The sequence below is a fragment of the Coffea arabica genome, chromosome 4c (assembly GCF_036785885.1).
Source record: "Coffea arabica cultivar ET-39 chromosome 4c, Coffea Arabica ET-39 HiFi, whole genome shotgun sequence".
Lineage (NCBI taxonomy): Eukaryota > Viridiplantae > Streptophyta > Magnoliopsida > Gentianales > Rubiaceae > Coffea > Coffea arabica.
In genome coordinates this window covers 50858262-50923467 of record NC_092316.1, presented here as the reverse complement: position 1 = coordinate 50923467, position 65206 = coordinate 50858262, and the positions used below count along the sequence as shown (strand labels likewise).

Sequence of the window (65206 nt, the reverse complement as noted above, 5' to 3'; positions counted from 1 at the left end):
CCAATTCAGGAATTTATTCTTATTCATTAATGGCTCTTTTCAATGTATAAGATCCTTTCTGTTGATTTTAGCATTTGGAATTTATTTCATGGAATTTAAATCTTTCTTTCCTTTCTTTTTTGGAAATACAAAAACATTTTCCAATTCAAGGAATATATTCTTATTCATAACTGGATCTTTTCGGTTGGCATTCACTGTCGTCCAAAGTTGATTCTAGAGTTAGTTGTTTTATCTACTCAACTTTAAATAACCATGTTTCTACCCATTCAATTCCATTTTTTTTATTTTGATGATTTGGAAAAGTGTTTGGTATTGACGACGGCGAAGAGATCTAGATTGGCACTTGGAGCTAGTCATCGTTGAGCTAGACATGCTAGTATTGTCAGCACTTGTTCGGGCTTGTATCAAGATGTGTGCTCATGCCCTTGTTGCTGAGTTTACACTCAACTATTTCCTTGCAAATGTTGAACTGCTCCAACAATCAATGTCCTCAAAATTGAGTTTTGGGTTTTAACTGACTGTGAAAATTTTTCTTCTAATCATGTATTTCATGATGCGTTGCATGGTTTTCTCACAAAGGGTCTCGTTCACTTTTTAAATGCAATGCCTAACCAATTACATCCACTTTGTTACTCCCTATTTTAGATGTCTTATGGTTATGGAATTTACTCTTCTTAACATATCAAAGAGAGATATAGATTGTAATTATTCCAATCTTCAATAAAGATCATATATTTATGGCTGACCTGTTTAGGTATTCTTTTGCTTCTTTATTTTCCAGATTGTACCATTAACTAATATCGCTTGGACTAATGTCTTCAGGCTTAACTTTGCTGGACCAGTTTAGTTCTCAGATTTCTTAGTCTTTCAGCCATCATATTGGAGGGGCTATGATTTCTGGTCTCTTGGGACTTGCCAAGCGCTTGTGAAGAAGAGAGCAAGTGGGTTTTTAATACTCATTCTACTATCGAGAATTCAAAGCGAAAGGGCCTGAGGGAGAGAACTCAAAGCTAAAACATCCTGAGGAAGAGATTGGAGTGATGAAATCATCCAAGCGACTAGCATTCCAAGGGCAAGGCTCAATGCAAAAGTGCCCCAAGGGAGGGAACTCAAAGCGAAAGCACCTTGAGGAAGAGACTGGAGTGATGAAACCATCCAAGCCACTAGCATTCCAAGGGCAAGCTATGGATCAAGAAGATGACCAAGGCCACTATGGTTATTATACTGATACAAGTTCACTCGTCCTCCAACTTGGCCAAGATCTCTCAATTAGTTGCTTAATTCGCTGCTCGAGGGCAGATTATGGCACTATCGCTTCACTCATTCGGAGTTTCAGGTCTCTAATCCGAAGAGGGGATCTTTATAGGTTGAGGAGGCAGCTGGGTATTGTAGAACATTGAGTTTATGTTTCTTGCAACCTTCTTGAATGGGAAGCTTTTGATCCTTTGCGCCGTAGTTGGATGTATTTGCCTAAAATGATTTCAAACGAGTGTTTCCTTTTTTCTGACAAGGAGTCACTGGCTGTTGGCACCGAACTTCTTGTCTTTGGAAAGGAAATAGAGTCTCAAGTGATCTACAAATACAGCATATTAACCAATACATGGTCGTCTGGTGTAAGGACAAACATCCCAAGATGGCTGTTTGGCTCTACTAGTCTTGGAGAGATTGCGATCGTGGCAGGTGGTTGCGACTCAAAAGGCAATTTACTGAGCTCTGCTGAACTTTATAACTCAATGATAGAAAGTTGGTGCACTCTCCCCAGAATGCATAAACCCAGAAAACTATGTTCAGGGGTATTCATAGATGGCAAGTGTTATGTCATCGGTGGTGTCGGAATAGGCAACCCAAAGTGCAAGCGATGGAGCCAGCTTAAAGGTGCTTACTTGTGGAGAGGTATATAATTTGAGGACAGGTACCTAGTTTGAAATTCCTGATATGTACCCTCAATGTGCTGCAATAGGAAGAGCACTTCCTCTGCTCGCAATGGTGAAGAATGAGTTATATGCAGCTTATTGCGATGAAAAGGAAGTCTGGAAGTATGACAAGTAGAGAAATGTGTGGATTACCATAGGTGGATTGCCTGAACAGGCAACCTCCATGAATGGCTGGGGGTTGGCATTCAGGGCCTATGGTAATCAACTAATGGTTATCGGTGGACCAAGGGCATTGAATGGAGGGTGCGTAGAGATCAATGCTTGAGAGCCAGATGAAGGTCCCCTCGAGTGGACATTGCTGGGAACAAAGCATTCGGGAAGTTTTGTGTATAATTGTGCTGTTATGGGCTGCTGAGGTGTCCTAATTTCGCAACAACTTAGAGTTTACATGTTTACTTTCAAATGTCTTGTTAATTTGATATTCAAAAAAAAATTTTGGCTAGTCAAGAGCTTGAAAGAAATTCAAGAGGCATAGACAAATCATGTAGAGCACCAGGTGCATTTTTTAGCTGTGAAATATTGTAAAACTTCATTAAACAGAATGGAATATGCTATGTAAATAGACAATTCTGATTTCCTTTAATATCTTAATTTGATGTAAAAATGTTGAAATTGCGTTGTTTCTTTTGTTCTATGTATTTTCTTGCTTGTATATTGTCATCCTTCAAATATGGTAAAGCTGGTGATAAACATATCCTTTTTCCTTCTAATTAAAGGACCAACAAGCTTCACAGTTCCACTAATTGGCAATTGCCGAGTTCACATTTAGTGGTTTAATCAGCAGGTATATATATGCAATTAGAGGCTAGATGAACATCTCAATAATTGGGGCTAATACCACGTGTTAATTATATATATATATATATATATATATACTATTCTATTGAGTTTATATATATTATTTTAAGATGTTATAATTTCTAATTGCTTATTGTGATAAAAATTACAAATTCCACTTTAGCTAATCATGATATTTAGGTTACTATATACATAAATTATTGTGTGCATGTAAACGTTTTCTTTTTTAATTTGTGTAGAAAAATAGTAAATCTTTTACTGTTATAGATGATTCTCAAATATCAATTCTCCTAACTGTGTATTTCTTATATACTTGAATATTTAAATTATTCACTTCTTATGTTGTCAGCAATCACATACTTTTTTTAAAACTAGTGCTTTTGGCACACCTTAAGTGTGTGTTTATTTTAAAAAATATATGATTACTTTTTCCATCATATTAAGTTATTATATTTCATGGTACAGGGCCTCGGAGGATAGTGTGGCTCTGGTCCAAGAGAAGCTACGGTTTCACAGTAAACGCTCCCATTCGTATATTTGGGGGGCCTAGTCTCCAGGGGCAGGGTGGCGTACACTTTCTTCGATCCGATTATCGCTAAAATACAGGGTCGGCTGTCGCATTGGAGCTCTCGGCTGCTCTCAGCTGGGGGTAAGTTGATCCTCCTACGTCATGTACTTTCATCTATTCCACTGTACTTGCTGCAGGTTCTTCATCTGCCGAAAGCGATTCTCCAGAGGTTGGGTAGAATATGCAACGCCTTTTTGTGGGGCAAAGCGGATGGCTCGAAGGGCATTCATTGGACATCCTGGGACAGGGTTTGCTTCCCAACATCAGAGGAGGGTCTAGGGTTAAGGTTATTTGGGGACATGAGTGTGGCCTTCGCTTGCAAACTGTGGTGGCAGTTGTGTCAAAATAGGTCAAAGTGGGTGGAGTTCATGCATGTGAAATACATTAAGGGGGGGCACCCGACTAAGGTGCAAGTGAGTAGGCCCACGGGGATCTGGCGTCGGCTAGCGCAAGTCCGGGATTTTATGGAGAAGAGGATTTGATGGTGCTTGGGTAAAGGATTTGCCGACTTTTGGCATGATAGGTGGTTGCTAGAGGTGCCCCTGGCCGAGATGCTAGGTAGGGTTGACCCGCCGCACATGCTTGTGGCGGAATTCTTTGAAGAGGGGGGGGATAGAACACTAGGTTGTTGCAGGCGTGGCTACCACTGGGTTTGGTGCGCCAGGTCCAGGAGATTACCTTGTATCCGGATCAGGAAGATGAGCTGGTATGGTTGGGCTCTCCATCGGGACACTTCACAATGAAAGATGGGTGGGAGGCTCTGCGACAAAGAAGTAACCTATCTCTGGTGGATAGGTTCGTATGGAATAGAATACTTCCGCTCAAAATCTCCGTCCTAGTTTGGAAAGTGCTACGTAAATTGGTCCCGGTGGATGTGAGTCTACAAAGACAGGGCATCATGCTAGCATCTCGGTGTAACTGTTGCTCTTTGCAGGAGGAGTCCTTGAAGCATCTTTTTCTGGATGGGCCGGTAGCAGGGCAGGTGTGGGGCTTCTTTCGCAGACGATTCGGTATCCTTCATACTAGTTCGCAATCGGTCTCGGCGGAGTGTTTAGCTTGGTTCTTGTCTACATCATCGGTCTCGATGAATGATATACGGGCGGTTACACCATGTTTAGTGTTATGGTGCATATGGCAAACCCGAAATAAGGCACGATTTGAGGGAGTTAGGATGGATCCATTGGAGATAATTTGGGCAGTAGGAAGTGTGGTGGAACAATTAGGGAGGGCGAAAGTCTTTTCCATAGCGCATTTCAAGGGTGACTCGGAGGACCCATGGGCTCGTCTAGCTATCTGCAAGCCACAAGTGGCGAGGCGCTTGGTGACCTTGCGATTGCCACCATTAGAGGGTGCGGTCAAGCTAAATACGGATACCAGTATGACACGAGAGAAGGTATCAGGGGGAGGCGTGTTGCGGGATTATAAGGGTAGGTTGATCTTTGTGTTCTATAAAGTTCGGGGAGGTCGATGTACTAACTGCTGAGAGTAAGGCATTGCTGCAGGGTTTACTCTTCTGTACCAAAGTTCGGGTTCCGCGGTTATTGGTGGAGGCGGATTCGGCGGGACTCGTTCATTTGCAGGACTCAGGGGCCTTGGCAAAATGGCTGTTATGTAACATGTTACGGCAGATTCGGGCCCTGCTTCAGAACTTCAATGCCACAGCTAGGCACATATTTTGAGAGGCGAATGCCGCAGCGGATAAGTTGGCAACGATGGCTCTCCAGGATGATTTTTACAGCACGTCGATCCAGCAACTCCCGCGGGAGGTTAGAGCTACTATGCTTTTGGATGGTAGGGGAACCCCTTCTGTTCATTCCTAAGGTGGGAGGGTATAGCTCTCTTGGAGACAGATGTAGCTTGTATCTCTTTGTTCTCTGCCTTTTAGCAATGCAATAAAACAACGTTTTAATAAAAAAAAAATGGTACATGTGTATTTGTTTATTTGGAAAATCTGTAATTACAATTGTTTAGAGCAATTTATTGTATTTGAGATTATGATCGAGAAAAAGAGAGAATCTGAATAGTTTGACATTGGAAGAAGTTATTGTATTGAAATTATGTTGGAAAAAAAAGATGAATGTGAATAGTTTGAAAACTAATTTTAAAGGGTGCTTTTGGTATAACATAAAGTAACACAAAATGTTTACACCAAACCTCTCCTCTCCTTTTATATATAATATAGATATAGATATTAGACAACACAAATAACAATTTAAACATTCGTATGTGTCGATAACTACTAAAATTATGGTGTCAATGGTGCTATCACAAAAATTTTAAAGTCTTGAGTGTTTTGCACAACTTAAATTACGCCTAGGATCATTTCCTTACAAATGTATTATAGTTGCATGTAAAAAAAGAATTTGTAAGATCAATCAATGTACAAGAATGTACCACTTGGATCTATAACCCACCGTAGATTGAGAGACTTGGATATATGTAAGAAATCATCCTTGGAATCTGCTTCAATAGAGTTAATTTATAACTAGCTCATCTCACCGATCTTCAATGGTTATCCATCTTTTCCTCGACTGCTTTTGTCATCACGCAATTGAAGCAAATTTTGTTCTTCTTGCCATGATGTCTATTCTCACATGGCCAGTTTTTTCATTTAAAGCAAATTTTGTTCATCTTTCCAACTCGATGTCTACCCTCCCATTCTCACTATTTTCTTGGATTTACTTATTATTTTTTAATTGAAATAACACAATTTTCCCATGCATGTCATACACATTGATTCTGACTCTATATGTGACTGTGTCATAGTGTATATATCGCTTGTGTGTGTGTGTGTGTGAGAGAGAGAGAGAGAGGAAATAATTAATCCAAAATTTCACAAAAAAAAACCTCCAACCCACCAACCACCTCAAAAGAAATCAAAGGACATTTATCACAACAAATACTTAGATCAGCAGGGATAAATATCATTGAATTTGCGAAAGTTGCATTTTTATCATCATAAATTAGTGTGTGTAAAAATCCAAGTGGTGGATTTGATGGTAGTATAGCAGTTGCACGGGATCTTTTTTTAGAGGCTTTTTGTGTTTTTCTAAAAGAAAAATTAAAAATATCGTGTTACATTTTAACTTAGTAAAAACTATTAGAAAGAAAATACTACGAAATTCAAACGTTGAGAAAAATTTATCTATAAATGTTGAAGTAGAAAGAAAGCTAGCTCACAACAGCTCAGGATTACAAGGATTCTTAGTTTTTCATGCTGTTGGTGGTGGAGCTGGCTCTGGCCTTGGTTCCTTACTGTTGGAGAGGCTTTCAGTCGACTATGGCAAGAAATCAAAGCTTGGGTTCACAATTTGTCCCTCTCCCCAGGTCTCAACAGCTGTTGTTCAGCCTTACAACAGCGTTCTTTCCACTCACTCGCTCCTTGAGCACACAGATGTTTCAATGCTTTTGGACAATGAAGCCATTTATGATATTTGTCGTAGATCACTGGATATTGAGAGGCCAACCTACATCAATCTGAACAGGCTGGTTTCACAGGTATGAAATATAATGACATTTATTCTGGCCACCCCTATTACTGTTTGAAAGTTAAAGCTGTTTGCACTTGTTAAATGTGGAATAACACTACATGTCGTGTCTAGTCCATTCATTTATCTTGCTGGTATCTTTGGTAATGTTGTGCCTTGTTTTTTGAAAATTCTAGAATTTGATGTCAACTAGAAGTAGAAATGGATGTCAAATGGGGAAATAGATCAGCTGACCAACAAAGATCCCTGATTGATGGATGTCTTCGAGCATAATCTGTCTTTTGCATGCAGGTGATCTCCTCCTTGACAGCATCTCTTCGCTTTGAAGGTGCTCTTAACGTGGATGTTACTGAATTCCAAACAAACTTGGTGCCATACCCACGCATCCATTTCATGCATTCCTCCTACGCACCTGTTATTTCTGCAGAAAAGGCACACCATGAGCAACTATCAGTTGCAGAGATTACAAACAGCGCATTTGAGCCATGGTTCAAAGACTCGGTCGAGTCGTCACTAGAACGGGGTTTTCCGATCCGATATCGGGACGAGATGACTCTGAGATAATAAATCGCTGAAAACTTGATCGAGACGAAATAGAAATGGCCGAATCCTCCCGAATTAACTCGAATTTTTATTATTTTTGCTAAATTTTTAATTATTTTTATTTATCATATTTTTTACATTTTTTAAAATATTAAATATTTCAAAAATTTATATCTCGATCGACGAGACAGCCACCGATATGCCGAAACTGATGTAGAACTGTTCGGACCACGTTCGCGACTATGAACCAAGATTTGAGCCTGCTTCTATGATGGCCAAGCGTGATCCAAGTAGATAATGTAAATCGCATAAATAAGACTGACAACCAACTCCCCTTAGACCAATTTGCTCACTTTTTTTTCTTTTGATAAAGAACCATAGATTTTATTATCAACTAATGTCCACATTAAGAGCGAAAATAACAAAAGTCTGGGGGAGTAGAATCCCACCTAGAAGCATTTAGCTCATATGTTTTGCATGACAAGCCAACAGCTATATGCATAACATTTGTTAAGTTCTTGGGATCCAATTGGCTTCCCAAGTGACAAAATGAACTAGAGTACAAGAAGTACCATCTAAAAACTGGACCAATCTCAAATTGATCATCCTCCAATGAAATAATGCTCTCAATGATTGCTTGAGAATCACCCTTGAGGATAATATCCGTAGCTTGAAGCTGAAGTAGGACATGAAATGCAGTTTTAGCAGCTAAAGCTCCTGTAGCCTTTACTGATAAAACACCATCAACTTGGCTTGTCAGTCTAGCTATGAAATTACGAGAATTATCTCTAATAACTACTCCAATGCCACAGCAGCCTTCGTTTTGAAAAACTCCTTCCATCAAAGTTGGCCTTTAAAAAATGTAGGGGCTGAAGTAGGTACAGGAGAACCATGTAGCGAACTCTGGACGGCTTCTTGGTAATCTTTCCAAAAGCTAGTTGCTAAAGAGACTAGCGAAAGTTGATCTTTAGAAGTCCCTTCAAATATTTTCCCATTCCTGTTATTCCATAAACTCCACAAAATAGTAGCAACAAGTTCCATGTCTGACGCAGGCAGGAAAAGGAGAAGGGAAGGAAATCAAGAAGAAAAAACTTGGGGCCTATCTAGATGTAGCTTGCTGTAAAGATAACACAGAGCCCAAACCTGCACTGCTAGAGGGCAATGAGGAAAGATGTGATTCAAGCTATCCTTGTCAACCAAGCATAAAGAGAAGGTGTTAAAGGTTCATAGCCTTCACCTTCACCTTTATACATAAGCATAAATGTTCATAACCTTCACAAACTTCACGTAAGCATAAAGGTTCATAATCTTCACCTTTGTACATCAAAAGGAAAGTATTCTTGAGCTTATTTGTTGAATAATGTGCTAAATCAATTAGCTTGATTAATGGGGTAGTTGGAAAGTTTTCTAGATAGTTGCAATATTCTCTAGAATGATGGAAATTAAGAGAGTTGGTGGGATGGTTGGAACATTTCTCTATGTATCTAGAATGATCATAAATAGACCTTGTAAACTCCAAACCAATATAAGAGTGTGAAAGAAATAAAAGAAAAGAACAATTGAAGCCACCCTTGTCTCCAAATATTCCTCTCAATTCTTGGCCTAATATCCAACAGATTGGTATCAGAGCTAAGGTTTCATTGCCTTAGTTCATACCCCAAAACCAGAAAATTTTTTGAGAGATTTCTAATTACAAGATGGCCAATCATACTAGTGATGGTCTTCCAATTCCCATATTCTCCGGTGAGCACTATGATCATTGGTTCGTAAAAATGAGAACAATTTTTAGATCACAAGATTTGTGGGAATATGTTGAGAATGGCTATAGAGAACCAGAAAGTGAAGAAGGTCTCACCAATCAAGAATTAAAGGCACTTAAAGAGCATAGGAAGAAGGATGCAAAGGCTCTTTCACACATCCAGCAAGGTGTGAGTTCAGATATTTTTTCAAGAATCATGGGAGCTGATCATGCCAAGGAAGCATGGGAGATTCTACAAAAGGAGTTTCAAGGAAATCTTAAGGTAAAGAATGTTACTCTTCAAACTCTTAGAAGAGATCTTGAAAATTTGAAGATGGGTGATGATGAAAGTATTCAAAATTACTACACAAAAATCACCAAAATTGTAAATGAAATGAAAACCTTTGGTGAAGAAATTAGTGATAGCAGAATTGTTGAAAAAATTCTTGTTAGTTTGCCTCCAAAATTTGATCCAATGGTATCCATAATTGAGGAGACAAAAGATATTTCTTCAATGAGTGTTCAAGAGTTGATGGGATCATTGAAAGCTCATGAGAGAAGATTGGCTAGACATGCTGAAAAATCTGTTGAAAGTGCATTCCAATCAAAGCTGAATGTCACCCCCAAAACCAATGAACGAGAGCCATCTTGCAACTACCAAAGAGGTGGAGACTCACAAAGAGGAGGTAGATATGGCCGTGGAAGAGGCAGAGGCAAAAATTCAAGAGGAAGAGGAAGAAACAACCTTCAAAGAGGCCTTAATGCTGAAAATTCACAATCTTGCAGCTATTGTGGTAAGACCAACCATCTTGAGAAAGACTGTTGGCATAAAGACAAACCAAAGTGCTACTATTGCAAGAGGTTTGGTCATATTGAGAAGGATTGCAGATTCAAGACCAATCACCAAGCACAATTTTCAGAAGACAAGCAAGGAGAAGGAAACTTATTCTACGCTTGTCACACAGCCACTGAAGTCAAGAACAATATGTGGTACCTTGACAGCGGTTGTAGCAATCATATGACAAGAGATAGATCCATTTTTATTGACTTGGATGAATCTATAAAGACTGAAGTGAAGATGGGCAATGGAGTCATAGTTCAAGCACAAGGATTGGGAACAATTGGTGTCCAAACCAAGCAAGGTATGAAGTTCATTTGTGATGTTTTGTTTGTTCCTGATTTAGACCAAAATTTATTGAGTCTTGGACAGCTTCTTGAGCATAAATATGCACTTAACTTTGATGATCATGAGTGCTGCATCTATGACAAAAAGAATGGTAGACAGCTTGTGATGAAAATCCAAATGCAAGCAAATCGAAGCTTTCCAATCAAATTCAATTATAGTGAAAATCAAGCCTTGAAAGTAAATGTCAATGAAGATTCATGGTTGTGGCGCAAGAGGTATGGCCATTTGAATCTTCATAGCCTCAAAGTGCTTCAACAAAGAGGGATGGCATATGGTTTACCAAGAATTGAGGAGAAACATGAAGTTTGTGAAGGTTGTGCACCTGGCAAACAACACCGGCAACCATTTCCTAAAGAAGCTGCATGGCGAGCCAAGAAGATCTTGGAGCTGATTCATACGGATATTTGTGGGCCCATGAAGACAACTTCTCATGGAGGTAACAAGTATTTCATCCTTTTCATTGATGATTTTTCAAGAATGACTTGGGTCTATTTCATGAAAGAAAAATCCGAGGTGCTTTCAATTTTCAAGAAGTTTAAAAGTCTTGTTGAGAAACAAAGTGGCTGTTACATCAAGAAGTTGAGGAGTGATCGTGGTAAGGAGTACACGTCAAATGCAGTCCAAAAATTTTGTGAAGATGAAGGTTTGGAGAGGCAGCTGACCGTTGGCTATACACCACAACAAAATGGAGTCTCGGAAAGAAAGAACCAAACTGTGATGGAGATGGCAAAATCCATGTTACATGACAAAGGGTTGCCAAAGGATTTTTGGGCTGAAGCCGTTTATACAGCTGTGTATTTGCTCAATAGAAGTCCTACAAAGGCCGTGTGAAATCAAACTCCAATTGAAGCATGGAGTGGAAGGAAACCATCAGTGAAACACTTGAAGGTTTTTGGGAGCATTTGCTATGCTCAAATTCCAAAACAAAAGAGGTACAAGCTTGATGAAGTAAGTGAAAAATGTATTTTTGTTGGTTATAGCTCCAAGTCTAAAGGTTATAGATTGTTTAATTTGAAGACTAACAAAATCATTATTGGTCGAGATGTTGTATTTGATGAAAATGCTGCTTGGAATTGGGATGAGAAAAAGATTGTGAAGCAGGGTGTTTGCCATCATAAAGAAGAAGAAAATTCAACAAATGAAGAAGAAAATGGTGATGATTCAACACCAACAAGCAGTCCACCATCATCTCCAGATTCAAGTTCGAGTTGGAGTTCTCCAAACACAACTCCAATGAAAACCTTCAAGTGTTTCACTGATGGTTTCCTTCCACTCCATGCTTCAATTGGAGTTTGATTCCACACGGCCTTTGTAGGACTTCTACCTATGCTCTTTAAGTGCCTTTAATTCTTGATTGGTGAGATGTTGTATTTGATGAAAATGCTGCTTGGAATTGGGATGAGAAAAAGATTGTGAAGCAGGGTGTTTGCCATCATAAAGAAGAAGAAAATTCAACAAATGAAGAAGAAAAAGGTGATGATTCAACACCAACAAGCAGTCCACCATCATCTCCAGATTCAAGTTCGAGTTGGAGTTCTCCAAACACAACTCCAATGAAAATGAGGAGTTTAAGTGATGTTTATGCAAGATGCAACTTTTGCATCCTTCTTCACATTTTGGTTCTCTATAGCCATTCTCAACATATTCCCACAAATCTTGTGATCTAAAAATTGTTCTCATTTTTACGAACCAATGATCATAGTGCTCACCGGAGAATATGGGAATTGGAAGACCAACACTAGTATGATTGGCCATCTTGTAGTTAGAAATCTCTCAAAAAATTTTCTGGTTTTGGGGTATGAATTGGGATGAAAAAAAGATTGTGAAGCAGGGTGTTTGCCATCATAAAGAAGAAGAAAATTCAACAAATGAAGAAGAAAATGGTGATGATTCAACACCAACAAGCAGTCCACCATCATCTCCAGATTCAAGTTCGAGTTGGAGTTCTCCAAACACAACTCCAATGAAAATGAGGAGTTTAAGTGATGTTTATGCAAGATGCAACTTTTGCATTCTTCAACCAGAAAATTTTGAAGAAGCATATGCAGAAAAGGATTGGAGAAAGGCAATGGAAGATGAGATTTATGCAATTGAGAAAAATGAGACTTGGAAGCTAGTTGAAAAGCCTCGAGACAAGGAGGTCATTGGTGTCAAGTGGATTTACAAAGTTAAGATGAATCCAGATGGTTCAATCCAAAAGAAGAAGGCAAGACTTGTTGCTAAGGGTTATTCACAACAGCCCGGAATTGACTACAATGAAACATTTGCACCGGTTGCAAGATTTGATACAATTAGAGCTCTCATTGCCATAGCAGCCCAAAAAGGTTGGAATCTCTACTAACTTGATGTTAAATCTGCCTTTTTGAATGGAGAATTGAAGGAAGAGGTGTATGTTCAACAACCTCAAGGTTTTGTCAAAGAAGGACAAGAAGACAAAGTGTATAAGTTGAAGAAAGCATTATATGGATTGAAACAAGCTCCAAGGGCTTGGTATAGTCAAATTGATTCTTACTTCATGGAGCAAGAATTCAAGAAGAGTAAAAGTGAGCCAACCTTATATGTGAAAACTCAAGGTAACTCAAACATTCTCATTGTTGCTTTATACGTTGATGATTTGCTTTACACTAGTAACAATGAGAAGATGATTGCTGATTTTAAGAAATACATGATGAAAAGATATGAAATGAATGATATGGGACTGCTACATCATTTTCTTGGTATGGAGTTTTATCAACATGGTGATGGAGCTTTTATTTGTCAAAAGAAATATGCTGAAAATATTCTTGTGAAATTTGGCATGGCTGATTGTAAACCTATAGCTACACCACTTGTTGTAAGTGAAAAGCTTGTCAAGGAAGATGGTGAAAAGAAAGTTGATTCCATTTTGTATAGAAGTTTGGTGGGAAATTTGCTTTATCTCACAGCTACAAGGCCAGATATCATGTTTGCTTCAAGTTTATTATCAAGGTTTATGCACAATCCCAGTCAATTACATCTTGGAGCAGCCAAGAGAGTGTTAAGATACATCAAAGGGACACTCGATTATGGCATCAAATTCTGCAAAAGCACTACTTTAAATCTGCATGGTTATTGTGATAGTGATTGGGGTGGATGCCTTGATGATATTGACGTGCGCAGGGTATACATATCAATTTAACCTCATTCTAATCAAGTTTTACATTTATAAATTCCTAAACACCCCACACGCGATTTATCGCAAGTATACGAATCGTGAGCGAGTATAGGGTATTAAGGGTCGATCCCACAAGGAAGATTGCAATTACCGGTACTACTAAAGCTTCTCTATTATTTAAACTATCAATGAATTATAACAAATTTTGCCTACTCAAATTATACAAAATAACAAACAAAAGCTCCTTAGGTTGTGGTATCCCTAACTACTCATGCAAGTGCTATATTTGGATCATTGAATACTACATCTAGGCTAATTATGGTGTAATTTCCTTAAACATGTGAAACCTACTTTCGTAGTGAATCAACTATACTCATAACTAATCCATACCTATTTTCATGGTTATGAAATTAGCTACAAATTCATTTCTTCAATGAAATTACATGAAATGAATCACTAAAAACCACATAAGTGCACCTCTACTTTCGTGAGTGTACTCCTTATGTTTAGCACTTCTTGAACTAGTGTTAAATCTCAATTTTCATTGCAGAAACAACACCTTAGATAATCACAATCAATGGTACCAGATTAATCATGATTTAAAGAGCCCAAGTGCTAAATAACTTGCTCAAATCTTAGCAAACAAATAACCAAATAATAAACACTAACAATCATAGAAAGTTCAACCAAACCCAAGGTATAAACTTTAAAAACACATATTACACACAAAATCCAGAACTTGTATATTAACTAAACTTGGAATCAAATACAAAAGATAAAGAGTTGGAAGGAATACAACCCTTGTCACATGAGCTTTCTTCCTTGCCTTCTTCATCCTCCATTTTCATCCTAATCTAGATAATAAACAAGAATGGATGAACTATACTACTCTATACTAAGCTAACTAATACTAGGAAGATGAAGGAGCTACATTTCTGCAGACTCCAAGCTTCTCCCGTATGTCTCTCTATCTTTTTCTCTATCATCCCCTTTGCAATGAATTTGGCTATTTAATGATGAAAGGTGGTCAAGAAATGAAGCTTTACACTTTCTCCTTACAGCTGGTAATGTCTCTCACATGTCTAGCATCACATGTGAGTTGGTGGAGGTGAAATTGAGTTTTACGCGTATAAAGTAGCCTTTTCTGACCAGTGATCCGAGCTGCTACAGTGCCTCGGATCCATATGGATCCGAGCTCGGATCCACTAACCCAGAAACAGCCGAGGGTTCGGATGAATAGTGGATCCGAGTGTGGATCACTTGCTCTGTTTTTGGCCCAATTTCAACCAATCTTTTCTTGATGTTAGAGGCTGAACCAGCTCATGTGTAAAACACGAACGTTGTAGCCTTTTGAGTTATCTTTCCAATGCATCAAGAATCACCTCATTTGGATCTGTGTAGGCTGAGATATGACTGAAATACCCTTGTCTGCTCATTGCCCTGTTTCAGCTTCGACCAACAGAAATTAGCTAATGTAATTCGGCTTTTTGATTTTGAAAACCTTCAAACTGGATTCGGATGTCTTCACCAAAGTTGTAGATCTATCTCTTATCTTCAAATGGGTTCAAGAATCATCCCAATCCGATCATTGTAACTCAAGTTATAGCCGAAATACGAAAATGTGTCAAAACTGTCAAAATACACAAAATTCAAGTAAAAAGTGATAAAAACCTCATTTAATCACTTAAAAGCATTTTTCACCAATTATAGCCAAAATGATTCATATTCTTCCAATAATATAACTAAAGTGACTAAAAATAATATAAAATATCATACAATTATTACGTAAATTAGTCACTTATCAAACTCCCCCACACTTAAATCATTGCTTGTCCTCAAGCAATTCACACATAATCAAATGCAATGATTCAAGAGGTGAAACAATATATGCACTTTGTCCAATTTAATTCCTCAAGACTTGGAAAATAATCATTATACAATTATTCAATTTACACTAAATACTCATAATATCAAGTAAAGGAAAGATAATTATACCCTAAATTCAACAAGTTAAACTTAATCTCTTACCCTAACTTAATTTTTACAAATAAGCAAATCACATAGTCAATTTATAGCTTTCCTCCTCCTATAATCATCTTTTTCTCAACATTCTATAACTAAGAGGGATTTATTCATACTAATTTTTACTTAAATAGTGAAAATGCCTTTTTACGCGAAAATCGACACTTTTAGGTGAAGATCTCCGGTTACTCAACATTTCACTTATTCAAGTTGCTAATGCATACTCTTAATTCAAGTACCTTTTTACGCGAATGTCGACATTTGTAGATGCCAACCCCCGGTGGTACGAGAATCATTGGAGTAGAAAAAAATTTTTTTTTTTTTACTTTCTTTTTTTTCTCTTTTTTTTCTCTTTTTTTTCTCTTTTTTTTTCTTATTATTATTTTTTTAGAAATAAAGGACAATAAATAGATATTCCCTCTTAGAAAATATATAAGACTAATCAAAGGAGGAGTATAACCTTTTATCAACTATATCAATCACTTACTTATAAAATTAAGTAAAGAGAAGAAATTTCATTAAACATGTAAAATTATAGGCATAATTTTCCTCACTTTATCCAATATATTTTCTAAAATGCAAAAATCCTAATTGCATAATAATCATTTTCAAGTTAAATGAGGACTAAACTTTCCAAAATACATATAAAGTTTCAACAATTGGAAGAATTAAACACTTATGGTTGGAATACTTTGGCCCTTTTTGAAATAAAAATGAAAAAATTGAAAAACTTTTGGGCCATAGTGAAATATTGGACAAGATGTTAGAAAAATTTTGACAGAATTTCCCCATATAAATGGATGAAAACTTCCTGCCAACAAACCCAATTTCAAGCAAATTATCCACATGGCAAATAATTCAAACATAATTCCAACATTTCTAAGCATTTAAATCACCAAAATATCATCACATGGCAAGTAAATGCAAGTTCAATACTTTCCTCCCCCACACTTAAACTTCACATTGCCCTCAATGTGAGAAAGGAAAAATAACGAAAATAAGAGAAAGTAATACTCCCCTAATGAACTTGCGCGATCCGAATCCATGGCAATGTGATGAATTTTCAACTTTACTTGAAAGAATGGAGACTTCAATTAATGCACCTTGAAAAAAAAAAATACAATTCTTAAGAATAAAAGCTTGCAACCAACAAGAAGAAAAGTGGAGTTGAAGGATGAAAAAGAGGGAAGAATGAGGAAAAGTGGTCCGAGGCTTCGTTTTGGAAAGGATCCGAGGTCGTTTTTGAAAGGATCCGAGGTCGGATCATGATAAGTGAGCTCGGATCAAGAAGTTCGAATTTTTTATGATTGCAGAAGTGGATCCGAGGCCTTGGATCCATATGGATCCGAGCTTGGATCCAGAAGCTCGAAGTTTTCTCTGATTGCAGAAGTGGATCCGAGGCCTTGGATCCATTAAATCTGCACTTATTGCAGAATTTTTGCAATTTTCAGTTTGACCTCAATTCTTCAAAATACACCCTAGATCATTTTTATATCAAAATAAACCATTCACGCACATGTAAAATGATCTAAACATGCATTCTAAACCTCTTTAATGCATCAAAAACCATAATTACTGAATTTGAGGTATTGAGATCTTTGATCAAACTTCGCCTTTTTCACCTCATTTGGTCACTTTTGCATCTTTTTCCAAAACCTACAAATGAAAAACAACAAAATTACTCAAACTTATACTTTAAACATAAAATCACTCCAAAGTAACACGAACTTAAACAAGCATTGGGTTGCCTCCCAATAAGCGCTTCTTTAAAGTCAATAGCTTGACTATATCACCTCATTTTTCAAGGAGGCTTAGTTAACGAATAATCCACCATTTTAGGCCGTGGTGGATCATTAAAAGGTGACTTTATAGCAAAAGCCACATGATCTAATGATGTGAGAAATGAAAGTGACTTACATATCCCAAGTGATTCATAGACATTACCTTGAATATGCACCACTTGAGAATTTACCAAAGGGAATGCCATGAGAGTATCTTGAGCAGGAATACCTTTAGAAACTATACTTTCAATACACTCCTCAAGAGGGGTGAAAATTGAGTCATTAAAACTCACCTCTTGAGGTTCAAAGTTAGTTCCAAAGATATTATCATGTGAAATGGACATTCGCTCATTAAAACACTCTTGAGATTCATTATTTTCATCAAAATGCAATCCATTTTCACATACAACATTTCCACCATTCATGCTAGGATCATTTTGCAAATTATTAGAAGAAATAACTTCACACAATACATTCAATTGCTCATGTATATCACCAAAGTGAGAAGCTAATTCATCTAACCTTTCCTCAATCCTATCAAAACGGTCAGAGGTTGCATTTGCTAGCTTTTCTATGGCTAAATCAAATTGATTAGAAAAATTTTCTACAGCTAGCTCCCAAGATGCATTAGAATCATTAGCTAATGGTTCACTTTCTAACTCCCAAGGTAGAGGTGTATTAGCTAACTTCTCTATTGCCAACTCCCAAGATGGTTTTGATTCATATTGGACACTTTCAGGTTGGTAATCATAAAAACATGAATAATCACTATAAGTACATTGATCATCCCAACCATAAGCAGGAGAATTGCTCCAATTAGCACTATATTGATTAAAACAAGGATTGTAATGCTTTAATTCATCATAATAATCCACATTTTGTGCTTGCATACATGTATTAGTAGCATGATAATCTCCACACAAGTCACAAATCACATGATAAGAATTAAAAACATTAACATTCCTCCTCTGCTCAATTTCATGCATCATGGTGTCCATTTGAACTTGTAACTTAATTACATCAAATTTTGCCTTTAAGCACCTTAAACCATCTTCAAAAGACATACATTCAGTAAATTCTTGGTTACCTCTGTTGAAGGATTTTTGCACTTGGTAACCATCCATTGCCAATCTTCCACTTCTCAAGCTTTGTCCTCCAAATTGACCTACCCTTCTCATCACCTAAAATTGCTTTTAAACAAACTCAAAAGCAAAATTAGTAAGAAAAATAGGTAATGAAACACATACACATAAAATACAAAAATAACAGAAAATAACATTCACATTATAACTAATATTATGTCTAAACTAATAAAGTTACTCTTCACACCGATATTGCCAAATCTTCCCCGGCAGCGGCGCCAAAAACTTGACGTGCGCAGGGTATACATATCAATTTAACCTCATTCTAATCAAGTTTTACATTTATAAATTCCTAAACACCCCACACGCGATTTATCGCAAGTATACGAATCGTGAGCGAGTATAGGGTATTAAGGGTCGATCCCACAAGGAAGATTGCAATTACCGGTACTACTAAAGCTTCTCTATTATTTAGACTATCAATGAATTATAACAAATTTTACCTACTCAAATTATACAAAATAACAAACAAAAGCTCCTTAGGTTGTGGTATCCCTAACTACTCATGCAAGTGCTATATTTGGATCATTGAATACTACATCTAGGCTAATTATGGTGTAATTTCCTTAAACATGTGAAACCTACTTTCGTAGTGAATCAACTATACTCATAACTAATCCATACCTATTTTCATGGTTATGAAATTAGCTACAAGTTCATTTCTTCAATGAAATTACATGAAATGAATCACTAAAAACCACATAAGTGCACCTCTACTTTCGTGAGTGTACTCCTTATGTTTAGATCTTCTTGAACTAGTGTTAAATCTCAATTTTCATTGCAGAAACAACACCTTAGATAATCACAATCAATGGTACTAGATTAATCATAATTTAAAGAGCCCAAGTGCTAAATAACTTGCTCAAATCTTAGCAAACAAATAACCAAATAATAAACACTAACAATCATAGAAAGTTCAACCAAACCCAAGGTATAAACTTTAAAAACACATATTACACACAAAATCCAGAACTTGTATATTAACTAAACTTGGAATCAAATACAAAAGATAAAGAGTTGGAAGGAATACAACCCTTGTCACATGAGCTTTCTTCCTTGCCTTCTTCATCCTCCATCTTCATCCTAATCTAGATAATAAACAAGAATGGATGAACTATACTACTCTATACTAAGCTAACTAATACTAGGAAGATGAAGGAGCTACATTTCTGCAGACTCCAAGCTTCTCCCGTATGTCTCTCTATCTTTTTCTCTATCATCCCCTTTGCAATGAATTTGGCTATTTAATGATGAAAGGTGGTCAAGAAATGAAGCTTTACACTTTCTCCTTACAGCTGGTAATGTCTCTCACATGTCTAGCATCACATGTGAGTTGGTGGAGGTGAAATTGAGTTTTACGCGTATAAAGTAGCCTTTTCTGACCAGTGATCCGAGCTGCTACAGTGCCTCGGATCCGTATGGATCCGAGCTCGGATCCACTAACCCAGAAACAGCCGAGGGTTCGGATGAATAGTGGATCCGAGTGTGGATCACTTGCTCTGTTTTTGGCCCAATTTCAACCAATCTTTTCTTGATGTTAGAGGCTGAACCAGCTCATGTGTAAAACACGAAAGTTGTAGCCTTTTGAGTTATCTTTCCAATGCATCAAGAATCACCTCATTTGGATCTGTGTAGGCTGAGATATGACTGAAATACCCTTGTCTGCTCATTGCCCTGTTTCAGCTTCGACCAACAGAAATTAGCTAATGTAATTCGGCTTTTTGATTTTGAAAACCTTCAAACTGGATTCGGATGTCTTCACCAAAGTTGTAGATCTATCTCTTATCTTCAAATGGGTTCAAGAATCATCCCAATCCGATCATTGTAACTCAAGTTATAGCCGAAATACGAAAATGTGTCAAAACTGTCAAAATACACAAAATTCAAGTAAAAAGTGATAAAAACCTCATTTAATCACTTAAAAGCATTTTTCACCAATTATAGCCAAAATGATTCATATTCTTCCAATAATATAACTAAAGTGACTAAAAATAATATAAAATATCATACAATTATTACGTAAATTAGTCACTTATCAAACTCCCCCACACTTAAATCATTGCTTGTCCTCAAGCAATTCACACATAATCAAATGCAATGATTCAAGAGGTGAAACAATATATGCACTTTGTCCAATTTAATTCCTCAAGACTTGGAAAATAATCATTATACAATTATTCAATTTACACTAAATACTCATAATATCAAGTAAAGGAAAGATAATTATACCCTAAATTCAACAAGTTAAACTTAATCTCTTACCCTAACTTAATTTTTACAAATAAGCAAATCACATAGTCAATTTATAGCTTTCCTCCTCCTATAATCATCTTTTTCTCAACATTCTATAACTAAGAGGGATTTATTCATACTAATTTTTACTTAAATAGTGAAAATGTCTTTTTACGCGAAAATCGACACTTTTAGGTGAAGATCCCCGGTTACTCAACATTTCACTTATTCAAGTTGCTAATGCATACTCTTAATTCAAGTACCTTTTTACGCGAATGTCGACATTTGTAGATGCCAACCCCCGGTGGTACGAGAATCATTGGAGTAGAAAAAAATTTTTTTTTTTTTACTTTCTTTTTTTTCTCTTTTTTTTCTCTTTTTTTTCTCTTTTTTTTTCTTATTATTATTTTTTTAGAAATAAAGGACAATAAATAGATATTCCCTCTTAGAAAATATATAAGACTAATCAAAGGAGGAGTATAACCTTTTATCAACTATATCAATCACTTACTTATAAAATTAAGTAAAGAGAAGAAATTTCATTAAACATGTAAAATTATAGGCATAATTTTCCTCACTTTATCCAATATATTTTCTAAAATGCAAAAATCCTAATTGCATAATAATCATTTTCAAGTTAAATGAGGACTAAACTTTCCAAAATACATATAAAGTTTCAACAATTGGAAGAATTAAACACTTATGGTTGGAATACTTTGGCCCTTTTTGAAATAAAAATGAAAAAATTGAAAAACTTTTGGGCCATAGTGAAATATTGGACAAGATGTTAGAAAAATTTTGACAGAATTTCCCCATATAAATGGATGAAAACTTCCTGCCAACAAACCCAATTTCAAGCAAATTATCCACATGGCAAATAATTCAAACATAATTCCAACATTTCTAAGCATTTAAATCACCAAAATATCATCACATGGCAAGTAAATGCAAGTTCAATACTTTCCTCCCCCACACTTAAACTTCACATTGCCCTCAATGTGAGAAAGGAAAAATAACGAAAATAAGAGAAAGTAATACTCCCCTAATGAACTTGCGCGATCCGAATCCATGGCAATGTGATGAATTTTCAACTTTACTTGAAAGAATGGAGACTTCAATTAATGCACCTTTAAAAAAAAAAATACAATTCTTAAGAATAAAAGCTTGCAACCAACAAGAAGAAAAGTGGAGTTGAAGGATGAAAAAGAGGGAAGAATGAGGAAAAGTGGTCCGAGGCTTCGTTTTGGAAAGGATCCGAGGTCGGATCATGATAAGTGAGCTCGGATCAAGAAGTTCGAATTTTTTCTGATTGCAGAAGTGGATCCGAGGCCTTGGATCCATATGGATCCGAGGCCTTGGATCCATTAAATCTGCACTTATTGCAGAATTTTTGCAATTTTCAGTTTGACCTCAATTCTTCAAAATACACCCTAGATCATTTTTATATCAAAATAAACCATTCACGCACATGTAAAATGATCTAAACATGCATTCTAAACCTCTTTAATGCATCAAAAACCATAATTACTGAATTTGAGGTATTGAGATCTTTGATCAAACTTCGCCTTTTTCACCTCATTTGGTCACTTTTGCATCTTTTTCCAAAACCTACAAATGAAAAACAACAAAATTACTCAAACTTATACTTTAAACATAAAATCACTCCAAAGTAACACGAACTTAAACAAGCATTGGGTTGCCTCCCAATAAGCGCTTCTTTAAAGTCAATAGCTTGACTATATCACCTCATTTTTCAAGGAGGCTTAGTTAACGAATAATCCACCATTTTAGGCCGTGGTGAATCATTAAAAGGTGACTTTATAGCAAAAGCCACATGATCTAATGATGTGAGAAATGAAAGTGACTTACATATCCCAAGTGATTCATAGACATTACCTTGAATATGCACCACTTGAGAATTTACCAAAGGGAATGCCATGAGAGTATCTTGAGTAGGAATACCTTTAGAACCTATACTTTCAATGCACTCCTCAAGAGGGGTGAAAATTGAGTCATTAAAACTCACCTCTTGAGGTTCAAAGTTAGTTCCAAAGATATTATCATGTGAAATGGACATTCGCTCATTAAAACACTCTTGAGATTCATTATTTTCATCAAAATGCAATCCATTTTCACATACAACATTTCCACCATTCATGCTAGGATCATTTTGCAAATTATTAGAAGAAATAACTTCACACAATACATTCAATTGCTCATGTATATCACCAAAGTGAGAAGCTAATTCATCTAACCTTTCCTCAATCCTTTCAAAACGGTCAGAGGTTGCATTTGCTAGCTTTTCTATGGCTAAATCAAATTGATTAGAAAAATTTTCTACAGCTAGCTCCCAAGATGCATTAGAATCATTAGCTAATGGTTCACTTTCTAACTCCCAAGGTAGAGGTGTATTAGCTAACTTCTCTATTGCCAACTCCCAAGATAGTTTTGATTCATATTGGACACTTTCAGGTTGGTAATCATAAAAACATGAATAATCACTATAAGTACATTGATCATCCCAACCATAAGCAGGAGAATTGCTCCAATTAGCACTATATTGATTAAAACAAGGATTGTAATGCTCTAATTCATCATAATAATCCACATTTTGTGCTTGCATACATGTATTAGTAGCATGATAATCTCCACACAAGTCACAAATCACATGATAAGAATTAAAAACATTAACATTCCTCCTCTGCTCAATTTCATGCATCATGGTGTCCATTTGAACTTGTAACTTAATTACATCAAATTTTGCCTTTAAACACCTTAAACCATCTTCAAAAGACATACATTCAGTAAATTTTTGGTTACCTCTGTTGAAGGATTTTTGCACTTGGTAACCATCCATTGCCAATCTTCCACTTCTCAAGCTTTGTCCTCCAAATTGACCTACCCTTCTCATCACCTAAAATTGCTTTTAAACAACCTCAAAAGCAAAATTAGTAAGAAAAATAGGTAATGAAACACATACACATAAAATACAAAAATAACAGAAAATAACATTCACATTATAACTAATATTATGTCTAAACTAATAAAGTTACTCTTCACACCGATATTGCCAAATTTTCCCCGGCAGCGGCGCCAAAAACTTGACGTGCGCAGGGTATACATATCAATTTAACCTCATTCTAATCAAGTTTTACATTTATAAATTCCTAAACACCCCACACGCGATTTATCGCAAGTATACGAATCGTGAGCGAGTATAGGGTATTAAGGGTCGATCCCACAAGGAAGATTGCAATTACCGGTACTACTAAAGCTTCTCTATTATTTAGACTATCAATGAATTATAACAAATTTTACCTACTCAAATTATACAAAATAACAAACAAAAGCTCCTTAGGTTGTGGTATCCCTAACTACTCATGCAAGTGCTATATTTGGATCATTGAATACTACATCTAGGCTAATTATGGTGTAATTTCCTTAAACATGTGAAACCTACTTTCGTAGTGAATCAACTATACTCATAACTAATCCATACCTATTTTCATGGTTATGAAATTAGCTACAAGTTCATTTCTTCAATGAAATTACATGAAATGAATCACTAAAAACCACATAAGTGCACCTCTACTTTCGTGAGTGTACTCCTTATGTTTAGATCTTCTTGAACTAGTGTTAAATCTCAATTTTCATTGCAGAAACAACACCTTAGATAATCACAATCAATGGTACTAGATTAATCATGATTTAAAGAGCCCAAGTGCTAAATAACTTGCTCAAATCTTAGCAAACAAATAACCAAATAATAAACACTAACAATCATAGAAAGTTCAACCAAACCCAAGGTATAAACTTTAAAAACACATATTACACACAAAATCCAGAACTTGTATATTAACTAAACTTGGAATCAAATACAAAAGATAAAGAGTTGGAAGGAATACAACCCTTGTCACATGAGCTTTCTTCCTTGCCTTCTTCATCCTCCATCTTCATCCTAATCTAGATAATAAACAAGAATGGATGAACTATACTACTCTATACTAAGTTAACTAATACTAGGAAGATGAAAGAGCTACATTTCTGCAGACTCCAAGCTTCTCCCGTATGTCTCTCTATCTTTTTCTCTATCATCCCCTTTGCAATGAATTTGGCTATTTAATGATGAAAGGTGGTCAAGAAATGAAGCTTTACACTTTCTCCTTACAGCTGGTAATGTCTCTCACATGTCTAGCATCACATGTGAGTTGGTGGAGGTGAAATTGAGTTTTACGCGTATAAAGTAGCCTTTTCTGACCAGTGATCCGAGCTGCTACAGTGCCTCGGATCCGTATGGATCCGAGCTCGGATCCACTAACCCAGAAACAGCCGAGGGTTCGGATGAATAGTGGATCCGAGTGTGGATCACTTGCTCTGTTTTTGGCCCAACTTCAACCAATCTTTTCTTGATGTTAGAGGCTGAACCAGCTCATGTGTAAAACACGAAAGTTGTAGCCGTTTGAGTTATCTTTCCAATGCATCAAGAATCACCTCATTTGGATCTGTGTAGGCTGAGATATGACTGAAATACCCTTGTCTGCTCATTGCCCTGTTTCAGCTTCGACCAACAGAAATTAGATTATGTAATTCGGCTTTTTGATTTTGAAAACCTTCAAACTGGATTCGGATGTCTTCACCAAAGTTGTAGATCTATCTCTTATCTTCAAATGGGTTCAAGAATCATCCCAATCCGATCATTGTAACTCAAGTTATAGCCGAAATACGAAAATGTGTCAAAACTGTCAAAATACACAAAATCCAAGTAAAAAGTGATAAAAACCTCATTTAATCACTTAAAAGCATTTTTCACCAATTATAGCCAAAATGATTCATATTCTTCCAATAATATAACTAAAGTGACTAAAAATAATATAAAATATCATACAATTATTACGTAAATTAGTCACTTATCAGATATGAAGAGCACCTCAGGCTATTGTTTTTCGCTTGGTTCTGGAGTATTTTCTTGGGCATCAAAGAAGCAACAAAGCGTGGCACAATCATCAGCTGAAGCTGAATATGTATCCGCAAGTTTGGCAACATCACAAACCATTTGGCTTAGGAGAATTCTTGAAGATATTGGTGAGAAGCAAAAGGAAGCTACGGTGATGTTCTGTGACAACAAATCAGCAATTGACATTGCCAAAAATCCAGTTTATCATAGCAGAACTCGCCATATTGCAATCAAGCACCATTTTATTCGAGATGCAATTGAAGATGGTGAAGTTGAACTAAAATTTTGCAAGAGTGAAGACCAAGTTGCAGACATCTTTACCAAGGCACTTCCAAAAGACAAGTTCAATTATTTTCGAGAGATGCTTGGAGTTCAAGGACAGCACATTAAGGGGGGAATATGTTGAATAATGTGCTAAATCAATTAGCTTGATTAATGGGGTAGTTGGAAAGTTTTCTAGATAGTTGCAATATTCTCTAGAATGATGGAAATTAAGAGAGTTGGTGGGATGGTTGGAACATTTCTCTATGTATCTAGAATGATCATAAATAGACCTTGTAAACTCCAAACCAATATAAGAGTGTGAAAGAAATAAAAGAAAAGAACAATTGAAGCCACCCTTGTCTCCAAATATTCCTCTCAATTCTTGGCCTAATATCCAACATTATTAGTCGTTACTGCTGTGTATTCGTATTACAACCACCTATTCTCAACTTATGCGGCTAATTTCACTTTGCACCCATCAATTATACCTAAATTTTCACTTTAGTCCTTGGACTAAAAAATGAGGCACTTTAGTCCCTAAGTTATAAAATTTGTCCCACTTAAGTAACATCGTTAAGAAAATGAGATAGATTTTATGCCTAAGTGGATGTACTTTAGGAATTAAATTGGAACAAATTTTATATTTTAGGGACTAAAATGGACAAGTTTTATATTTTAGGATAGTTTGAAATTAAAGTGTCTCATTTTAAAGTTTAGCAATCAAAGTTAAAACTCAGGTATAGTTAAGAATGCGAAGTAGATCTAACTCCAACTTATGCTGGATGATAGGAGATTCGGACACAACGTATGCCAAATTAAACATAAAAGGTTCACAATAAAAGTTGTTTGTTTGGTCATAATGTATAACTTAGAGATGTTAACTTTTTTCTCATTTTGGAATTTCAAACAGTTAGTGCGGTATCGGTAACAAAAGAGAAACAGCATAAATGTATGAGTTTGTTTTAACTCGTTCATTTGTGTGTTAATTCCATATTGCACCTTTCAACTTTATCTCAATTCCGACTTTGATCCTTGAACAGGAATGGGACATTTAGTTCCACTCATCCTACTTAAGTATAATTGTTAAGAAAATCTGCAAAACTAACGTAATGTTAGTCACATGAGCAGTATGGTTGCATCTTGTAAGGGCACAGAAGGAATATGCAATCAAACAATAAACAAAAATCTCAAAATAACGAGTTTAGAGATTGAAGTGAGAATCAGGATATAGTTTAGGGACTAAAATATTCCAATTTATACCTGAAGGCTGCAAAATGGAATTAACCCTCCATTTGTTGTTAAAACCAGCTTTGAGTGTTTAGGACCTAAACTCAATTTCATTGTACTTTTGACCTCCCTTTAATAACATGAAAATATGAAAATCATGTTAATTGAAGGACTTTTTTTTTTTTAAATCAATGCTTATCAGGTATTTGTTAGCATATCTATTTTAATCTAATCATTTAAGTGCGCACACACTATATATATCACATATCATTCATTAGTATTTGTATAATTTCTTTATTTAATCTTAATTTTTTAAACAAAAAACTAATAATTGACACCCCTCTATAAAACAATGCTTATTAGATAATAGATAACAAACTTGGATCGGAGCCTAGTTCAAGAGCAATTTACCCAAGTGATTTCAAAGAAAGCGAGAAAACAACTTTCAAAAAAAGGTAAAACAATGCAAACACGTCAAGATCTCAAACCAAATCCCCATGCTCACTCGCAGTCACACAAATGTGGGGCACTTTCGTGTGGATGATTTCTTTGGATTGATCTATTATGTCTTTAAAATTCCTTCATATGTGCGTTTTATTTTTTATCATTAGATGTTTCTTTTCCTTTAACAGAGGTCAGGTTTGGCTCTCTTTAATTTGATGTACTCTTTTTCGGTTATAAATAAATTAAGGGATGGCATCAAAGAAAAAAAAAAAACTTGGATCGGAGTTTTTTTTTTTTTTTTTTTAAACTTTGGTCTAACTAATTTGATAAGCACGCGAATACGACATTAAGTAAATAGGTTTCTAATGGATGATTATTATATCATTGACCAGCGATTATTCATTATAAAACTCTTAGGTTAGTTAAAATTGTCAAACAGCATGTCTCATAAATGTATAGGTCAGGTTATATTTTCTTGTTAATTTTTATAAATAACACCCTACTTTCTTTATAACTTGTGTTAACTTAATTTCTTACAAATCCAAGGGCGTTACAAAAGAAACTCTTAACACTAAGTCTTTTTCTCATTACATGCCAAATTATTCCAACAACCAAAAATGGCCATCTTGGTAGGATTATAAAATCCTGTGCTTTCCAGCAAGGACCAAATAGCTGTGTCATCAGCAACCAAAGGAAGTCTGGTTTTCTTGTCAGAAGTGAGTTCATGACAGCATGTTCAATTGAGCTATGTGAACACATCCTTTCTGATTTGTTTTTCATGCATACACGTTTCTGTGTTTTTTTTTTGTCGGTACTAACACTCGTAAGGTAATGATGTAGCGCACCGATTGTGGGGCATTTGAGCGATGACAAAAATATGTCATTTTCCTACGAGAAAGATGTTCAGAGGAAGAGATCAACTTCGAGTTCCATTGTAGACGCCAAAAACATGATATGAGCATGTTCCACATGAGAACTCAAATGCAAGTTTTCCTCTTTTTTTTTTTTTTTTTTTAAAATTACGTTAAAGATATAGTTAGTTAGATCCTTTCGGGAGCACGTAGGCTATCACAAATTGCATTGTTTTTTTTTTTTTTTAAAGAAATAGGATTTTATTCATCAAGAAAGCAAACCAATCACAAGTTCTGCTTACAAATATTTACTTCTCCGAAATGAAGGCACCCCTAACCTATCTAATCTGACCCCATCTGTTGTTGTAGCAACCCCTTCTTCCCGCCCTTCCAAAACTCTCTCCACCCCCTCACAATCTGCCACACGACCAATGCCTTCGCAGGTCACACCGACGCAATGCCCCTCCACCCCAGCCGCTACAGTGTCCATTGCGCAACTCCTAGACACACTGTCCTGCTGAGGTGCGGCTTCTGCAACAGCTCGCACACCAGGCCCAAGAGGCTGGTTCCCCTCTGCTGCAGCTGGTGCTCCCACAGCCGCCTGCATGGCTTCAGTGTCCTTAGCCAGGATAGTCCTTCGCACTTGGCCAACCACCTGCTGGTCCTGCCTTCTCGCGATTCGATTTTGCTGGTGCCGAGCTGCAAACTCAGAAGAATTCCTCTTGCACTCTTCATTGGAGTGACCCACTCGCCAGCAGGAAGAGCAATACGCCGGCAAATCCGCGACAATGCTCTGCCAGAATCCTTGCTCTCCTTCGACGGCCACCCAAATCCTCTGAGCAACTGGCTTGGCAACATCAATTTCCACGCACACCCTAGCCACACTCGGTCGGGTGCCGGCAGCTGTGGCGACCCCACTTCCCCCTAAGGCGAACCAAAGGGTTGGCGGGCCGTCTGCCCATCTCTCGCCAGGACTCACGCAAGCATTCTAACCCAAATCCTTTCAAAGGAGAACTTAATCTGTGATAAAACAAATCTTCCCGAATAAGATCATCCTTACATCCAACTTAACTTCAGAGATAGCAGAGATAAATTAGCCAGTCGAGGCTCTTAAACGTCCCACGTGCTACGTACCAAAATATAAAGTCGTACCAATCCGGGTAGATAAATACATAAATCTCTATTACAAATTTACATGCCAAGTAATCGAATTAGGGTTTACCCATTTTCCAGCTTCAAGTGGCAACCCAAAAGAAAAGTGCATTATCTCAAATAACACATTACAGCCCACAGAATAAGTTATAGTATTCAAATACAATCCAAAAGGAAAACTTAAGTAAGCATCCAGCTTTCAGTTTCCAGAACCTGTTAAGGAAAACAATAAACGTGGGGTGAGCTAAAGCTCAGTGGTGCCCCAAAAACATGCAATCAATTAAAACAATTAACACGTATTGATTCGACTGAAGTAAACAAATAGGAAGGCGATAATACCCAAGTGTACCTTAGACTGGTCGAGGGATTCACCCAACGACGTTACGTCCTGAACTTACATTATTATTATAGACTCGTCGAGGGATTCACCCAACGACTTTACGTCTAGCACTTGATTTATTATTATAGACTCGTCGAGGGATTCACCCAACGACTTTACGTCTAGCACTTGATTCATTATTATTGACTCGTCGAGGGATTCACCCAACGACTTTACGTCTAGCACTTGATTTATTATTATTGACTCGTCGAGGGATTCACCCAACGACGTTACGTCTAGCACTTGATTTATTATTATTGACTCGTCGAGGGATTCACCCAACGACTTTACGTCTAGCACTTGGATTCACTAAAAAAAATGTTTTACGCAAGTCACCACTCGAAAGGCTAGTGTGATAAAGTACACATTGCTCACTTCGATGGGTCAAAACCACTTCACAGTTATAATATAGCAAGTTAATAAAGCGCTTAACCACATAACATAAAACAAGCAGGGACACTCACCAAGAGTGGAGTTCAGATATCAAGTTGAGAATCGAATTCCGCGTCCTCGCAAAATCCTAAATACCACATATTGAAACTATAAGTTTGTATTCAGTTTCTAAGCTTATACAAGCTGAGGTATACTTAATATACTACTAGTTTACTACCTTTAGAAAGATTAGGAATCTCCTTAGGTTGAAACTTGACAAACTTAGAAGAAATGTTTATTATAGTTTTCCTTAAGATACTTATCCTTACAAAAGGGTAACTAGTATTATTTTCTTGAAATAAGTCGATAAATCTCTTAACAACAATGTTAGAAAGTTACTTTGAACATTTCTCTAAAGTTACAGCTTTTGCAAAAATTATCCTTAAAAACTATTTTTCTAAAAAATAGGGTTTCTTGCCGAGCAAGTCTCCCAAGCTTTTCACTAAAATTAGTAAAGCTCATATTTTGGAACTTTTTCCTGTAGTTAACTATCCAAGTGCAAAGCTTAAAGAAAGAAAAAAAAAGAATTAATCATAAGATTTAGAGTTTCCAAAAGCTATAGAACTTATTTGCTATAGCTATCAAGGCTAGTTTGAGCTAAAGGAAATTATCGAGTTGGAAAGTTTTAGGTAAAACACTAGTTATGGAGTTTTATAATATAATACTAGCTGAAAAATATTTTTGCTTAATTTGATCACAGCTACTCGAGTTCGCAAGGTAGAAACGACTTCCACAGCTCCGATTCCGTTTCGAAATCATAATATGGATCAAAATATGGCAAAAAAATCACATAGCAAATTACTAGGGCTTCGTCAATCATTAGCCCTAGATTTCAACAAATGCATTTCTGATAAAAATAAAATGAATGACCAAGGCTTCATCAATCATTAGCTCTTGATAGCAACCAATCACTTTCAAACCAGAATTTCAACCAGAAATTTCAACTAGAAACAAGGAGTAAAGTCACGGCTAATTTAACGCTTAAATAACTCGAGAAATTCAGATTACCACCATAGCATTTTACTAGGCTCAATGCCATTCACATACCAGAAAATTTTAGCATGTAAGCTTCACTTGAAACTCAGAAATTCAAATCACAGATAGGCCCAACATTTGATTCAAGTCAAAATTCATTTTCCTGAAGAAACAGGACATTAAGTCAAGACAGCCTACTTTGAGGAGTCACGTACAGCCGTACACATGGAGGAAAAATATAAAGTTTCTACAGAACAAAGGCCCATGACTCTAGTTTCAAATGCCACTGACGGCACCTCAATCGGATTTTTCTACACCAAGATATAAGCATTTTCCTGAGACTGGTTAGTGAAATCCGAAAATCTGGAATCTCATTTTCCAATTGTGAAAAACTCCTTTTCTCTTTTAAAACCATAAAACTTTTATTCAAACCATCCATTCCTCTAAGTATGACATTCATACCAGCATCTACCAAGTCAAATAACGCTTAAATACATATTTCTCATGTAATTCAAAACCACTATACTCTAAGAAAAATTCCAGAAACGAGTTAACATTTCCAATCCAAGTCTCTCGGCTACTAACACAATTTTCAGCATTTTCGTTCCAACCTTTTGGTCCAAACTTCCAATACAACCATTGTTTCATAGCTAAACCACCTACATGGCTTAGGCACACATTTTTTTTTATACATTTCTGAACCATTTTTCTTCCAAGGAAAAATTCCAGAAGCTAATTGAAATTTCCAGCTCCACCTTGCGACTTTCAAAAATTTTCCAGCAACTTGTATGTCTTAGATCAAATTTTCCCTCGGTTAAAACATGGTGTTAGGTACCCCAAATTTAACATGCAAACACTTAGCTAACTAGTTAACATTTTTAACTCAAAAATTGAATTCAATTAACAACTACAAATTTCCCAAAAATCCAGAAATTCTCCCATGAGCCTCGGTGATCATGCATGAACCACTTTCAAATTTTCCTTTTTATTTTTCTGGTTTAGACCATCTCATTGCTACATGCACAGCTTAACTAATTAGTTATTGACTAATTAAGCACAGGGATCAATTCAGAGGGTCACATTTAGGCAAGTTAAACTTACATTTTCTGCTCAAGCTCACGGCAACATTTTCTTACCCCAAACTAACCCAGAAATTTATCTCTGCTTTAACACTTCATTCGAATGCCCAATTCATCATACATGGTCTTAATCTTCCAGTTCTTACTCAGCTAAAGACATTTGGGTGTTCAGATTATCACACAAAACAAAATTGGAGCTGCAATAACACCTCAAGTCTCGGTAGCAACAATTTCTCAAAACAGAAATTTTCCTAAGGTTTTGATTTCAGCATCCGATTGTATAATCTAAACATGTAATCTCTGATATAGCTTGATCAACTAATAATCAACCTATTTTAGACCAGAAATTACCTCAGCTAGCAACCAATCTTTCACACGAAATTCCAGAAATTTCCTTCCTAGCTCTCGGCCAAGTGCAGATGGTGATTCTGGTTTGGAGTTGCGGCTGAAAAGGGTTGTGGATGTAGGTAGAATTGGTGAAGCTTCCGGCAGATTCCCTTCCCTGGCTTTGCTCCAACTCACGGCTGAATCCAAGAAGTTTCCGGCAGCTCTCTCCCTCTCTCGGTGCTCTCGGTCAAGGCAGGGAAGAAATGAGGTTTTGTTGTGAATCAAGAATGAAAGAGTAGAGTGGTATTTGGAGTGAAATTGATTTCGACTTTGGTTTGTGCAGAGAAAGAGTCGGCTGAAATGGTTGTGAGATGTAGTGTGAATTTGATCAAGTGGTTTTGTGGTGCCGCGGTTTACGAAAGGTTGCGTATCGAATTGGTTAAAATGCAATTGGTCGAAGTTGCGGTGATGGGAATTTGTCATAAGGGTCGTTTGGTTTCGCATGGAATTGTAAGGGTCTTTTAGTCTTTTCACTTGGTTTCCTAATCTCAACTTAATTTCTCAAATTTATCCTCAAGGGTGATTTGAACGCCTAATAACCCCCCCAATATACTTAACCATTTTTATCGAATAAATATCGATTAAACTTAAATATTAAGGTTCCTAACATTATTTAGCGATTAACTTAATTATCCGCATCTCCAATTATTTATTCTCAAGAATTAAAGTTATCCTACACAAAATTTATCGAATTTTCAGGCCTTAAGTATGTTTAGTATAGGAATATCATATTTATCTAAAATTCATTGATTTTTATCTTAACGCGGAAATTCCTATTAACATTTAACATTATTAACGATTAAAACTAGTTATCGGAAATCAAAGAATTTATTTTAAAGTAATAGAATTAATCCAACTCAAGAAATATTAATTTAGTATAGCAAAACCGAATAATTCAATATTGGCACAATTATATTATTTATTACATAGAAATTATCTTTACCCTTTTATTTCAAAACAATTAATTACAATACTAGAATTCAAAAAAATTAATTATTGGATCAATGAAATAGTTTACCATTGAAATATGAAGTTAATGTAACAAAACTAAGAAGTTTAGTAGTTTAGCACAATTCTTTTATTTTGCACATAACGTTTATTTCTACGTACTTATTTAAAAACAATTGGACTTAGTGCTAAAATTTATTAAAGAATTAAAATGCAAATGAAATATGCACTGATATTTATATGTATATTTTCAGGGTTCTCACATCCTCCCCTCCTTACAATGAATTTTGTCCTCAAAATTCACACTTTCTTGAGAAACAAATCGGAATACTTTTTCTGCATTTCTTCTTCTAACTCCCAAGTTGCTTCTCCGGAAATCCAAAGTTCCAATACTTTTGTTCTGCAATCAAGCTTAGCATGGTGATGAGCTAGAAAATTCTTTCCTATAATAACATCATAACCTCGTATGTCCAATTTGATTAGATCCACTAGTATTTTATGCCATTCAATCCAGAATTCGCAGTTATTATAAGTTAAGCTACTGATTAAAATCTTATTACCCATTGATGTTTTAACTTCAAGGTCAAGGGTAATCTAACAGGTTTGACGTTAACTCCGGATGGAAAAGTTTGGTTCACAAATGAATGAGTTGCACTATGATCAATTAATACTCTAGCTAATTGATGAGAAATGGGAAGAGTACCTTCCACGGCTTCCGAAGAATCAGGTACAGGTTGGTCATTTATAGCGTAAACCCTGGTAGGAACTTTCGGCCTATTCTCTCTAATGTTGGCTGGTTCATCATTCAGGGTATTATCCTCTTGTATTTTCGGGCAACTGGCAATTTGGTGCTCGCTGCTTCCACACTTCAAGCACTTTCCTGCTTTCCTCCAGCAACCGGCCTCGGTATGTCCAGGTTTCTTGCAATACCCACAAGTTCCCAGGAAAGTTATCGCACGACTTCCTTGTGGGGCGTTCCTAGGTTGACCTCTTCCATTTGGTCCCCCGTTAGTTCCATTATTTCTTCCTCCGGCACCTCTGGCACCAGTTCCTCGACCCACTTTGGCCAGTGGAGCATTTGTATAAGTCGGCTCCCGACTGCTGCTAGGTGCAAATCTTTTCTTGGCCTGGTAAGTTTTTACTTGAGTTCTAGCAACTTCAACCCTTTGAGCTCTTTCTACAGCATCAGCAAATGTATCTATCCGAACAGCAGCTAATCCCTCCTGAATTTCCACGTTTAGTCCTTGCACAAACCTCCGGACACGCCTTTGTTCCGTGGCTATCAGTTCAGGAGCAAATCGGGACAATTTTGTGAACTGGACTTCATATTCGGCGACACTCATCGCCCCTTGTTTACATTTTATGAAGTCGTCCTCTCTCTTTTCTTGAATGAGAGGTGGAAGAAATTTGGCGTTGAACTCCCTTGTGAAGTTCGCCCAAGTCCTGGGAATATGATTCCTGTCCCAATTGACCCTAATTAGGTTCCACCAGGAACGAGCAGCTCCTTCAAACTGGAATGCTGCAAAAGTCACTTGCCTCTCTTCCGTGTAATTTAGAGCGGCAAAAATATCAGAGATCCTTTCCCACCAACCTTCGGCTACCTCAGGTTCTGGGCCTCCGTAGAACTTAGGAGGTCCAAACTTCAGGAATCTCTCTAATGCCCGATCCTCATAATCGATTGGGCCTCCTTGCTGATGCACCGCTCCATGGGCTTGATGCTCAGTCATGCGCTCTAACACATCAGTTATTCTATTGATTGCGGTAGCCACTGGATCTCCGGCCACGTTTCCCTGACCATGGTCTGGGTTGACCTCAGGTTCCCTCTCACTCCCACCCTCGGGGTGTTGCCTAGTTGGTCTCCCACGTCCTCTATTTCTAACTTGTAGATCCATAGCCTAGTTATGCCTATTGATAAAAATAAAGTGATCAAGCGAAGATGTTGCTATTTATTTACTTGTTATTATTAAGTGAAGTCAACATGAATACCAAGAGAAAGAAAATTTAAAACACTTAAAGCATATATTCACATACCAAGGTTCATACAACTTTAAAAGCCAAACAATTCACGGTACATTTAATATTTTCACACATAACTCACATTTCGATCTTTATAAACATGAAGGAAAGCAAGTCAATAATACACCGATTATTATAACCACATAACTAATAGCTCAACCCTTAGTTTAGATTCAACATAACCTTCATTAGTTTAGTCTTTGACAATCCCACTAGGCCCCACTCATTCTTCCGATTTCGCTTCCATAGATTCCTCTTAAATACGTAATTGGCACTAATCTTCAAGATCACACCATTGGCTCTTTACCTTTAACTTTCAAAAGTTAGACTTGATTCCTTCGATCCTACTTTTCCAAACTTAGTCATGATTTCTAGTCACATCATAATGCGATATACTGAATTCTTTTCAATTGCAAATACACCATTTAATGAAATATCTGGCATTCGGGTACAAGAATCTGACTATAGGATAATTCACACCTCAGGCTGGCCAGTCCCAAGAGTAACTTACCTATATTTGAGATTCCTACCCAACATACATGTCTAATATCCCAACTATAAACTTTTGTTCCACACTTAACGAGTCAATCCCCACACTCCGAGAGTCCTCTCCCGGCACGAGCTCGATAAGAGCTCTGATACCACCTGTGGCGACCCCACTTCCCCCTAAGGCGAACCAAAGGGTTGGCGGGCCGTCTGCCCATCTCTCGCCAGGACTCACGCAAGCATTCTAACCCAAATCCTTTCAAAGGAGAACTTAATCTGTGATAAAACAAATCTTCCCGAATAAGATCATCCTTACATCCAACTTAACTTCAGAGATAGCAGAGATAAATTAGCCAGTCGAGGCTCTTAAACGTCCCACGTGCTACGTACCAAAATATAAAGTCGTACCAATCCGGGTAGATAAATACATAAATCTCTATTACAAATTTACATGCCAAGTAATCGAATTAGGGTTTACCCATTTTCCAGCTTCAAGTGGCAACCCAAAAGAAAAGTGCATTATCTCAAATAACACATTACAGCCCACAGAATAAGTTATAGTATTCAAATACAATCCAAAAGGAAAACTTAAGTAAGCATCCAGCTTTCAGTTTCCAGAACCTGTTAAGGAAAACAATAAACGTGGGGTGAGCTAAAGCTCAGTGGTGCCCCAAAAACATGCAATCAATTAAAACAATTAACACGTATTGATTCGACTGAAGTAAACAAATAGGAAGGCGATAATACCCAAGTGTACCTTAGACTGGTCGAGGGATTCACCCAACGACGTTACGTCCTGAACTTACATTATTATTATAGACTCGTCGAGGGATTCACCCAACGACTTTACGTCTAGCACTTGATTTATTATTATAGACTCGTCGAGGGATTCACCCAACGACTTTACGTCTAGCACTTGATTCATTATTATTGACTCGTCGAGGGATTCACCCAACGACTTTACGTCTAGCACTTGATTTATTATTATTGACTCGTCGAGGGATTCACCCAACGACGTTACGTCTAGCACTTGATTTATTATTATTGACTCGTCGAGGGATTCACCCAACGACTTTACGTCTAGCACTTGGATTCACTAAAAAAAATGTTTTACGCAAGTCACCACTCGAAAGGCTAGTGTGATAAAGTACACATTGCTCACTTCGATGGGTCAAAACCACTTCACAGTTATAATATAGCAAGTTAATAAAGCGCTTAACCACATAACATAAAACAAGCAGGGACACTCACCAAGAGTGGAGTTCAGATATCAAGTTGAGAATCGAATTCCGCGTCCTCGCAAAATCCTAAATACCACATATTGAAACTATAAGTTTGTATTCAGTTTCTAAGCTTATACAAGCTGAGGTATACTTAATATACTACTAGTTTACTACCTTTAGAAAGATTAGGAATCTCCTTAGGTTGAAACTTGACAAACTTAGAAGAAATGTTTATTATAGTTTTCCTTAAGATACTTATCCTTACAAAAGGGTAACTAGTATTATTTTCTTGAAATAAGTCGATAAATCTCTTAACAACAATGTTAGAAAGTTACTTTGAACATTTCTCTAAAGTTACAGCTTTTGCAAAAATTATCCTTAAAAACTATTTTTCTAAAAAATAGGGTTTCTTGCCGAGCAAGTCTCCCAAGCTTTTCACTAAAATTAGTAAAGCTCATATTTTGGAACTTTTTCCTGTAGTTAACTATCCAAGTGCAAAGCTTAAAGAAAGAAAAAAAAAGAATTAATCATAAGATTTAGAGTTTCCAAAAGCTATAGAACTTATTTGCTATAGCTATCAAGGCTAGTTTGAGCTAAAGGAAATTATCGAGTTGGAAAGTTTTAGGCAAAACACTAGTTATGGAGTTTTATAATATAATACTAGCTGAAAAATATTTTTGCTTAATTTGATCACAGCTACTCGAGTTCGCAAGGTAGAAACGACTTCCACAGCTCCGATTCCGTTTCGAAATCATAATATGGATCAAAATATGGCAAAAAAATCACATAGCAAATTACTAGGGCTTCGTCAATCATTAGCCCTAGATTTCAACAAATGCATTTCTGATAAAAATAAAATGAATGACCAAGGCTTCATCAATCATTAGCTCTTGATAGCAACCAATCACTTTCAAACCAGAATTTCAACCAGAAATTTCAACTAGAAACAAGGAGTAAAGTCACGGCTAATTTAATGCTTAAATAACTCGAGAAATTCAGATTACCACCATAGCATTTTACTAGGCTCAATGCCATTCACATACCAGAAAATTTTAGCATGTAAGCTTCACTTGAAACTCAGAAATTCAAATCACAGATAGGCCCAACATTTGATTCAAGTCAAAATTCATTTTCCTGAAGAAACAGGACATTAAGTCAAGACAGCCTACTTTGAGGAGTCACGTACAGCCGTACACATGGAGGAAAAATATAAAGTTTCTACAGAACAAAGGCCCATGACTCTAGTTTCAAATGCCACTGACGGCACCTCAATCGGATTTTTCTACACCAAGATATAAGCATTTTCCTGAGACTGGTTAGTGAAATCCGAAAATCTGGAATCTCATTTTCCAATTGTGAAAAACTCCTTTTCTCTTTTAAAACCATAAAACTTTTATTCAAACCATCCATTCCTCTAAGTATGACATTCATACCAGCATCTACCAAGTCAAATAACGCTTAAATACATATTTCTCATGTAATTCAAAACCACTATACTCTAAGAAAAATTCCAGAAACGAGTTAACATTTCCAATCCAAGTCTCTCGGCTACTAACACAATTTTCAGCATTTTCGTTCCAACCTTTTGGTCCAAACTTCCAATACAACCATTGTTTCATAGCTAAACCACCTACATGGCTTAGGCACACATTTTTTTTTATACATTTCTGAACCATTTTTCTTCCAAGGAAAAATTCCAGAAGCTAATTGAAATTTCCAGCTCCACCTTGCGACTTTCAAAAATTTTCCAGCAACTTGTATGTCTTAGATCAAATTTTCCCTCGGTTAAAACATGGTGTTAGGTACCCCAAATTTAACATGCAAACACTTAGCTAACTAGTTAACATTTTTAACTCAAAAATTGAATTCAATTAACAACTACAAATTTCCCAAAAATCCAGAAATTCTCCCATGAGCCTCGGTGATCATGCATGAACCACTTTCAAATTTTCCTTTTTATTTTTCTGGTTTAGACCATCTCATTGCTACATGCACAGCTTAACTAATTAGTTATTGACTAATTAAGCACAGGGATCAATTCAGAGGGTCACATTTAGGCAAGTTAAACTTACATTTTCTGCTCAAGCTCACGGCAACATTTTCTTACCCCAAACTAACCCAGAAATTTATCTCTGCTTTAACACTTCATTCGAATGCCCAATTCATCATACATGGTCTTAATCTTCCAGTTCTTACTCAGCTAAAGACATTTGGGTGTTCAGATTATCACACAAAACAAAATTGGAGCTGCAATAACACCTCAAGTCTCGGTAGCAACAATTTCTCAAAACAGAAATTTTCCTAAGGTTTTGATTTCAGCATCCGATTGTATAATCTAAACATGTAATCTCTGATATAGCTTGATCAACTAATAATCAACCTATTTTAGACCAGAAATTACCTCAGCTAGCAACCAATCTTTCACACGAAATTCCAGAAATTTCCTTCCTAGCTCTCGGCCAAGTGCAGATGGTGATTCTGGTTTGGAGTTGCGGCTGAAAAGGGTTGTGGATGTAGGTAGAATTGGTGAAGCTTCCGGCAGATTCCCTTCCCTGGCTTTGCTCCAACTCACGGCTGAATCCAAGAAGTTTCCGGCAGCTCTCTCCCTCTCTCGGTGCTCTCGGTCAAGGCAGGGAAGAAATGAGGTTTTGTTGTGAATCAAGAATGAAAGAGTAGAGTGGTATTTGGAGTGAAATTGATTTCGACTTTGGTTTGTGCAGAGAAAGAGTCGGCTGAAATGGTTGTGAGATGTAGTGTGAATTTGATCAAGTGGTTTTGTGGTGCCGCGGTTTACGAAAGGTTGCGTATCGAATTGGTTAAAATGCAATTGGTCGAAGTTGCGGTGATGGGAATTTGTCATAAGGGTCGTTTGGTTTCGCATGGAATTGTAAGGGTCTTTTAGTCTTTTCACTTGGTTTCCTAATCTCAACTTAATTTCTCAAATTTATCCTCAAGGGTGATTTGAACGCCTAATAACCCCCCCAATATACTTAACCATTTTTATCGAATAAATATCGATTAAACTTAAATATTAAGGTTCCTAACATTATTTAGCGATTAACTTAATTATCCGCATCTCCAATTATTTATTCTCAAGAATTAAAGTTATCCTACACAAAATTTATCGAATTTTCAGGCCTTAAGTATGTTTAGTATAGGAATATCATATTTATCTAAAATTCATTGATTTTTATCTTAACGCGGAAATTCCTATTAACATTTAACATTATTAACGATTAAAACTAGTTATCGGAAATCAAAGAATTTATTTTAAAGTAATAGAATTAATCCAACTCAAGAAATATTAATTTAGTATAGCAAAACCGAATAATTCAATATTGGCACAATTATATTATTTATTACATAGAAATTATCTTTACCCTTTTATTTCAAAACAATTAATTACAATACTAGAATTCAAAAAAATTAATTATTGGATCAATGAAATAGTTTACCATTGAAATATGAAGTTAATGTAACAAAACTAAGAAGTTTAGTAGTTTAGCACAATTCTTTTATTTTGCACATAACGTTTATTTCTACGTACTTATTTAAAAACAATTGGACTTAGTGCTAAAATTTATTAAAGAATTAAAATGCAAATGAAATATGCACTGATATTTATATGTATATTTTCAGGGTTCTCACAGTTTTTTTACATAACCCCCCTATGATTTCAAAAGCTATACATAACCCCCTCATGGTTTGGATTAAAGTGTCAAAGTAACGGAAATAGTCACTCGTAACGGAACTTCTAAAAATGTCGAAATTACCCTTATAAATACATGACACATTAACCCCCTATGATTTTTATATTTTACCATATAACCCCCATATGGTTTAATACTTTACTATATAACCCCCTTATGATTTTCAAAACAAACACATAACCCCCCTTGGTTAATACATAAATTTCAACCTTACATAAGGGTATTTTTGACATTTTAGGTGACACCGTTACGAGTGACTATTTCCGTTACTTTGACACTTTAATCCAAACCATAAGGGGGTTATGTATAGCTTTTGAAACCATAGAGGGGTTATGTGAAAAAACGCTAAACCACAGGGGGGTAAAGTGAAATTTGCCCTTGATCAACACATGCCTGTAGTCCATCAGCCCAACCGAGACATGATCCCTCAAATTTAGTGTCGCAAAGAATTTCCGAACCTCCTCTAAAGCAGGCCAACCATGCGAAAATTTTCCAACAAGAGCCCAGCGAAACGGCGCGGCAAGTCTATCTGCATCTTCTTTGGAGAATACCACCGCAGCTTCACCTTTATATACCGTCGCAGGCCAAATCTGAATGGGGGATGTAGCAGGCTGTGAAAATAATTGAGAGAAGGATTTCTTTGCTGAGGGAGAAGCCCCATGCCCCTCAGCCGCAGGCTGAAGGGCAGCCATGAAAACCTAATGCACCGACTCTATGAGAAACCCTAGCAGTTCGCCGAGAATGTATTCAAAAGACCAATGTAGTAACCGTGCATTGTTTAGATGATAAGAACTTCTTTTTCTTCACATTCTTCAATTATCTGCTATTAAGAAACACGAGAAGAAGTAAGCTTAATCTTACTTCGCTTGCAAACTTTTAACTTTTTTATGCTAAAGTACACACTTTAGATACACTTTAAAGTATATCTAATTCAGTCGTTTAACGTTATACTTACGTAAGTGTTTTTTGTTGGATAATGTATGATTTTGAATTCTAAATTATATTTGTAATCTTTATAACATTTTGAATAGAATGATAAATTAGTCAAAATTTATTTTTAATTTTTTAAGGAATAAAAGTTATCCCAAAATTACTAATTTTGAATTTGTGCTAAAAGTGATTTTGAAACCAAAAACTCTAACCCAAAATTAATCGAAAAACTCTTTTCTGGTACATATACATTTATATATATGCATGTCACTAAATTAATTACTGATACTCTTTGTCATGTAAGGATACCAGCAAAATCAGTACACTGAATGTTCAAAATAGACAAGATATCCAATTCCAAAACCAAACTTTGAAACACACGACATATACCAATTCAGAAAGATCTTCATTTCTTATTTAATTCTTTTTCCTTTTGAAGTCTTGAGCATATATCCTTGAATATTGATACATCAATCATTAATGTACGAAAGAGTTCTAATCCTACAACAGTTTCCCAGATACCAAAGCACTAATATATCAGATTCAATGCATGTCAGTGGAAGTAAATATGCTCTTTGTTGTGCATTAGGAATGCATTCCAAACATTCATAATCACCTTTTCAAGAATCATCCTTCCAAGCACTTGATTTATTAAATCCATGTTGCGTGAAAAAAAACCCATGTTGCGTGACTTAATTTTTTTAAATTATTGTCTTTCCATCAGAATAAGGAAATAAGTTTGTACTTTTTGAGTTTCGTAATGTATCTAACTGACAAACCTGTCACAGTATATAATTTAAGCCATAGATTTTGATGCCAACTAAAAAAATTCGTACGAGAATCTCATGTTTGTCAATTACTTTATTCAACAAACTTAGGTAACTATGTTTGGAAAACAACAGATGGATATGGCCACTTTCTTTTCTTTCAAATAGATGAGATTGAAAAAGGGGTGATAGCTATGGATGTGATGGTGGGAGGTGTCAATCTTACACGAGGCAACATCACCATCCTTAATGTCAATAAATGACCAAAACTATAAAATATATACCAGAAAAGGATTAACCATAAAATATAAACCATGTGATGCATTTGTCATAAGGTTAGATTCTTCAATTCATGCGCATTAACCAAGCAAGTACTTTAGTACATATAAGTGACATTAAGCTGCAAATCTTGCAATGTTTTCCCGTAGCTCTTGGCTCCCATAGGCTATAGGAAAATATAGAAGGTTGTGTACATTTTAGCAAAAACCAAATCTGAAATGTTCCAAAGTTTTGAAATGTTCTAAATTCTAGGTAGTCGGGCTGCCACGTCTCATTCTTTTATGGTTAAAAGTTGTGTCAGTTAACAAGTGGTATTAGCCCCAATCATTGAGATGCTCATCTGGCCTCTGATTGCATATCTATATATATATATATATATATATATATATATATATATATATAAATGTTTATGCATATATATACTGTTCTATTGAGTTTATATATATTGTTGTAAGATGTTATAATTTCTAATTGCTTATTGTGATAAAAAAATTACAAAATCTGCTTTAGTTATTCGTGATAATTAGGTAACTATACACATAAATTATTGTTGGCATGTAAACTTTTCTTTTTTATAATTTGTGTTGGCTCTTTTTAATTAGGTCTTTAATTAGAGAATTCAAGGCTCAACTAAGGAAAATAGAGAAACTTTTATTGTTATAAGTCATTCTCAAATATCAATTCTTCTAGCCATCTATTTTGTTTGAATTTTAATATCATTCACTTCTTATTTTGTCAAATCGCATACTTTTTCAAAACTAGTGCTTTTGTCACACCTTAAGTGTCTGTTTATTTTACAAAGTGTATGATTTTTCCCTAACATGTTAAGTTATTACATTTCATGCTACACATTTAAGTGTTTATTTGGAAAATCTGTAAGTACTATTTCTTTATAGCAATTTATTGTATTTGAAATTATGGTGGAAAAAAAAGAGAGAATGTGAATAGTTTGACTTTGGAAGAATTTATTGTATTGAAACTATGGTGGAAAACAAAAGAGGAAATGTGAATAGTTTTGATGACTAACTTTAAAGGTTACTTTAGGTATAACACAAAGTGACACAAAATATTTGCACCAACCCTCTCCTCTCCTTTTATATATAGAAATTAGACGATGCAAATCACAATTTAAACATTAGTATGTGTTGATAACTACTAAAATTATGGTGTCAATGGTGCTATCACAATAATTTTAATGTCTTAAGAGTGTTTTGCACAACCTAAATTATGCCTAGGGATCATTTCCTTGCAAATGTATTATAGTTGCATGTCAAAAAATAATATTGTAAGATCAGTCAATATACAAGAATGTACCACTTGGATCTATAACTTACCAAAGATTGAGAGACTCATATCTATGTGAGAAATCATCCTTGGAATATGCTTCAATAGAGTAAATTAATGACTAGCTCATCTCACCGATCTTCAATGGTTATCTATCTTTTCCTTGACTGCTTTTATCATCACACAATTGAAGCAAATTTTGTTCTTCTTGCCACGATGTCTATTGTGATGCCCCCACTTCTCCCAAGGGCGAACCCAAGGGTATCGACGAAACGCCTGCCCAACTCTAGCCAGGACGCCGTACTAATTCAATTTAAATTCAATAATAACCAATCGATACTAAATATCAAAGAGATAAAGGAAGGTCAATTCCTTTATAAACGTTCAAGTCTTACATCATAATCTACCCAATCACTTTACATTCCCAAAATATACAGCTTCCAAAATCAAATTCTAAACAAATATATTCACAATTCTAATCAAATGAAGCATCAAGTAAGTTTCTCCAGAATTCCTCCCATTTCTGCTCCTGTTAAGGAAAACAAATCTAACAGGGTGAGCGAATACTCGTGAGGTCAAGAAAACATGCAAGACAAGTAATTCAATAGCAATAGCACTTACACAATAGTGAAAACTATAATATTCATGAAATTCACAATTTATAATAAACCCCCTTGAGTAGGATGTAGGAGCTCTCAGGAGATTAATCTTTATTTACTTTGGCCAAGTTCAATCCAATACCTTCTCGTGACAATACCCCGTCACCCGGGTAGATAATTAAATTCATAGCACTTTACCTATTCCATTTACATTTCTGTGACGACTCGAGAGGCACCTCCCACCCAAATCGGTGTGGTACTTACTATCGCTCAATTTATAGGTTTGAGACGATTCGAGAGGCATCTCCCACCAAATTGGTGTGGTACTTGCTATCGTTCAGAGGTTTAGGGTATTGAGACGATTCGAGTGGTACCTCCCACCAAATCGGTATGGTACTTACAATCGTTCAGTGGTCGATAGGGTATCGCTCCAATCGACTTAGCATGGTTTACGGTACTGAGATGACTCGAGAGGTACCTCCCACCAAATCGGTGTGGTACTTACAATCGTTCAGCGGTCGATGAGACATCGCTCCAATCGACTTATGCAGCCATAGTATAATTAATCATTTCATTCAATCATTCAATACATTCAATTATTCATTTCATTTTAATCAAGTCATTCACGATTCATTCATTTCGATTCAATTAAGTCATTCATGATTCATTCAAATGAGACCGAGTGTGGTAAGATACACACTCGACTCAGTATTTTCAAAATCCCTAATCACTAATAACAATTAAACACATATCAAGTTTACATACACTTGACACTCACCAAGTAATTCAAAAAGCAATGACAAGCGATTGTTTAGGCGTCTTTCGTGACATCCTCTTGCAGGTCCTCTTGAATGCCTGATCAATTAATAATGAACTATTACACACTATCGCTTAAAACCCCTAATTATCGAGGAGGATTGCACTAGAGTACAATTTAAGAAAATCTCATGAAAATGAGCCTTAATTACTCGCAAATTGAGGCTCAAAGGTGGGGTTTTAAAACACAAGAAAATTCTGATTTTTATCTTTGAAATCAAGTGTAAAATGGTCTATCAATATTAAAGAAAAATGGAGAGTTCGAAACCCTCAATTTTCTTTAAGTTCGAAAATTTCAGATTTGTCGAGCGATCTTTGAAAAATCGTATCTCACTCTTTGTAAGTCCAAAATTGGAAAACTTGGTACCGTTGGAAAGTACTTACAAAGTACTAAAAGTTTCTACAAGACACTTTTCCATGATTCCAAATGAAAGACATTCAAATTTTGGGTTCAAAATGCTGTTTTGAATACTAAGGCAGTTTTTGGGGTTGGTTTTTGGCCAACTTTGGAAATTCGGCAAAATTCACACAATGCGAACTAACCTTTGAAATTTGGAAATCAATTAGAGTTATAATCAAAGTTTAAAACAAAACAAGCAAAACAAAAATTGAGGTTTTGAGCATCAAGATATGGTGGTTCAAAGTTACCCAAAAGTTGGGACTGTTAGACCATTTTCTAGGATTAAAACATAGACTTTGAATCTTTGGTTGAGCATCGAAATGGACTCGGAATGGCACCAAATTTGGTATGATTACACTACCATATAAGAGCTATTCCTCTATCAAATTTCATACAAAAATTCGTTCGGAAATTTGGTTAACAAAACCATTAAAATTCCACAATTTGCTAAGGCAAATCTGCCCTGCACTTGCGTTTTCCTTTTTTCAAACATTTGGCCAATGAAAATTCCTCGAACATGATTTATTTATGAAAACAAGGTCTAATAAATATCCAAGATACATTTGGTAGATGATTAACACCAAAGATTTCAAATAACAAGTCCCAAATCAAGATTAGCTATAAATCAGTCCAGAATTAGGGTTTTCTTTTACGAAGACAGATCTGAAATCAACCCACAACTCACTCAATTCAACTCAGATTGGCGTTGAAAATTACATTCATAAGGCTACAATTTCTCAGAAGGAATCATTTAAAAATTCTGTCCACAACTAACTCATATTTGAGCATCAAGTCGCAGCTCAAACAGGGCTTCCAGTACAGACGAGAAACAGAACAGGCAAATTTACAAGGTTGGTACGGCTCACTCAGGTGGAATCAGGGCATGCATTTTACACTGTTGGAAAACTGGAAGTGTCTAATTTCTAATACCACAAACAGAACTTGATTTCGACATTGAAACAAAGAGTTATGGGAAACAAAATCACTGCCAGAGAGGCTCTGGTTACGTTTCTAGTTTTTCTACATATTTGAAATCTCAACATTTACCTATCCAAATCACGTAATTTTTTGTGAAACTTTCCACACAACCTACACAACATATCTAAATCATAAACAAGTCAATTGGACCACAAAAAAATGCACCAAAGTGCACGGCAATAGAAGGGGCAGAAACGGTAAAATTCCCTTTTCACTTCCTTTGAGTTTTCTTCCACAATACAATTTATTTTCACTAGATTAAGCACTAATCCAACATAAATAACATCAAATCTCATCAAATCAGTTCATCAAACCATTGTGGGATTTCATAGAGTCCACTCACAAGATTTCCAACAATATAAAGCTACCAACATGAATTTATGAGCTTACAAGTGCAAGATAACTTCCATAAATCAAGTTTTAAGAGGTTGATCGTTGCTTATCTTTGTAGAAGACTAAGGCAGAAAATTTCATTCCTTGGAAGCTAAAGAATACCATGAGAAGTAAGCCCTTTTCCTAACTTAGGTTGATCTCCAAGTAGTTTGCAAAATATGTGTAAATTTTGAAGTGATTTGGGTGAGATTTGAGTGATGAAATGAAGAAGAAATGTTAGTTCTTTCTTCCTCCTTGTGGCTGGCTGCTATGAGTGAAGAGAGAGGGGTGTGTTTGCTAAAAATGAAGCTTTCTTGGGAAACTTAAATGTGTGGTTCAAAATGTCTCAAAAGTCAACTCTCCCTCCATGTGCGCACGCACGTGTTTCATGCTCGTTCCTGTCGAGTTTGTTTCACTAGTGCACTAAACTTCTAATGCACTTCCATTCGTACTATTATTATTCACTCTTAATAGGCTAAAATGAATTTCTCAAATCTCCAATTAACCGCTTCGGTTCAATATACGTGAACTTTCTATTTGCACACGTTACGGCGAAACTTCCAAGAAATTCTCATAACGATAGTATAAATAACTAACACTTGAGTACTTAAACGTAAAAAAACCTATTTCAAGACTAATGTGCAAGTCTCTAATTTTCCAAGCTTATTGTGTTCTCGAATCGATTATTGTCTCCAAACGCGCATCTACTATTCACTCTAAACGAGCTTTCAAAAATAAATTTTCGAATCAAGGCATTTTTAAAATACTTATAGGTCATAGTCCCATGTAATTGAGTATAAAGAGGCCGAAATAAAATATTCAAAATAAACGACCAAATAAATATTTAAATGAACTCGTAATAGGAATTTAAAGTAAGAAAATTTGCGAGTCCTGACATCCATTCTCACATGGCCACTTTTTTCATTTAAAGCAAAATTTGCTCTTCTTTCCTGCTTGACTTCTATCCTTGTATTCTCACTTTTTTCTTGGATTTACTTATTATTTTGTAATTGAAATAACACATTTTTCTCATGCATGTCCTACATGTGTTTTAAAATCGATTTTGATTCTACATGTGAACATGTCACAGTGCGTGTGTGAGAGGAAATAATTAATCCAAAATTTCACAAAAAAACAATCTCTACCCCACCAACCACCTCAAAAGAAAACAAAGAACATTTATCACAGCAAATACTTAGATAAGCTTGGATAAATATCATTGAATTTGTGAAAGTTCATCTGTGCATCTATGATCATCATAGATTTGTGTGTGTGAGAATTTAAGTGGTGGATTTGTTGGTTGTAGTATCATAGTAGCTACACGAGATATTTGCTCACGTGATGTTGTGCGTTTTTCTAAAGGAAAATTAAAAACGTTGTGTTACTTTTTAACCTAATGAATACCACTAGAAAGTAAATACTAAGAAATTCAAATGTTAAGAAAAATTTTACCCATAAATATTCAAGTGAAAAGAAAGAAAGGTAGACGAATCTATGAAGAATATGCCTAACGTGATATTTGTGCACTTTTAAAGTTCAACAATTCTACTTAGAAATCCCTCATTAGATATTTCACCCCAAAAATGTTTTATCAATAAACAAAATTATTTAGATGTCCATGTTCGTGTAGTAGTATTACTCGAATTTCTATACACAAACCATTTTTACGAGTTCTAAGCTTGTAATCAGTGTTTGCAAGAACATTATTTCAATTTAATTAACTAGTAAAGAAAATAATTATTATGAAAATACAACAAAAATATATTATATCCACTTATAAAAGTGGTCCATTTGATACAATTTAGTTTTGGCTTTTTACTTTAAACATTATATTAATATAGAATCATGATAGTGAATTGTTGATTTTCTACCATATGTGCATAAAAGGAAATAAAAAAACAAATAATTCATGACAAAATGTTCTTTAACAAATTTATCGCTATTGAGGTCAAGCAAGATTTTTTTTTTCAACAATTTGAATTCTATTACATAATCTTTACGCTGAGTCTGTTTTTATGTATAACTTCCCAAATAGGGAAGCCTTTGTATACACTTTAACGAAAAAAAAGAAATATGACCATACATGCAAATTTACAAATCTCTAAAAATCATCATCAAAACCAAAATAGCAAACTAAATTAGGAAGTACAAATTGGTGTTTGAATAAAAAAAACGATGAAAACTATATATCATGGTGAAATTCAACCAAATGGAGTGGTTGGTAGGCTAGTGGATTCTTTTTACACAAGTAGTTTTTACGAGTTGTAAGAAAATGATCTTTGAGATATATTATGTGTTAAGAGAATATAAGTATTCTTGTAGATAATAAATTAGTAAGGGTATTCTTGTAAATAGTTTGTTAGGTTTGTACTCCTATAAATACTAGTTGGTCACTCATAATACGGTGAATAGATGTTTTTCTCCCAAAATACATATTCTCATGGTATCAGAACTAAAATCCTAGGGTTAGGGTTAAATATCTAGCAAAAGTCTTGTTCACGCGATACTATTCATCATGCACTGTTCACGCAATACTGTTCATCGCGTATTGTTCACACAGTACTGTTCATCACGAGTTTTGACTGTTTTTTAATTTGAACTGCTATTCGCTATGGTTAAAAGTTTATTAAAAAGTATCGTGACGTCTACTAATATTATGCCAATGGTGATGTCTCAAATTACAAATTGGAAGTTAAATGATACTAATTATCAACCGTGGTCAAAAGCCGTTAAAATTTGACTGACAAGTCTAGGAAAGCAACGATGTCTCACAGATGACTCTCCTATGGAGGACAACAAGAGACTAATGTGGATTCAAGAGGATGCCAAAATTCTTGGAGCAATATGGAATTCTATGGAGCCACGAATTACTTACATGTGTACTCATTGTGAGACAACAAAAGAAGTTTGGGATTATGTCCGGTTATTATACTGCAGTAATCTTTCACAGATGTATGATATTTCTTTGGAGTATTTTCAGTTGCAATAAGATAACAAAACAGTAATTGAATATTTTGCTGATATCAAGTGAATTTCAGAAGAATTAAATGTTGTAATGCCTCTCTCAAGTGATATTACAGTTATACAGAGGCAAATAGAACAAATGCTTGTGCTCAAATTCTTGGCTGGCTTTAAGCCAGAATTTGAACCAATCAAATCTCAAATTTTAGCTGGTAAACAATTACCATCCTTTACAGAGGCGTATGTTCGGGTCTTACGTTCTACATCTAAGGACAATGCACAGGGTGATTTTTTTTTTTTAAAGAAATAGGATTTTATTCATCAAGAAAGTAAACCAATCACAAGTTCTGCTTACAAACGCTTACTTCTCCGAAATGAAGGCACCCCTAACCTAACTAATCTGACTCCCCACGAGCCAATGCCGGAAGAGCGTGGAAATTTTCGTAGACCTTAATATGCTGTTCAGGATGAGAGGTGGCTATTTTGGACAAAACATGCGCCACGATGTTAGGCTCCCGGTAACAATGCGAGATTTGAGCCGAATCATCCACTAGCTGCCAAATTTGCCTGGCCTCTCGACGGATCCGCCATGGACACTGGAACCGCCGCTTCAGAATCCCAACTACGACCAACGAATCCGATTGGAGATTTAGATTACCATAGCCCCTGTGGATACACAATTGAAACCCAGTTAGCAGGCCCGAACCTCCGCCTGTAGGGAAGTGATCTCCCCAAAGAAGGCCGAAAAGGCAAACAGAGGCAACCCCGTTGCATCTTGGAGGACCCCACCGCCTCCACCCACTCCAGGATTCCCCTTAGCGCAACCATCAACATTAAGGGTAAGCATCCCACTCCCCCTCACCTCCCAGCGAACACGTTGGACTATATAGAGGGGCAATTGCACCCAGTCATACAACTGCCCAAATGTTTTCGCCCCAGTCTTAAGCTTGAATTGGATCTCTACAATGATTTTGATCTCCGAGAATATGGCCTGACAAATCTTCGTGGAGGCCATCGGGACCCCCTCAAATACCGCTTTATTCCTGGCTTTCCAAATGTTCCAGCAGATGAGACTAGGAAGGATTAAACAAATGAACTGCCGTGTTGCAGACTGCTGCGACCGCAACCACCATTCAACTATGCGAGCACGCAGGGAGGATCCAGAGCTCCTCACACCACACCAGCCACCAAAATAGTTCCAGATGTCCATAGCTATGTGACCCCCGGCAAAAACATGCTCAAGAGATTCCTCAACTGCCCCTGGGCAGCAAGGGCATTTCGATGGCAAGTGAAAACCTAGGCGGCGTAGCATATCTGGCCGTGGCACCCTTCCCATCAGCAAGCGGAGCATAAAGAAAGACACTTTCAATGGGAGTCGAGGGTGCCAAACTCGAGAGAGGACCACAGACGTATTACGGGACTGCTTGACGTCATGGAAAGCTGACGCCAAGGTGAATTTTCCAGACTGTGTGGGCATCCAAATTACTTCATCTGCACATCCTCCCGCTGGAACCGGGTGGTGTAGGATAGAAGTCACAATGTCACTAGGCAAAAGGTGAGATAAAAAACTCACATCCCAAGCCCCATTTTTGATACTACTAAGAAACGAGAGATGCGGGATGACTGGTGCGCGAAGGTACAAGGCACCACTACCCAACCAATTGTTGTACCAAAAATGGCAAAACCCATCATTTACTAGCCATAACATAGAGAGCTCGACCTGTCGGCTTACGTTCACCATCCGTCTCCAGACCGGCGACGCAGTCAGCGTTAATTGTGCTTGGCAGGGGTGAAGTCCTCTACAACATTTTGCGCGCAGGAATGCCGCCCATACCGACCTCCCTGTTCGGAAGGTCGACCATAATTTACAAGAGAAGGCTGTATAGACGTCTTCAAGCCTTCGAAACCCCAGCCCGCCCTCCTCCACCGGGAAACACAACTGAAACCACCGAATCCAATGAAACTTTGTTTCGTCAGGAGATGAACCCCATAGAAAGTTTGAGCAAGCCTTCTCTAGAATGCCGAACACCGAGCAAGGGAGCACAGCAACCGATAGTAAATGGACTGGGATTGCGGACAGCACATGTCTGATTAGAACGATCTTACCTCCTGCAGATAATAGCTTTGATTTCCACGACAAAATCCTCTGCAAGATTGCCTGACACACCTCTCCAAAGTATGACGACTTACACCTCCCAAAATATAACGAAAATCCCGAATAGCGTATGGGAAAAGCCTGCCAGACAAACCCCCTGACGCGCTCAATCACTCTTCTTCTGGCCGGCGCCAAAGCAGGATGAACCAAGTACCCACTTTTCTGAGCATTTATCAGCTGACCCGAACATTCTTGATAGCCTTCCAGCACCTGCATGATGTCCTTTAAGGAGGAAACGGACCCATTCGCAAATATAAGAACATCATCCGCAAATGCCAAATGCGTTATCGGGGGGCACCCGTACGGAACTCTGAACCCCAAGAAATCCGGCTGCAACGCAAGGTTGTTTAAGCCCCTCGACAGAACCTCAGCCCCTATAATAAACAAAGCCGGCGACAACGGGTCCCCCTGGCGGAGCCCTCTCGTAGATTTGAAGAAACCATATGAAGAGCCATTGATTATTACCGAAAACCAAACATTCGACAATAGCCGCCACACCAGATCTATAAACTGCTCCCCAAACCCAAACCTTCGTAAGACTCCAATGATATGCAACCATGACACCCTGTCATAAGCTTTAGACATGTCCAGCTTCAACATTACGTTTCCACCCCTAACTTTTTTCCTCTCGTAGATTTGAAGAAACCATATGAAGAGCCATTGATTATTACCGAAAACCAAACATTCGACAATAGCCGCCACACCAGATCTATAAACTGCTCCCCAAACCCAAACCTTCGTAAGACTCCAATGATATGCAACCATGACACCCTGTCATAAGCTTTAGACATGTCCAGCTTCAACATTACGTTTCCACCCCTAACTTTTTTCCCAATTCCCGAAACCACTTCCTGAGCAAGCAAATAATTCTCTGTTATATTGCGGCCCTTAACAAAACCTGTCTGTTGAGGGGAGATAAGCTTTGGCAAGATGCCCGCCAATCGATCAGTCAAAATTCGAGATAATAACTTGTTGAAAAAATTGCATAGGCTAATCGGTCTAAATTTAGAGAAATCCTGAGGACTCGATACCTTAGGAATCAACACAAGCGAGGTAGAAGTGATGAAACGAGGCAGTTCTGCCCCACAAAAGAAACTTAGTACCGCTGCATAGACGTCCTGAGCAATAACCTCCCACGCAAAGGTAAAGAATTTGCCGGTGAAGCCATCTGGTCCGGCAGCACTATCCCCATCCATTGCCTTCACCACCCGATGAACCTCCTCAATAGTAGGTGCCTCCTCTAAGATCCTGTTGTCCTCACCTGAGACCACCGGTGGAATAAGGTGTAACATATCCGAGGCGGGTCTTGACGTGCCCGAGAATAGGTCAGAAAAATATGCTATTGCCTCACTCGCTATATCCTCATCCGACTCCACCCACACCCCACTGGCTGCCTTTATCCTATGAATCGTACCTTGAGCCCGTCGCTGCCTCACCACTGCATGGAAGAATCTAGTATTACGATCTCCACTGCGAAACCATTTCACTCGAGCCTTTTGACTCCAAAACTGCTCTTCAACGGACAGCGCATGACGTAACTCCGCTTGCGCCTTGTGGAGTTCGAGCTGTGCCTCCTCCGACCCATCGTGATCCATGGCCTCCTCTGCCCGTTGAACCGCCGCCTCCGCACCCCGAACAGCATCAAACACATTGCCAAAACAATGCTTGTTCCAGTGCTGAATAGCTCTCCTGGCTGCCAACAATTTAGAGCACAATACCCGCAGTGGAGAGCCACTCACTTCTTGATCCCAAGCACTACGAATCACCTCCAAAAGTTGTGGTTTGGACGTCCAAACATTCAGGAAGCGGAAAGGCCGTGGTTTATAATCCAAGCGTGAGGTAAACAAAATCTTCAGTGGTGCATGGTCTGAAGGGTGCCTCGCCAAATGCACTATAGAAATCGAGGTGGACAAGTTCAAACAATCCCTATTAATTAAAAACCTATCCAGCCGCTTCGAGACTCTAGCCCTGCCTCTCCTATTATTACACCATGTAAAGCTAGCTCCCGAAAAACCCACATCAAAAACTCCAGCCTCTTCCATGAAAGACAGAAGCTCTACCCCTTCAGCTACACCAAATGGCCGCCCCCCTCGTTGCTCATGGGGTGCCAGAATGGTATTAAAATCTCCCCCAATGCACCAGGGAGACGAGCTAGGTTTATCAGCTAAAAGGTTTAGCCATAAGTCCCTACGCTCATCCCAAGAGCATTTTGCATGAACGAAGGACATTGTGACCGAACTAGGCAAAAACGGATGTTGAACAGCCAAAGAGATATGTTGATCAGAATTTCCCACAACCGAACACACAAAGGAACTACTATAGAAAATCCAAAGATCCTCCGATCGATTTACAAGCACACAATCAAAAGACAATTTTAGACGAATGGACACAATTTTAGACACATCTAGCTTAGGTTCACAGATCACCACAAACCTAGCCTGATGCAATCTTACTAACTTAATCAATCTACGTAAGTTAGGGGTTTTAGCCACCCCTCTAATATTCCAAAAAATGCCGTTAATCATGAGACAGAACCTGAAAAGAGTTTTGGGAGGATGTCGCCGACCGTAGCTGTCTGTCAGAGGGAAGTCGGGCCCGCACACCTTTCCCTCGCGCTTGTCTAAATCCATGCTCCACCGCCACAGATTGATCAACGTTCAATTGCACCACCAACGACTCCAGCGGTAGCTCCTGACTCCCTACTAACCTTGGTGACAAATTTCCCGCAGTGGTAGGCAGCTCAATCTCACCGCAATTCTGTTCCCCATGCGCCAAAGCTTCCTCCACATTCAATGTGGCACCCATGCTCTCCAAATCCCTGTCGTGGAGAAGACACTTCTGCCCCTCAGCTTGGGGCTGATGCCTAGCCCCCAAAGATAGTGCCGAGAGGACTTGCTGCTCCTCCTGACGTGGCCCATCTGTTGTTGTAGCAACCCCTTCTTCCCGCCCTTCCAAAACTCCCTCCACCCCCTCACAATCTGCCACACGACCAATGCCTTCGCAGGTCACACCGACGCAATGCCCCTCCACCCCAGCCACTACAATGTCCATTGCGCAACTCCTAGACGCACTGCCCTGCTGAGGTGCGGCTTCTGCAACAGCTCGCACACCAGGCCCAAGAGCCTGGTTCCCCTCTGCTGCAGCTGGTGCTCCCACAGCCGCCTGCATGGCTTCAGTGTCCTTAGCCAGGATAGTCCTTCGCACCTGGCCAACCACCTGCTGGCCCTGCCTTCTCGCGATTCGATTTTGCTGGTGCCGAGCTGCAAACTCAGAAGAATTCCTCTTGCACTCTTCATTGGAGTGACCCACTCGCCAGCAGGAAGAGCAATACGCCGGCAAATCCGCGACAATGCTTGTGAATTAATGACAAGTTTGCTTTAGTTACTAATAACAATCAGATAGAGCAACTTAGCTTTGGATATGAGCAACTTAGTTTTGGACATGGCTCTCATGGAGGAAGAAGTAGAGGAAGTCGTGGGGGTCATGGAGGTCGAGGCACCCGTGAGTGCACTCATTGTAGTTTGAAAAATCATAATCGTGATACTTGTTGGGATTTAGTTGGAAAACCTCCTTGATTTGCTAATGTGGTTACTACTGACCAAACTGAATCAAATTCTTCAGCACAAGGGTCCCAGAAGACTTTTACCATATCCTAATAAGATTATGTTAAATTTCTGTAGTACCAAATTACAAATCACGCATCTCTTCTCTTTGCTTCTTTAACACAATAAAATAATGCTATGGTTTGTCTCTCCACATCTTCTAATTTTGACTCATGGATTATTGATTCTCAGGCTACCGATCATATGTCAGGTACCTCTAGAAAATTTTCTAATTTTCAAGAGTCTATCTCCTTTTCTCATGTTATTTTAGTTGATGGATCTACAATTAAAGTTAAAGGATTAGGCACTGTAGAAATTAACCCATCTCTTTCGCTGTCTTCTGTTCTTTACGTACCTACTTTGCCTTTTAATCTAATGTCCGTTAGTAAGGTTACTAAATTTCTACAGTGTTCAGTTACTTTTTCTCTTGATTTTTTTTTCATTCAGGATTTGAAAACAAAGAGAACAATTGGTGGAGGGCATGAGTATAATGGTCTTTATTTTATCGACTCCAACGATCCGATTGCGTGTCCTGCTATTGTTTTTCCTCTTGAAATTCACTGTCGTTTGGATAATCTGTCTCTACAAAATTTGAAAAAGTTGGTTCCTACCTTGAGTCAGTTGTTTTCAATAGAATGTGAGTCTTGTCAATTAGGAAAGTATCATTGTATTTCTTTTACCCCTAGAGTCAATAAACGGGTTTCTGAACCCTTTTTGCTAGTTTATTCTATTGTTTAGGGTCCTAGTCGAGTCACTTGAAAGTTAGATTTTAAATAGTTACAGAAATAAAGAATTATTTTGGTGTGCCTATACGTATACTTCACAGCAATAATGCAAAAAAATATTTTTTCACTCCTTTTGATACATTTATGACTAAGTCCGGTATTCTTCATCAGTTTTCTTGTTTCCACACTCCACAACAGAATGGAGTTGCTGAAAGAAAAATTCGACATTTAATTGAAATTGCTCGAACACTTTTGTTACATATGAATATGCTCAAACAATTTTGGAGTGATGCAGTTTTAACTGCATGTTATTTAATTAATTGCATGCCATCCAATATTTTTAGAGGCCAATTATCTCACTCCATTCTTTTTTCTCATGAACTTATATTTAATTTACCTCCTCATATTTTTTGGTGTGTGTGTTTTGTTCATCAGCTTGCTTTCGAGATGGATAAATTAGATTCTCGTACTATTAAGTATATTTTCTTAGGATACGCACGAGCGCAAAAAGGGTATAGACGTAACAGTCAAGTTTTAAATCGTTTTTTACTTGTGTTGATGCTATTTTTTTTGAATCCATTCCTTATTTTATGAATCAAGGTATATCTTGTGAGTTTGACCAGTGTTCCTCTTTTTCTTCTCCTGTTTTACCAGCCCTTTCATCTTATTATCTGAGTTGTCTAGTCCACTAGATTCCACAACTCGATTATCTCGTCCTAATCTTTAAGTTTATTCTTGTCGTTCCATAGTTGAGTAGGCTCCTGATATGCCACGCACTTCACCAATTAACTCTCAATCTTCAAATTCAGGTATGACGCCCACCTGTGAGTCAGATTTTCCTATTGTTTTACCCAAATGTAAGAGACATTGTACTTCTCATTCTATTTCTAATTTTGTTTCTTATTCTCGTCTCTCTCTGTCATATTCTTCTTTTGTTGCTTCCCTTGTTTCTGTATCCATTCCTAAGTCTATTACCCATACTCTCAATCATCCTGATTGGAGATTAGCCATGCAAGAAGAGATGTTTGCTTTGGAGAAAATTAGTATTTGAGATCTTGTTCCTCTTCTTTCTGGTAAGCCAGTTGTTGGTTGTAAATATGTGTACACTATAAAAGTACAGCCTAATGGTTCTATTGATAGGTTGAAAACTCATCTGGTAGCTAAGGAATTTATTCAGGTGTATGGAATCGACTACTTAGAAACATTTTCTCCTGTTGCAAAGATTACATTTGTTCGTCTTTTTATCTCTTTGACAGCAACTTATAATTGGTCATTTTATCAGTTGGATGTGAAAAATACGTTTCTACATGGAGATTTGGAAGAAAAAGTATATATGGAACAACCTCCTAAATTTGTTGTTCAGGGGAAGAATTCGCGGTTGGTTTGTCTTCTGAAAAAATCCTTGTATGGATTGAAACAGTCTCCTAGAACTTGATTTGGTCGGTTTAGTAGTGTTAGGTTTGTATTCCTATAAATACTAGTTGGTCAGTCATAATATGGTGACTAGATTTTTTCTCCCAAAATACATATTCTCATTACGGTTATTATCTTCTTTAACTATTAAACCAAAAAATTGTTATGAGATCTGAAAAAAAAATTATCAGATGCTCGTATAAAGGTAGACCATTAGATATTTTGTTTGATTTTGGTGTTTTACATTTTCTGGTTGGACTCTTGATTGCCAATTAGTATTTTCAAGTCATTCACTCACAAACAAATAAAAGATAAACCAAGACAAATATTATATATGCTATTGTAATAGTTATAAATCAAATAGATTTCAAGCATGGTTTTGTTTTTGGCACTAGGTACTAGAAAACCCTAATTTAAAAGGCAATACAATTCATATTCTGCAACTTTAATTTTTGCAAATCAATTACAAGATTGAGAACTGTTGTATAGAATTAAAACCACGAGAGCCTTTGTTATTGCATCATTGCCCTACCAAACCCGAAAGGTAAATCTCATCAAGAGGAAATTGAAAACTAAATTAGGCATTTTAAATAAATAAATCAGTTAAATGGAAAATCTGGAAAAAATAGTTTGTTATTATCATGCAAGAGAAATGCTGCAAACATAGAGGTACATAAATTAGTAAAATTCTTTTTGCACAAATAGTTTTATGAGCTCTAAGCACATAATAATTGATATTCATGATTATTATTATTATTATTATTATTGTTTCTTTTCAATTAACTCGTGAAACAGTTAATTATTACATGAAGAATATACAACAAAATTTTAGATTCTCTTATAAAAGTAATTCATTATATAAAGTTCGATTTTGGTGTTTTACTTTATTTCATGATGCAATAACTATCATCAATTACTGATTTTTTTGGTCAATTATTCGAGTGCAAGAAACAAATACGACAAATCGCTGTACATATTATTTTTAACTGTTATACACAAATAGAGCTCGAGCATGAATTTTTTTTTTATGCTTTGTATTCCATGACCTAATTTGTAAATGATTCAATTTGTATTTCTTAACCTAAATCTTTGCAAATGACAAATATTATATACGCCATTTTAGCCTATATATTTTTGACAGAACTAGTACATAGATATCTAATCAACACTTTGTATTCCATAACCTAATTATATAAAATAATCGAGTTCATATTATATAACCTAAACCAGTTTAAATGAATATAGCACATAGGGAAATTTTTGTAAATAATTAAAACCATAAGACCATACATGCCAAATTCATTAATCCTTGAAAAGCCTTAATCATAATTCTCATATAGGAAAATAGATTTCTAAATTAGGAAACGTGTATATTTTGGTACCAACGTAATCAGATTGGAAAGAAATCATATTAGGATCACTCTAATGAAAATCAAATCCACTCAAAAGAAAAAATAAAGAGAAAAGTAGAAATTATAGTGTGTTGCTCGGGTGTAGAACGAATGTTACGAAACGAAGAGCCGTACAGAGAATGGAACCCTTTTAGAGTTTGGTAAGGAAAAAATGTCCCAAAGGCGACAACCATTTCAAAAAATAAATGCTCACACGTGCAAATGACGGCCATTAAATCCATTAAATCTTAACCCCTTACTATCACAGCCATCTCATTTCCCAAGTTGCCGTCGTCTCCCTCTTCCCGTTGGTTCACTACTACAAATACTGCTACTTCTAGCGAATATTCAACTTATCCAATAAAAAATCCAATTCTTCTTCCTTCTTCTCACTCCTCAATTCTCATCACAGTTAAGAGAGAACTGTTTTTTTGTTGTAGTTTAGATTTGAGAGGGCTCCAAATGCAAAAAAAAGAAGTTTCCAAAGTGGCCCCGATGAAATAATTTAGCTATCGATTCATTTTTCTTTCTCTGTTTATTAGCAGAAATTTGTTCTTTTTGGTAGTTACAATCAAAGACTATGCTCGGATTACTCTGTAAGTTTTCTGGTTTGGTTTTTTAGGTTTTTCTTGTTATGAGATAATTCCTAATGAGTTCTTTTCCCTTTTTCATTTTAGGTTATATTTTGAAGGGAATGCATGTAAGGATTCTGACCATTGAGGGCAATTCATGTATAATGATCAATCTTTTATTTCAAATTTATGTCAATGTTAATTTTTTTTATTTTCCTATTGCATGTATAACTATTTTTAAAATTTTTTTTGATTGGTAGGATTTTTCAAATGTGTTCTCTTGACTGCTAGTTATCACTATTAAATTTGTGATTGTTTTTCATTTCTGAGTATTTGCTTGTTATCCCCTTAATTGGGTGTTGCTATAATTGCTTCTGGGATAGGCATTCGGTGGTCTGATTTTAGTCTGAATTTCTCTTGCAGGGGCATGTTGAATTGAATTGGCTTTTACCATACATGCATGCAGGTTTTAATTTGGTTTTTGATTTAATATTGAATCTTTATCCTTGTTTTGATTTAAATTTTGTTAAATATTGGGAGTTCAACCCTTTTCCAGATTGAGTTTGAAGGGATGGATTTCTCACTTTTGTGAGTTTATGGTGATTTGTCTATATTAGTAATGTAGAAGATTCTTGTTGTTGTTTTCCAAATTTTGATTAGTGTTATGGAATTTAAATGAAAATCTTTTTCCCCTAGAAGTACAAAATCATTTTCCAACTCAGGAAATTATTCTTATTCATCAGTGGCTCTTTTCAATGTATAAGATCCTTTCTATTGATTTCGACATTTGGATTTTATTTCATGGAATTTAAATCTTTCTTTCCTTTCTTTTTTGGAAATACAAAAACATTTTCCAATTCAAGGAATATATTCTTATTCATAACTGGATCTTTTTGGTTGGCATTCACTGTCGTCCAAAGTTGATTCTAGAGTTAGTTGTTTTATCTACTCAACTTTAAATAACCATGTTTCTACCCATTCAATTCCAATTTTTTTTTGTTTTGATGATTTGGAAAAGTGTTTGGTATTGATGATGGCGAAGAGATCTAGATTGGCACTTGGAGCTAGTCATCGTTGAGCTAGACATGCTAGTATTGTCAGCACTTGTTCGGGCTTGTATCAAGATGTGTGCTCATGCCCTTGTTGCTGAGTTTACACTCAACTATTTCCTTGCAAATGTAGAACTGCTCCAAAAATCAATGTCCTCAAAATTGAGTTTTGGGTTTTAACTGACTGTTTGTGAAAATTTTTCTTCTAATCATGTATTTCATGATGCGTTGCATGGTTTTCTCACAAAGGGTCTCGTTCACTTTTTAAATGCAATGCCTAACCGATTACACCCACTTTGTTACTCCCTGTTTTAGATGTCTTATGGTTATGGAATTTGCTCTTCTTAGCATATCAAAGAAAGATATAGATTGTAATTATTCCAATCTTCAATAAAGATCATATATTTATGGCTGAGTTGTTTAGGTATTCTTTTGCTTCTTTATTTTCCAGATTGTACCATTAACTAATATCGCTTGGACTGATGTTTTCAGGCTTAACTTTGTTGGACCAGTTTAGTTCTTAGATTTCTCACTCTTTCAGCCATCATATTGGAGGGGCCATCATTTCTTGTCTCTCGGGACTTGCCAAGCGCCTGTGAAGAAGAGAGCAAGTGGGTTTTTAATACTTATTCTTCCATCAAGAACTCAAAGTGAAAGGGCCCAAGGGAGAGAACTCAAAGCTAAAGCATCTTGAGGAAGAGATTGGAGTGATGAAATCGTCCAAGTGACTGGCATTCCAAGGGCAAAACTCAAAGCAAAAGTGCCCCAAGGGAGGGACCTCAAAGCGAAAGCACCTCGAGGAAGAGACTGGAGTGATAAAACCATCCAAGCCACTGGCATTCCAAAGGCAATCTATGGATCAAGAAAATGACCAAGGCCACCATGGTTATTATACTGATACAAGTTCACTCATCCTCAAACTTGGTCAAGATCTCTCAATTAATTGCTTACTTCGCTGCTCGAGGGCAGATTATGGCACTATCGCTTCACTCAATCACAATTTCAGGTCTCTAATCCGAAGTGGGGATCTTTATAAGTTGAGGAGGCAGCTGGGTATTGTAGAACATTGGGTCTATGTTTCTAGCAGCCTTCTTGAATGGAAAGCTTTTGATCCTTTGCGCCGTAGATGGATGTCTTTGCCTAAAATGATTTCAAACGAGTGTTTCCTTTTTTCTGACAAGGAGTCACTGGCTGTTGGCACTGAACTTCTTGTCTTTGGAAAGGAAATAGAGTCTCAAGTGATCTACAAATACAGCATATTAACTAATACATGGTCGTCTGGCGTAAGGACAAACATCCCAAGATGGCTATTTGGCTCTGCTAGTCTTGGAGAGATTGCGATCGTGGCTGGTGGTTGTGACTCAAAAGGCAATTTACTGAGCTCTGCTGAACTTTATAACTCAACGACAGAAAGTTGGTTGACTCTTCCCAGAATGCATAAACCTAGAAAACTATGTTCAGGGGTATTCATAGATGGCAAGTTTTATGTCATCGGTGGTGTCGGAATAGGCAACCCAAGTGCAAGCGATGGAGCTAGCTTAAAGGTGCTTACTTGTGGAGAGGTATATGATTTGAGGACAGGAACCTGGTTTGAAATTCCTGATATGTACCCTCAATGTGCTAGAGAGGGTACTAATGATTCTCCTGCAACAGCAAGAGCACCTCCTCTGCTCGCAGTGGTGAAGAATGAGTTATATGCAGCTTATTGCGATGAAAAAGAAGTCTGGAAGTATGACAAGCAGAGAAATGTGTGGATTACCATAGGTAGATTGCCTGAACAGGCAACCTCCATGAATGGCTGGGGGTTGGCATTCAGGGCCTGTGGTAATCAATTGATGGTTATCGGTGGACCAAGGGCATTGAATGGAGGGTACATAGAGATCAATGCTTGGGAGCCAGCTGAAGGTCCCCTAGAGTGGACATTGTTGGGAACAAAGCATTCAGGTAGTTTTGTGTATAATTGCGCTGTGATGGGTTGCTGAGGTGTCCTAATTTGGCAACAACTTATAGTTTACATGTTTATTTCACCAAAAAAAAATAGTTTACATGTTTACTTTCATCTGTCTTGTTAATTTGATATTCAGAAAAAATTTTTGGCTAGTCAAGAGCTTGAAAGAAATTCAAGAGGCATAGACAAATAATGTAGAGCACTAGGTGCATCTTTTAGCCGTGAAATATTGTAAAACTTCAATAAATAGAATGGAATATGCTATGTAAACAGACTATTCTGATTTCCTTTAATATCTTAATTTGATGTAGAAAAGTTGTAATTGCCTGGTTACTTTTGTTCGATGTATTTTCTTGCTTGTACATTGTCATCCTTCAAATATGGTAAAGCTGGTGATAAACATATGCTTTCTCTTTCTGATTAAAGGACCAACAAGTTTCACAGTTCCACTGATTGGCAATTGCCAAGTTCACATTTAGTGGTTTAATCAGCTGGTATATATATGTAATCGGAGGCCAGATGACCATCTCAATGATTGGGGCTAACACCATGTGTTAATTATATATATATATATATATATATATAAACTGTTCTATTGAGTTTATATATATTATTGTAAGATGTTATAATTTCTAATTGCTTATTGTGATAAAAATTACAAAGTCCACTTTAGTTAATCATGATATTTAGATTACTATATACATAAATTATTGTGTGCATGTAAACGTTTTCTTTTTTAATTTGTGTAGGAAAATAGAAAATCTTTTATTGTTATAGATGATTCTCAAATATCAATTCTCCTAACCGTGTATTTCTCGTATGCTTGAATATTTAAATTATTCACTTCTTATTTTGTCAGCAATCACATACTTTTTTAAAACTAGTGCTTTTGGCATACCTTAAGTTTGTGTTTATTTTTAAAAAATACATGATTATTTTTTCCATCATATTAAGTTATTACATTTCATGGTACACGTGTATTTGTTTATTTGGAAAATCTGTAATTACAATTTTTTAGAGCAATTTATTGTATTTGAGATTATGGTGGAGAAAAAGAGAGAATCTGAATAGTTTGACATTGGAAGAAGTTATTGAATTGAAACTATGGTGGAAAAAAAGAGGAAATATGAATAGTTTGAAAACTAACTTTAAAGGGTGCTTTTGATATAACATAAAGTAACACAAAATGTTAACACGAACCCTCTCCTCTCCTTTTATATATAATATAGATATAGATATTAGATTATGCAAATAACAATTTAAACATTAGTATGTGTCGATAACAACTAAAATTACGGTGTCAATGGCGCTATCCCAAAAATTTTAAAGTCTTGAGAGTATTTTGCATAGCCAAAATTACGCCTTGGGATCATTTCCTTGCAAATGTATTATAGTTGCATGTAAAAAAAAGTGTAAGATCAGTCAATGTACAAGAACGGTACACTTTGATCTAGATCTTACCAAAGATTGAGAGACTCAGATTTATGTGAGAAATTATCCTTGGAATCTGCTTCAATAGAGTTAATTTATGACTAACTCATCTTACCGATCTTCAATGGTTATCTATATTTTCCTCCACTGCTTTTGTTGTCCCGCAATTGAAGCAAATTTTGTTCTTCTTGCCACGATATCTATTCTCACATGGCCACTTTTTTCAATTAAAGCAAAATTTGCTTTTCTTTCCTGCTTGACATCTATCCTTACATTCTCACTTTTTTCTTGGATTTACTTATTATTTTGTAATTGAAATAACACATTTTTCTCATGCATGTCCTACACGTGTTTTAAAATCGATTTTGATTCTACATGTGAACATGTCATAATGCGTGTGTGAGAGAAAATAATTAATCCAAAATTCCACAAAAAAACAATC

General features: G+C 36.6%; 2 protein-coding genes and 2 pseudogenes across 10 annotated transcripts; 3 read left to right on the top strand and 1 right to left on the bottom strand.

Annotated features, from left to right (window-relative positions):
• Window positions 1-757: 757 nt before the first annotated feature.
• On the top strand, window positions 758-2440 carry LOC113699806 (F-box/kelch-repeat protein At1g74510-like; annotated as a pseudogene).
• Window positions 2441-4471: 2031 nt separating this feature from the next.
• Window positions 4472-7629, top strand: LOC140004860 (tubulin alpha-1 chain-like; annotated as a pseudogene).
• A 21817-nt stretch (window positions 7630-29446) lies between these two features.
• Window positions 29447-40352, bottom strand: LOC140005391 (uncharacterized). Of its 6 annotated transcripts, XM_072046323.1 has the most exons (4): window positions 39784-40294; window positions 34361-35562; window positions 30301-30356; window positions 29447-29670 (listed from the first exon to the last, which is right to left on the bottom strand). In XM_072046323.1, exons 2-3 carry the CDS (start codon window positions 35547-35549, stop codon window positions 30313-30315), a joined length of 1233 nt encoding a protein of 410 aa, XP_071902424.1. In that variant the 5' UTR covers window positions 35550-35562; window positions 39784-40294; the 3' UTR covers window positions 29447-29670; window positions 30301-30312. The 6 variants fall into 6 exon arrangements, 2 of the variants coding, with proteins under 2 accessions (XP_071902424.1, XP_071902425.1); XR_011813229.1 differs by lacking the exons at window positions 34361-35562; window positions 39784-40294 and adding an exon at window positions 32674-33174; XM_072046324.1 differs by lacking the exon at window positions 30301-30356.
• A 19609-nt stretch (window positions 40353-59961) lies between these two features.
• On the top strand, window positions 59962-63664 carry LOC140005390 (F-box/kelch-repeat protein SKIP11-like). 4 transcript variants are annotated; one of them, XM_072046321.1, is made up of 4 exons: window positions 59962-60360; window positions 60442-60464; window positions 60760-60802; window positions 61878-63664. In XM_072046321.1, the coding sequence occupies exon 4, from the start codon at window positions 62240-62242 to the stop codon at window positions 63365-63367; it is 1128 nt and encodes a 375-aa protein (XP_071902422.1). In that variant the 5' UTR covers window positions 59962-60360; window positions 60442-60464; window positions 60760-60802; window positions 61878-62239; the 3' UTR covers window positions 63368-63664. The 4 variants fall into 4 exon arrangements, with proteins under 4 accessions (XP_071902422.1, XP_071902420.1, XP_071902423.1 ...); XM_072046319.1 differs by having other exon boundaries at window positions 60442-60495; XM_072046322.1 differs by lacking the exon at window positions 60760-60802.
• Window positions 63665-65206: the final 1542 nt, after the last annotated feature.

What these genes read in the sequence shown, in the direction of transcription:
- LOC140005391 (XM_072046323.1), bottom strand. Translation starts at nt 35,549, where the DNA reads ATGGATCTACAAGTTAGAAATAGAGGACGTGGGAGACCAACTAGGCAA. An exon ending in TTCTTCGGAAGCCGTGGAAG is followed by an intron (nt 30,357 to 34,360) that starts GTACTCTTCCCA and finishes TGTGGTATTTAG; the next exon opens with GATTTTGCGAGGACGCGGAA.
- LOC140005390 (XM_072046322.1), top strand. Translation starts at nt 62,240, where the DNA reads ATGGATCAAGAAAATGACCAAGGCCACCATGGTTATTATACTGATACA.